Below are 72,089 nucleotides of genomic sequence, written 5' to 3' on the forward strand. Positions count from 1 at the left end.
TCTGTTTTGGAACCGAGAATCAATTGTACCAATCGAATCACCTTTCCTCTTGTAAACCGTCACCACCATGGACCATCGTGAATTTATTGTTGCTAACCGAGAACAACTATCTATACACCCTTCCATGACCACCAACCATCATCGTACCATCCTCAAAAACGTACACTAGCTTTGTTGCTACTATGAACTCGTGTTCGACTAAGAATCAAACCCGAAAAAAACCTGGTTGTTGTGCTGCTACGAAGACCACAACCACGATTAAACCATCACCTTCACGAGTTATATATATGTATATATAAACGCGTACTATTACGAACTAATCTAAATCAACAACAAAAATTATTTGTTATACTATCAATGTTGCTGTAACAAGTAAGAACCACCACCCTTGTAGTCACCTTTGAGCACCACTACAAACCCATATTGCTACCATCACTTGAACCCTTCTACCATGGTGAACCATCTTGTCTTTCTCCTTTATTTATCTGACTTGCATACAACAGCAATCATCACCATATAATCACCACCACAAACTACTCAACAACCCATCAACTTCACAATTACGTTGCTACTGTTAACGAGTTGTTTTGTCTTCAATTCTCAACTCAAATACCACCAGCTGCAGCTCGATTCCTTCTGTTTACAACCATCACATGAAACTACAGTTTCTTCTTTCTGTTCTGTTTACAGCTCGAACCAAACACCACTGCTTTCACGATCATAACCTGTTGCAGCTATTCGATTTATGTCTCTATTTTATTCCTGTTATACTAGGAATGATGATGATAAGGATTATGGAATTTAGGTTAAGAATATGATGATTAAAGATGATGTTAAAGAAGATGTAGAGGAAGGAAAGAAAAAGATAATGGCTATTGCATAATCTCTTTCTGTTTTAATTAAAACCACTACACCACCGACGTTCTTTTTTTCTTTTTCCTATTCGGTTCCTTTACAGCTCATGCAAAATAAACTAAAAACCCTACATATGCTGAATCGATTGTTTTGATAGAGGAGGAAAAAGACGTGTTGAATATTTATATGTATTGCTTTATCAATCCTTGAGAAATGTATACATGTGGAGATGTTGCATTTAGTGGCCGACCATCATGAGTAAAAGAAGATCGTGGCATATATATGTATTTTTTTATATGTTACTAATGAAGACAATTCAATTTTTTTTTTAATTCCTTTCATCTGATCCGATTCCAGCTTGGACTGTAAACTCTATTTTGTTTGTTGGGCCATTGTGATTCGTTTACAATTGGGCTGTGAACCTTCTTCAGTTGTTGGGCCGTGGATTGATTTCATTTATTGGGCCAAGGGCCCTTTTAGTTCTCCTGTTGGGCCTAGACTCCATCGATTGAGCTGTAAAGATTAAGGTGAACTTGTTATGGAAGAAGAAAAAGAAATCGACATGATGTATGGTATATACATATAGGATACGGATTGAAACAGATAAACAGAATTGGAGGAGTGGTTAAGGGGTTGTTGGGGTTTCGAGATGTCACGAGTTCGAGTCTCGTCTGGGACTTTTTTTTTTTAGAAAAAGCTTGGAGAGGGTATACACTTTTATTTTATTTTCTCATTTTTATTATTATTATTATTATTATCATAAGTATTAGTATTAGTAGTATTATTATCATTATAGTTATTAATGTAAATATTAGTATCATTATTATTATTAGTAAAATCACTATTTTTATAATTATTATTATTAGTATTCATTATTATTTAAAATTAACATTTTTATTGAAAAGTATCATTCTTATTAACGTTATCATTTTATCATTTATATTAAAAGTATTATTTTTAACCCTATTATCATTATTTTTTTTTTTTATCATTACTAATATTATTTTAGTATTATTATAATTTTAACAAACAAACGATATATATATATATATATATATATAATATATATATATATATATATATATATATATATATATATATATATACAGAAATATATTTAATACATATAACATAACAAAATTTATATTTTTATTTATTTTAAATATATAAAATGAATATATGAAACATATAGGTTATTAATGTAAAATGATATAACTAATAAATTTATATATATATATATATATATATATATATATATATATATATATATATATATATATATATATATATATATATATATATATATATATATATATATATAAATTTGTTCGATTACAATTATGTGTGCTAAAATATATATAGATGATATAGGTTCGTGAATCCAAGGCCAACCCTACACTTATTCAGTGCCGTCATATGTATTTTTACTACAAAATATAGTATGGTGAGTTTCATTGCTCCCTTTTTAAATGATTTTGCAATATATATATTTTTGGGACTGAGAATACATGCGCTTTTATAAATGTTTTACGAAATAGACACAAGTAAATAAAACTACATTATATGGATGAATGATCGTAGCCTAATATTCCCCTTTTTGCTTGGTAACCTAAGAATTAGTAAACCGATCTACTAATTGACGCGAATCCTAAAGATAGATCTATTGGGCCTAACAAACCCCATCCGTTGTAGCGGATGCTTTAGTACTACGATGTTGTTTTATCATGTCCGATGGATTTCCCAGAATGATAGGGGATATTCTTATATGTATCTTGTTAATGTCGGTTACCAGGTGTTCACCATATGAATGATATTTTTGTCTCTATGCATGGGACGTATATTTATGAGAAATGAATATGAAAATCTTGTGTTCTATTAAAATGATGAAAATGATCGATTATGATAAACTAATGAACTCACCAACCTTTTGGTTGCCACTTTAAAGCATGTTTATTCTCAGGTATGAAAGAAATCTTCCGCTGTGCATTTGCTCATTTTAGAGATGTTACTTGGTGTCATTCATGTCATATTTCAAAAGACGTTGCATTCGAATCATTGAGTTCATCAAGATTATTATTAAGTCAATCATAGTTGGATATATTATGAAATGGTATGCATGCCGTCAACTTTTGATGTAATGAAAGTTTGTCTTTAAAAAAAAAGAATGCAAAGTTTGTAAAATGTATCATATGGAGGTCAAGTACCTCACGATGTAACCAAATGTAATGTATTCGTCTGGATAGATTAGGATGTGTCCTTTCAAATACAGTGGAACATGACTGTATTGGTGAACTGCCAAGTGCACATTCTTCACTTTCGCTAGTAATTCTTCGCCGATCTCATTAAGATCAGTGCGCTCAAGCGAACTTTGTTTCAGCTCCGTTGCTCAGTAAAGTAAGCCTTGATATCCGCGCAGTGCTTCAGCTTTGATAATGAAGAAATATCTATGTCAGTTTCTAATGGAAGCCTTGGGGGTTGTGACAACACCGTAGCGCGATTTGAATGTGAACCATCCAATGTCAGACTGCGTAATAGAGTTAAAGCTGCGGAAAACATCAATAAGAGGTTGCTTGTTGATAGCCCTGTAATACATTTCAAATAAAACTATTTTAGAAACGGCGTATGGATGCAATTGGACGATGGCGATGTTGTACGAATTGCAGATGCCCAAAAAGAAATCGGTGAGCGAAAATCTTAGATTTCCATGATACATCGCGGTCTCATAGACCGAAATCATCCCTGTTGGAGGGTTGTGTGCCCTCTGATCCTCAGATGACCAATTGGGCAGAACTGATCCAGTAATGGATAGTTAACTATCAATTGCTCCACTTTCTCATCCATCATATAGGATGAGAACTTATCTAAAGTAATGGCGGTTGAGGACTGAGGTATAGAAGGAGAGGTCATGATTAATTCAGAATAGTTGAAGGTGAAGAAAATAATGGATTAAGTATGCGAATGATAAGCGCAGGGCAGAAAAAAGTGTTGATCAGCGTTAGAAATAAGCGATAATTTTTGTTAAAAAGAAGGATGAATGCTAAAGTGAAATTGAATGGAAACCGATCTTATTTATAGTGTTAAATTAAATGTTATAGGTTATTCATAATGATTACAATCAACGACTATAAGTCTCCAGAAATATATCTGATCAAACAAAAATCGTAATGGTGAAATAGATTTCAGATTTGAGTGCTTAATTTGTGGAAAATAGTGGATCGAATGTTTTAACTCCAATAATTGTGCAAACCCCGATTTGAAATTTGGATTTCAAGGGTGTAAAACAATCGATGGAATTAACCTTATTTGATTGGAATCGGATAAGTTAATACCTTAGAGTGGAGATTAACTCCGATAATGACCAGAATCCTTATCAGAATTATATTATCAGCTATAGAGATGTTACTGTAATTAATTTGGGCAAAGTAACATTAATGCACTTTGTGTATTTATAGGTGTTAAGAGAGAATGGTGACGTGGCACATGTCCCTTTCATGGTTGTAACAAACTTTGCTAATCCCAAGGATTGACATGGAACCTGTCCCTTTCATAGGAATAACGAGCAGATCCTAAAAAACTTTCCTAGATTCGCGGGCTGACGTGGCGTGCAACTTATTTGTATGTTTGTCCAGGGATCAAGTACTCGTTCTGGGACAGTGCACTTGTTCCGGGATAACGTGCTTGTTCCAGGACAACGTGCTTATTCCGGGATGGCGTGCCTGTTCTGAGATGGTATCCTTGTGTCGGGCCAGGATACTTATTCCGGGAAGACGTGGTAGTTCTGAGAGTGTGGTAGATCCGCCCAGGTCGTGACGGATGAATGCCTTGTTCAGTCAAGAAGTTTTTTCCTGATGTTTATTCCAAGTATTACTTCATGGTAATGTTATAGCCGGGCAAGGTTGTAGTCAGTTTATAGGTATCTTTGTAAAGGTTGTCGGGTGTCCAACGTTCACGATCTAGCGGGCCTTTTTATGTGATGATATGGTTTCGGCTTCTTAATGTGTTTTCATCCGACTAGGTGATGTCACTAACTTGCTCATTCATTCAGGCTGGAACTTCGTGTGACGTTCTGGCTAGCCTTTGTCCGGCATAAACCCTCTCGGGTGCATCCATAAGTAATCTTCTGATCAAGTTACTAAGGTGAGGACGGTAAGATGTTACTTGCCTGTGATGGCTCACGCCGGATATACTCTAGCTGGAATGTTGTTAATAGTGTGTCTTTCTGAGACAGATCATTATATGTATCATCAAGTCCCCCAGTTTGATGATGGTAGCCAGAACGGTTGCCTTTTTCAAACTTGAAAATGAGCCCACATTCCTGACTGGATGTGTATTAAATGTCTGATAGTTTGAAAAGACAGTTTCTGCAGACACGCCCCCATTTTGTGTTTTTTCCATTTTTCAACGTTTTGCAACGGCGTTCGAGGAACATCTTTTTGCAATTTTAATCATTACCCTTATGGATCCATCCTTTAATCTGAACCGTTGGATCAACTTCTTTGAAACCTATAAATAACCACCTTTTTCCAATCTTCTCACTTTTTACAACCTTCCTATCTTCAATCGTTTCTTTTTGAAAAAACCAACAGTTTTTTCACGAAAAAGCTACCGTTTTTCTTTTTTCTTCTTCTAACTTTAGCCTGTCAGTTTGTAGTTTTTATTTATATATATATATATATATATATATATATATATATATATATATATATATATATATATATATATATATATATATATATATATATATATATATATACATGGCGGATCAGTCTTCTACATCAACTAGCATATACGTCGCTGAATCTTCAGCTAGGGCTTCTGTGAATACTGATTATATAATGAGTCGAGTGTGTGATGAATACCTCGATGAATTAGTAAATAAGTACCCATTTTTGACCAATTACATCTTGAGGGTTCCTGATGCCACCCACCGAGCACATAAACCTCCAACCCACATGGTTAACATTTATGGTGCAACCATCACTATGGGTAACTTTCGGTTGCCCTACTCCGAATTTATGTATCAATTCTTTACGCACTATGGGATAGCGCCTGCCCAATTACACCATCATGCGTACCAAAAGTTGGTAATGTGGGAGATGTATTTGAACTACTACCATATTCTTCTGACTGTTCGCATGTTCCAGTATTGTTTTACCGTCTCGAGGTCCGAGGTTGGTTGGTTCTCCATCAAACGGAGATGATTTTTTTATTTTACCGGTGACATGGATTCCTCTCTAAAGGAATGCCGAGAATCATTCTTTTTTGTCGGTAGTAGAGAATTACTGCAACGATTTGTTGGTCTTTGTGAGTGGACGAACAAAGTGGAGAAGGGAGCCAATAAGGTTTCAAAATTGAATGATGTCGGGAAGGCATGTATATTCGCCATCCAGGAGTATAGGTTTCCCCAACGGCCATACCCGGAGGCCATGCTTGTGTTGGGAGGGGTTAGTCAGCAATGGATGGATCCAAACACCAAACCCGTCATACGTTATAATGTAGCATGTGGAGACTGATCCTAGCCAATTATTATGTCATTTAGTTAGATTTTTTCATACTAACGTTGTTTTTATTTTATGAAATAGTGATGGAGTTCAGCACTTCCATGGCATTTGGTGATCTCGAGGAGATCAACTTCGATAGTGTGCCAGTGAATTCAGCTGGTGAGCCGGGTATTGCTCCACAAAACTTGAAGCAGAACACCATGGATGGGGCTGAAGAATAGTCGATTGTGAAGAGGAAGATCAAGGAGCTTCCTCAACTTTGGATGAAGAAAGCCCGAGGTACTTTTTTTGTCTCAGTATGTTGATCTATTTTATGATGATAAACATGTTATACTTAAAAGAACTTTATGCTTGCATGTGCTGCTGAATCTTCTGCTGGTGGTGGGGCTACCGTGACGGAGCCCATAGTCTTGGAGGGTGATGAGGAGGGTCACGGAGAGGATGTTCAGTTTACGCTGGAGAGTTTTGATGATGTCCACTTCAAGGTACCTGTCGGAGAGGACATCGTTCGTGCTTTCTCTCAGCTGGATATTAATTATCCCAGTTTCAACCATAATATCCATCTAAACTTCAGTGTGGCGCCTAGCCACTTTTGTTTACTTTAACTGGCATCCTATCTCGGTTGGAGCTCTCACAACTTTTTGGTCTGGAATGTTTAAGTGCCGAATTGAAGAGTTTAGTTGTTTCATGCATATCGTCAAATTGTTCTTCCCATTCTGTCCGGCGATGCCAGTCGGCGCTCCCCTGCTCAATCTCGTAGGTATTTATCGGGCCTTTTCTAGTAGAGTGCGTCAGTGGAGAGAAGTAAGTTAGCCTTTTAAGAACGGACACACGTTTTCCTTCCAGGATATGCGGTGCCTTCTTTGTTTCGGCATTTCGCCGAACATGAGTGTTCTCTTCTCCCGGGAAGGGGTGTCGGGTGGATTCAACTGTTGCCACGCCTTTCTGAGTTGGAAATTTAAGCAAGCCGTGAGCGGTGGAGGCAATTGCACCAAACTTCCTGAAGAACTTTCTTCCCAATATCACATCTGTGGCAGTTACGGATTTAACGACATAAAAGTCAATGATCTCACTACGGAGGTAGGGTTGGATGGCTACCGTGACCGTTGCCTTGAGTTTGCCCATGGGTTCTTCAGTGGAGCCCGTGAACCTGGAGATGATAGCATTGGACTGCCTCATTTTTCTTCCAACACATTTTGGGAGTTGGGAAAGGCAATGGGCATACAAGACGTCAACCTCACTCCCCGTGTCAGTGTACATTTCGTTGACCCAAAAACCGTCTATCAAAACGTCAATCACTACCGGTTCCTCCCGAGAGTATCGTTCCAGTAATTTTGGGAACGTGATTGCGGCATCTTTCCCGGAGCTACGTGAAACGAGCTCATCCTTCTCAATGCTAATCATATGGATGACGACTTTGTCTTTTGTTTTCTCACGCTTCTTGCCGTCTTCCTTTTGCCAGCTGAATGTTTTGTTGGGATCAGCTTTTTTGAACTTCCGGCCCTGCAGCAAGTGATTAAGTTCACCGGCCTTGATTTTTGCTATGATCTCACGCATTAACGCTTTGCTTTCATTAGTGTCATGACCGTTATCTTAGCGGAATTCACAGTATTTGTCTTATTTTTGACCTTCCCGTTTTTCCAACGGTGCCAGAGGGGTGAATTTAGATTTCACCGGCTCTGTTAGCAGTATCTCTCTTGGAGTTTTGGTCAGCCTATCAATTAAAGATCCCTTATCATATGGTCTTCGATTGCCTTTATCATGCCTGTGACTGTCATGGCTTTTACTGGCTGTTACGGCTTCTGTTATGGTTGTCACTGCGGCTACCGTCATGACGATGCCTGCTATCGCTTCTTCTTTCATCGTCTCGCTTCTTCTCATCTCGGTGGTACCCAGCTTGCCTTTCGCGCCTGGAATGCTGGTATTGCCTTGCTACTGTCATAGCATCCGCGAATGTACTCGGGTTGTTCCATCGAAGTCCGACGACAAGTGACGAGTGAGCTTCTTGTCTAGGCATGTTATGAACCCGGAAATCTGCTGTATTTCTAGAAACCCTGGGATCTTTTTGGCACTCCATCATGTATCGTGTGATGAAGCTTTCAATTTTCTCCCCCCGATACATTGGTATTTCATGGGCATACAGGTGTGTTAACGTGTGCCGGCGAAGATTTTGATATTGCATGAGAAATTTCTCCCTTAGGTCTGCGAAGCATGTGATGCCATTTGGTGGCAGTTTAGCTAACCATTCTCTGGCAGCAGACTGCAGGATAGTTGGAAAGAGATGGCATGCTACCTCATCACTCCAATGTTGGGTTTTCATGGTGCCCTCAAAGATTTACAGGAAATCATCCGGTCAGTAGTGCCATTATATACCCCCAAAGTGACCTGTATGACAATGTTAGCGGGAAGAATGCAGCCGCCGATTCGTTCGCAAAGCTTTTGGATGGTAGCCGAAATTTCAACCGGCTATTACCAGTGATCAGAGCACACAAATTCTCAAACGCAGTGCCCTGGACGGCAGGTTATGACAGAGAATGCTTGTACGCCGGTGGTGCAGCCTGCACAAGGAGCTCAGTTAGCCATGCATTTGCGGCGGCTTTGGTAACGTCATCACTTCCTTTGCCGATGTAGGGGACTGGTCTTCAGGATATCAAGATTTTGCAACTGTTGCCTTCCTGCTAGATTGGTATCGTCGCTCAACATGGCCTTTAGTTTTTCGATTACTTATTTTTCGACGTCGAATGAGATCATCTTGGTGATCATTTCGGTGTCATCATGAGATGATCCGATTCTGCTCGAACCCCCGGTTTTGAGACCATAGATGCCAAGATTCAATCTTCTCCCGCCAGATGGTGATTTCTCCTGTGTGTCCTCGTCGCCGTTGGAAACATGCATCTCGTCATTTGACGTGTTGCCAGAGTGAATGTGAGCGATTGATTGCTTTTTGGGTTGAGGTGGTCCCACCGTTGGCGAACTTTCTTTGTTCAAAGTTGGTGGGACGTCATCAGGTGTTCCTTTCTTGCTTGCCGCTTCACTGCTTGGTTTTACTATGTTGTTCGTACCTTTAGGTGGCACCATTTGATCATACCAAAATCGTAATGGTGAAATAGATTTCGGATTTGAGTGCTTAATTTGTGGAAAAGAGTGGATCGAATGTTTTAACGACAATAATTTTGCAAACCTCGATTTGAAATTTGGATTTCAAGGACGTAAAACAATCGATGGGATTAACCTTATTTGATTGGAATAGGATAAGTTAATATCTTAGAGTGGAGATTAACTCCGATAACGACCGGAATCCTTATCGGAATTGTATTATCAGCTGGAGAGATGTTACTGTAATTAATTTGGGAAGAGTAACATTAATGCATCCAGTGTTGTTGAATGAATGATCTTGTTTGTGTATTTATAGGTGTTATGAGGGAATGGTGACGTGGCATATGTCCCTTTCATGGTTGTAACAAACTTTGCTAATCCCAAGGATTGACGTGGCACCTGTCCCTTTTATGGGAATAACGAGCAGATCCTAACTACCTTTCCTAGATTTGCGGGCTGACGTGGCGTGCAACTTGTTTGTATGTTTGTCCCTAGATCAAGTACTCGTTCTGAGACAGTGCACTTGTTCGAGGATAACGTGCTTGTTCCGGGACAGCGTGCTTGTTCCGGGACGGCGTGCCTGTCCTGGATGGTGTCCTTGTGCCGGGCCAGGATACTTAATCTGGGAAGACGTGGTAGTTCCGAGAGTGTGGTAGATCCACCCAGGTCGTGACGGATGAATGCCTTGTTCAGTCAAGAAGGTTTTGCCTGATGTTTATTCCAAGTATTTCTTCACGGTAGTGTTATAGCCGGGCAAGGTTGTAGTCGGTTTATAGGTATCTTTGTAAAGGTTGTCGGGTGCCCAACATTCACGATCTAGCAGGCCTTTTTATGTGATGATATGGTTCTCGGCTGGGTGCCCAACGTTCACGATCTAGCAGGCCTTTTTATGTGATGATATGGTTCTCGGCTTCTTAATGTCTTTGCATCCAATTAGCTGATGTCGGTAACATGCTCATTCGTTCAGGCTGGAACTTTGTGTGACATTCCGGCTAGCCTTTATCCGGTATAAACCCTCCCGGGTGCATGCATAAGTAATCTTCTGATCAAATTACTAAGGTGGGGACGAGAAGATGTTACTTGCCCGTGATGCCTCACGCCGGGTATACTCTAGCCGGAATGCTGTTAATAGTGTGGCTTTCTGAGACGGATCATTATAGGTATCATCAATATCAAAGGCTATAAAAGAGCCGTTAGAAAACGCTGATGGGACACACACAATTTGTCAGACGCATTATTTTATGCGCAACAGTTATAATTTTATGGACCGTTTGAGCAATACATTTATAACTACATTTTTTAGAATTTATTTATATTTTCTGCGTAAATATAACACAATAAACTGTGGGGACTTGATCATATATATAGGCATATATATGTATATTTTAAGTGCAAAAGGCAACTCAAATACATGTGCAAATAGAACCGCGAAAAAAAGAAAGCAACTGCGCATCACACCATGACATTGCGGTTCTGCGCATAAGTTGAGATTGCAAAGATGTCCCGCATAAATATTGCGGATCTGCTAGTTCTGCGCGAACATTGATTCCACAGATATCCCAAACCTATAAATAGGAAGCTTGGTATCTCATTTTTTTTTTTAGGTTGTTGATTCTGTGCAATTGCTCTAGTTTTTATGGTTCGCTTGTGAATACGCCCAAGTACCAATCATAATTAAGCCAAGGTAATGCGATCAAGACCGGGACATGGTGATTCACTTGAATCTAAGTGAAAGACGATCATAAAGTCCCAAAAATATTATCAACACTACCATTCATCTCTCATTGCACTCAATTCCTAAATTAGATCTAAAGAACTAATTTAGGATTGATCATCCACTGCCAAACTGGACTGAAATCAGAATCATTCTCACGACCGAAGCGATCCTTGATGTACACCTCTGAGTTCAACTCCAACCTGAACAAGCGCGGATAAAGATTGCACCATTTATCCTCACCGGTCTAGTGTTTGATCCAAAACAAAGTTGATCCGCCATCATCGATTGACTTGATAAAGGAATTCTTGAATGAGACTTGGCTATCTTCAATATCAGAACCTGCACGAATAATAATTTTTTTCATACACCCAATGTCAAAAGATGATAATGATCATCAGTCAACATTAGGCCACCGCAAGGCCATGTATATTTCGTATGACTTTTACCTAAAGTGATTTGGTTTCGATTTTAAACCTCCACCACCACTTTTCAAGGAGAGTAATACTTTTACTTTTTAAAGACCCAATACGCATAAAGTATATTACAATTTATTGCATGTTTGGTTATGTATAAGTAAAAGTTTGATTACGTACAAATCATTAATCAATTCCCTTTCATGATGATGATGATAATGTCCTAGGCAGCGATTGAAAGTATAAAATAATTAAAAGTCAAATAATTCAACAATTCAAATAATGTAATGCTCTGGATCTTATACTATTGCTAGAACGGCTGAAGTTTTGAATCACACCTATAGGAATTACACCCTCGGTTTAATTTAATAGTCAATAGTCAATGGATGACTTTTTTTTAATAACTTTGACTATAAATAATTTTTTATATTATATAATGTTAGATTAAAGTTATATCAAATGAAAAAACATATAAAACTTAATTTTTTCATATAAATTTCATCATGTATTATATTAAAAAAAATCAAAGTAAAAAAAAATCAAGACTATTAAATTAAGAACGATGGAATAGAACATTAAACATTTAACACTCTAATTGACAGGCTAATACATATTTCCTCTATCCCATATAAATAGTTCTTAAAAAAACAATTTAAGAAATCTCATTATTACAGTGTACTTTTTTCTTTGCTTCAATATTACCTCTTACTTTTTATCTACTCCTTTGTCTTATAACTTATAAGCAAAAGTTTTTTTTTTTTTTTTCAAAAGGCAAGTAATTTTATAAAATATATAAAACCTAACAAGAAGCTAGAAAATACAACGATTCAAGAAAAAACAACTAATAATACAAAACACCACATAACGCATACAACGACACCAAGAAATAAAACATCCAAATCTACCTAACCACACAACAAAATAGCACAAAACTCAAACAGTTTGAGAAGCACGAATAAGACTATATCCTAAAAATTTTTATCTATTTACCTTAATAAATTTTTTTTTATCTATTTAAGAAAGTAAATTATTGAATTGAGATAACTCAAAATAGTATAATGAACTATCAATATGAAACGGATGGTATATCAGAGAGTATGTAAAAGATTTTTAATTTTTGATATAGGAATAATGAACTATCAATATGAAACGAATGGTGTATCAGAGTATGTAAGAGATTTTTGATTTTTGATATAGGTATCAACTAATAGTTGTAAGTTAGTGATTTGTGAGTTAAATTAGGGCGTTTGTATATATATATATTGCAACTTTTCAAATCAAACTATGTTTAGTTAGATTAGAAATTCTATTTGAATACTTATTTCACTTATTCTTTAATTTTTTCACTCTACACTATTAAAATAATATAATCATTTCAAGTCGTTTCTCTAGTTCAAATTATCATTCGTCACACTTTGATCTTTCTTCTAAGTATTATATTCATTTTTTGGATCTAAAGCCACTTAAAAATATGTAATATGACAATATATTGTTTTGGCAAACACACATATACATAATACATAATACGGATATAATCAAGAGGGAAGTGATTTTTAGGGGGAAGGGGAAAGCTCATGATCCCACCCTTGATTTTTGATCCAACAGCCCCTAATATTCCACCTCCTCTTCTTGTTCCAGCTTCCTGGCTGCATCCTTTATTTGTATTGAAAGGCTAATTTCGTCATTTCGTAATTCTTTTTTTTTTCTTTTTTCCTTTTATTAACTGATATAATTGATTTTGTTTTTTCGTCGATCATCATTGAATTAGGGTTTCGTTCTCTCTTCGTCAATATTCAATTACGATTCTTCATACAATTTTTCAGTGATTTCGTCTTCATCATAATCTTTTGAGTTACGGTTTATATGTTCATCTGATTCGTTTTTTTCCCCTCAATTTAGTTCTATAGCGTTCGTATCTGATTCATTTTTACTTTTTTATGTGTAATCAAGGTTTGCGATGGCTTCCAGTTCTATTTGTGCTTCAGATTCTACCTCTCGTGTTGAAGGTTCTACTTCTGTCGCTGCTTCATCTGGTTTCGATTCTGCACAGTCTGATGCTGAATGTACGTGTTTTCTGATTTACATTCATTATTTTTTAATTTTATTTACTTATGATCAATATTACTATCTGTTATCTGTTTTCTGTTGTTTGCTTCTTTTTTAGGGTTTATGTTATGTTTCAGTGCATTAAGAATGAATATTTTTAATAACATTACATGCGTTGCATGTATTAATGTGACTTTGTTTTTCCTTCTTTTAATACTTTATTTTCTTATGAATATTACATATGATGAATATTATTATCTATTGTCTGTTGTTTCTTTTTATTTTATGGTTTATGTAATGTTTCTGTCCATCAATGATAAATATTTTTCTAAAAACATTACATGCCCTGCACGTTTTAATGTGAATTGTTTTTTTTCTGATTTCAATACATGAGTTTCTTATGAACATTACATATGTTTTTTATTATTATATATTTTCTTTTCTTTTTTATTGTTTTTTAGGGTTTATGATATGTTTCTATTCACCAATAATAAATATATTGCTAATAACATTGCATGATCAATATTTTGTATTTTTAGGTTCTGGAGCAATTGTTGAACAAGTTGATATATCTTCAATAATTAGAGAAAGTGTTGATGGTTCACAAGAATATTTACCTGTTGTTCCTGATCATTTGAAACCTGTTATTGGTACTTTATTTCAATCGTATGATGCATGTCAGTTGTTTTATGAGTCCTATGGCGAGGCTGGTGGATTTGATACTAAAAGATCTTCGTAAAATAGAAATGCAGCTGGGATTGTTATATACAAGGTTTTTTGTTGTAATAGATCCGGTACTTCTAGTCATCTCGCCTATGATTCTCTTATAGATTTTAATCTACCTATTGCTAAAGATTCAGTTGAAGGTGGTGTGGAAGGTGATATTGAAGGTGACTCAGAAGTTGATGTTGATGTTGATGGTAATGGTGAATCTAATGTTGAACTTTCTAAAGCTGATAAAAGGAAGAAAAGAAAGAAGGAAAAAAAAACCTCTTATTCGTAAAGTTTCCACAATCAAGACTGGTTGTTCTGCATCTCTTAGATGTAAGTTAGTTGGTGATAAGGTGATGATTTGGAAGTTCTATGAAGGTCACAATCATAAGTTAGTTTCTGTAGGTAATAGACAGCAAATGAAGATAAACATAAGGATTGGTTTAGACGACGCGCAAATGTTGTTTGATTTAAATACTAAATCTAATGTTGGTGCTACTACAGCTTATAACATTATCTCAGATCTTAATGGTGGTTTTAGTCTGGTTGGTCCTTCTTCTGTTGATTTTCAAAACTTAAGGCGTGACATAAATCTGTATGTAGGTGAAAGTGATGCACACATTTTTATAGAGAATCTTCTTCGGAAGCAAGAAGTTTTACCAAACTTCACTTGCGAGTATAAATGTGGTAATGATGGTACTTTACTTGGACTATTCTGGTCTGATTATGTCTCTAAAGTTAATTATCTAGAGTTTGGTGATATCGTGTCTTTTGATGCAACTTACAAGACAAACAAGTAAGTCTTTACTTTTATTTTTATTAATTTATTCTGTTAACATTCAATGTGTGTAATATTATTATTAATTATGTTAAATTGTATTTCAGGTACAAGATGGTGTTTGTTCCTCTTACTGAAATTGATAATCATAAGAAACTTGTGTGTTTTGGTGCTGCTCTACTTACTGGTGAAAGTATTGAATCGTTTAACTGGTTTCTAGACTGTTTCTTGAAAACTATTGGGAATGAACCTTTATTAGTTGTCACCGATCATGATCCTGCAATGAAAGAGGCTATTGATTTGAAATTTAAACATGCAAAACACCGATTGTGCATGTGGAACATAAGTTCCAAGCTGCGTGATAAGGTTTTATGTTTTTAACTTTTTGTTTTCTTACTTTTTATTACTTGCCTTTTTTCAACTTTTTTATGTTAGTTTTATATTTTTTAAGTTGGCCACGAATTGTATGATACTCCTAATTTTCGGGATCGTATGAATTTAATTTTCTGGAATCAGCAACAAACACCTGAAAAGTTTGAGACTCGTTGGAAATCATTGATTGATGACTATAAATTGCATGAAGTTAGATGGTTCAATGACATGTACAAAATTAAAGAAATGTGGGTACCATGCTTCTTCATGGATACCCCTATGAATGCTTTGATGAGAACTTCTTCACTTTCAGAGAGTGAGAATGCATTTTTCAGTAAATGCAAGAACAGATGTTATACTTTAGTTGATTTTTATTCAAGGTTTGAGGCGGCAATGGAAAGGTAGAGACATACTAATCGTCTTCTTGAATATGAAATGGAGAACAAATTGGTTAAACTTGTAACAACTCGGCGCATTGAGAAACATGCTAGGGATATATATACCCCTAGTATTTTTTTACTTGTTCAAGATGAAATCTGCAGATCTTCCTCTTCATGCTATCAAACAAATTTTAGAGTTGAAGGAGATAAGCTAATTTGTGTAATTCAAGAAAAGTTTCCTGAACCACGTCCTAAGTGGGATTACCATGTAAGTATACAATATTTTCAACTTTTTATGTTTGTTTTAATATAATTATCTATGATGCATGTTTTGCTGTTTAAATTATTTTTAAATGTTTGCATTCCAATTTTTGTTTTTCAGGTTGAATTTAATGAGAAGACATTTGAATATGATTGCTCGTGTTTGTTGTTTGTACGTGAAGGACGTTTGTATCGTCATGTTTTCGTTGTTTATTATATAAATGAAGTTCATGCTATTCCTGATCGATATATTCTGAAGAGATGGTCAAAGGGAGCGTCTGAAGTATTCAATTCCATAGCTTCTGAGTTAAATCCGTTTGTTGCATCTTATAGGGTTAAGAAAGAGCTGCTCAATAAATTTAGAAAAGCACTCTTTTTCTTGAAGGATGATACTGAAAAACTTGAGCTGTTAAGAGACAAGTTTAATGTGTTTATTAGTGAATTTTTTAATCCGGATGATGATACAGCGCCTTCTAGATTTGCTGCAATTGAGCAGTTGTATGGTTTCCCTAGGCCTGCTCTTGCTAATGTTCATGGTCCAAAGGGAGTGCGTAACAAAGGTGAGAGAAGTAACAAAGGTGAGAGTAGTAACAAGAGATACTTACCTGCTGTTGAGAGAAATGGTAAGAAGCAGAGGGCTTGCAAAAAATGTGGTATTCTTGGTCATAATAGGAGAAGTTGTGACAAAAGAAATGCTGGTAAACAAAAGATGAAACTTGTTGATGAAGATGATGAAGATGATGAAGACTATGACTCGATGGATGAACAACTTGAAGAAGTTGGTGAATCTCAAGATTGATTGTTTATTGTTTTTTTATCCTTAATTTTTACATGTTTTAGACTGCGTGTTATTACAGATCATACCATTACTTACATTGAATGTTTTAAGTTTTTCAGACTCAAATGTGTGTATGTTTTAGATCGAGTATTATTGCATCTCATATGTTTACTTATACCAACAGTTATTATGTCATCATACTTAATACTTGATGTTCAATTCTTGCTTAAAACATAATATGCAATGCATGTAATGTTATTATGTCATCATGCTTAATACTTGATATTCAATTCATGCTTAAAACATAATACGCAATGCATGTAATGTTAGTATGTATTAAGTACTTAATACACAATATTCAATGTATGTAATGTTAGTATGTATTAAGTTTAGTTAATACATAATATTCAATGTATGTAATGTTATTATGTATTAAGTTTACTTAGTACATAATATTCAATGCATGTAGTGTTACTTAGCCTTGGACTTTTTAATCAATATGGTAGTTAGCTTCATCTTATTTAACATCAAATGTGTATACTGTATGCATTAATCAGTGTAATTCAGTCAACGATTACAAAATCGCTAAGTAGAAAACGATTAATGTATATAATAACCAACTGGTGTAATTTACTTTACATATAACAAAGCGTGTACCTAGTAAAATATTAATGTGAACCATATTAACTAAGTAACATCAACATAATATCTTATAATACGCAGGTTAAACGATTTACAAAATACCGTTAATATATCATGCTAAATGATTCACACAATACGGTTAATACAGAATTCAAAATATAAATTGTTTTACATACTAATGATGAAATAGAATACATTCTATTTTCTCTTATGCCATTTATCAATCTTGTTCAGTGCTTGTGCCTTCGCCTTGTCCACAGTCTGCTTCTTGATTTTATCACTTGTTGTTTTTTCATAACTCTTCAATTTCTGAAAAAACTCTGATTTTAGTTCATTCAAATCGTGTGTCAAAATCTTAAGTGCATAATGCAATCTCAGGCTCATAAGCTGATTTTTCTGAAAATTTGATTCATCCACTAATCCAAAATACCACTTCTCTTCTCCTCTGTAGCATTCCATGTGTCTCATAGCAAAAATACCACAGTCAATTTGATTGTCTTCAGTCATCCATTTCGTTTCCTTTAACACAACCTCTTTACCGAAAAATCTTTTGTAGTACATACTTCCAACCTTTTTTAAATAATTCGTGAAGTAAAGCACCTATAAGTTGTACAAATCAATATATTAAATTGTTTTAATAATAAAAATTGATTAAAATTTTTGTTATAATAATAAAGTTTATTTACTTTTAATATCATTCAGCATATGTAATATTATTTAAAAATTCTACATACCACATTTTCTGGAACGTTTCCATACTGGTCCTTGAATTGAAGGTCGGCTTTTACATTATCGATAAGTTCAATCTTTCCGTTCTTCATGTTGAATACTATAATATAGTAATGATCTTCAACACATATCGGAAAGAAGACCTGCAATATCATACATGATTTTATAAAATATTACTGTATATTTAATTTAGCTAGTTAGCAAATTATTTGTTATTTCATACCAGATCATAATTTTCAAATTTCGTTGCCTTGGGCCAATATTTCAGAATATCATCAACTCTTGAATTGAATTTATTTTGGTTTTCCTCTGATTGATTCTCAAGCATTCCCTCTGCCTATACGTTAACATAAAATTTAATCACAATTTTTACTCAATGCTTTTTTTTTCTTGTTATAAATTATATAAATGAATATTATTTTTATAAACTTACAAATATTGAAGTTATCAAATAAAATCTTTGTGGCTTGGTCAGATCAGCTGTCTTTTTTTCCTCATTCAATATTGATGACCAAACATCGACAATGGAGGCAAACAATTTAGCTCGATATATCAAACTAGCCATACACATACTGAAGCAATGTCCGTTCACCTTCTCACTTCCAAATACTTGTTCCCTGAAACAACATCAGTATAATTAAATATTTATATATATTTAAGGTATTTAAAATATAAATTATTAAAATTTCCCAAGTATTTTTACCATGCACTTAGCTTGAAAGATTTGATGTATCTTAGAATTTTATACTCTGCCTTAGTAAAACCTGCCCCAACGTCTACTTGTCTTTTTATGTATGGTGATCAGTATACAGCAGCCAAATTTATTTCTCTCTGTCTCTTTGTTAATTTTTCTTCAGTTTTTTCCTGCTCTCGTGTATCCTCCTCACCTGATTCTTCATTATTGCCCATTTCTTCCGTTTCATTCACTACGTTCATTATTACTTCTTCAATTGTTCGTTCACCTTCATCATTTTCTTCCCTCCCCTTTTCATTGACATCCACAACTTGTTTTTCGTTTCCAACTACAATTTGTTTACCTCCTGGTAATTCTACATTTTCTTCCACATCTTCTTCATTCGCTTCAACGCCTTCAATCCCTTCAACTTCCTTTTCAGCTTTCTTTCCACTTTTATTACTTTCTTTCCTCTGCTTATCAGTTTCACTCACATCTTAATCCTCATTTTCATTTGCAGCTTTTTTTCCTCCTCTTGATTTCACAATTTTTTCCACACTTTCTCCATTCACTTTATTCACATGTTCATTCTCTAAATCCATCTCTTCATTCGTTTGAGAAACTTCATCATGTAAATGAAATGGAATAGGTTGTGTTGAATTAAATTCTTTTCCATCATTATTATGAGAAACACTAGGTGAAAAATCATCATCTGAGATGTCTATTCCTTTAAAATAATCTTTAAGAACTTTTGAAATTTCTTCAATGGTCTTGTTTTCTGGATAAAGTCCCAAACCTTCACTTAGGATTTGACCATAATCCTTCACATCATTTAGATTTGTTACAAGGTAGTTCACATATTCCTGCCATATATAAGATATTTAATTGTTAATATCATCATCACCCCATGTGTTATTGTTGTTTAAATCCACCATTTTGGCAATAATAATAAATATTCAACACATGTAATAATAATAAATTGAAAATTTCAACACATGTAATAATAATAAATTGCAAATTTCATACGATTTAAAACATCCATCATCCATCATCCATCATAAGTATTATAATAAACATTTTTCTTACCTTCTCAGATCCAAACTCGAGGTTCTTTGTTTTCTTCGCCTCCTTTTCTCTTTGAACTACAATAACATCACCAAACACACCTTTCCTAACTTCTGCAGTTTCTCTATCCTTCAACTTTATTGATGACCATTCATAAATTGTTGATCTTTCAGGTGGTACATATGTTCCATCAAGAATTGTTGATTGGACATAATGAAGCTGCATTTTTTTTATTAATTTCATGTTAATAATTAAGATATAAATTTTTACACATGCATTATGTATAACACATATTACATGTAATAGATAATATATATATATATATATATATATATATATATATATATATATATATATATATATATATATATATATATATATATATATATATATATATATATAATAGTTATTAGACTTACAACAATTGTGGAGATTGATCCATTAAACGCTCCATCGGGATTGTTTATTTCTTTCCATTCTCGAACAGTTTCATTCAAACATGTAAGCAGGTAATCACACCAATCAAGTTTTGGTATGTCACTTTCATCGTTTAAAACGCCGAGGAACTTTGTGTTTACTGTACCACATTTTGTTTGCTCGATCATCGACGATGCAAACAGTACCATGAAATCCAAAACAAACATTAGATCACTATCAGAGCTGCTCTTTAACTTTTCTAGTATCTGTTTTTGATTTACATTCCCTTTTTGTATCCGCTTCTCCACTTTACATTCATTTCTCCCCCTATTTGTGCCCTTACACGAGCTTCAACTTTATCTCCACCTATTGGAATACCATACAATTCGTGTATACTTTTTCTTGTTATTTGTATGTTTCCAGCTGGTAGTTCTATGCAGCTTGTATCAGGGTTGTACATCGAAAGACAGAAAAATGAAAGCTTCCTCGGCATTTCATCAAACTGCATCTCTAACAATTTACCAAAGCCAATTTTTGTTATAGCATTGATTCGTTCTCTTGACAGCAACCTTGTTGCTTGGTATAAGTTTTTTGGCGTGTTTCTGTGATACAATTTGGTGAACCCATCTGCAACATCTGTTTTATTCCGTTGCTTTTGAACCTTTTTGCCTTTTTTTAATTTTCTTTTCTTTGTAACAGGTTCTTCTTCATTGTTTCTTTTCCTTTTCTTACTAGTTTTTTCAACTTCTTCAGGGGATTCATTTAATTCCACAGGTTGTTCTTTCTTGTTACTCTTCAGATTCTTTATTGCTTTTTTGCTTTGTTCACATTTTACGTTTGACCCCTGCTTTGTTTTGACTGTTTTCCTTCTAGGAATTGATTTCTTTCATTTACCCAGTATTTTCTCTTCATATAATCTTCTGCTAAACCTTGTTTTTGTCTTTGCATCAGTTTGAATATTTTCCCCAATGATGATCACATCTATAATATAAATATTATAACATTGTTAGAAATCAATTATCATTATAATCAACATAAAGTTTTCATTATTTTTGTATCATATATGTAATGCGAAATGTTTATATACATTTATAAGTACTACCTTCATTTGATTCCTGTTCATTATTTTCATATATTGTTACTGTTCTATCACTGTTTGTTGCCTCTTCAGTATGAGCATTTGTGTTTTCTGCAACTTTATAATATTTAACAAACTTAATGACATTCAACATATATATTTGTGTCGACACATAACAATAAAATTTATATATATAAATGAATCATGATATTTTTATTAATTATAAACAATAGAAAAATGTACCTGGTTCTTCTTCTTGATTCTCTTGTTGTTTAACTTGTAGAGGTTCTATATTCATATCTTCTGCATGCAACAAGTTATAAACTAGAAATGCTTAATATACATGTTATTTTCTACTTTTAACAAACTATAAGTTCATAATAATACTTAATCTAATTAGTTTGAGACATCTATAACGTAAACATTCATGGTTGTTTATCATATCATTCACTATTTTTTGCTTTCACACTATTTTGATTCATCTAATAAAAGTAGATTTAGACATGTTCCTCTTTTTTTTTTGTAAAAAATTACATATAATGAATGTTTTTGCATAAATTTTGTTTGCACCAAACTTTCTTTTGAATCTTTTTTTATTTTCATCATTTCATTATGGTATTTGACATTTAAAATAAATTATCTTACAAAATAATATAATATTACTTTCAGTGAATGATATAATAACATAGAATATAAACTTTACCTCTGTTTAAATGAATTTTTTCCTTTATTTCCTGAAGAATTTTTCTCGTATATTTAACACGAGATGATGAATCTCCAGTTTAGTTTTTAAGTGCTTTTTGAGAAAGATCGTCTGTACCTATATTACTCGACATACATGCGATTCATAGTATTTTTAAACTATATCGAGTATAATTCATAAGATATATTCAATTTATAATATTCAACATATGTAATTGTTTTATACCTGTATGTTGATCCATTGGATTTGTATCTTCAACCATTTCAATAGTGTCTGCATGCAACAAATATTAAATTACTTTCATTAAAACTCTAATTTAACATTTTTTTAAAAAACTTTACATGTACAACATATATTTAAAAAAATAAAATAAAATAAAAAATAAATAACTGAAACAAGTTGTTTCGTTACTATTAATCTCAGGACCAGATAAAACATTACATTTACTGAATGTTATGCAACAACAATAACAAAAACTAAAATGATTCATGATATTTTTAAATATTTTCAAGTATAATGCATTAAATAAACTGTATATATAAACTTACTTTTTCTCATGTTTAATTTGAGCTTTAAGTTTGCCTTCTTTCTTGATGCTAGATAATAAGAAATCGTTATATATTAGGGTTTTATACTTCGATCAAAAATAATGTAAAATACATGATTCAGTGATAGATTACTTACTGTATACTTTGAAATCGATGGTTCTATTATCTTCGGCCATTGTACTTTCTTCGATTTTGGGTTTAGCGTGGAAGCTAGGGTTTCGTTTTTCTAATCGCTAAAAGGAAAATTTTGGAGTGTCAGATGAAATAATGAAAATGAGAAATGTGTTAATGTGATAAATTGGAGGGGATTAATATTCAAAATTTTACCTTTTAGTTTTATTTTGTTACACTTTTTACCCTTTTACAATCATTTTTACTTAAATATTCGATTTTACCTTTTTAGTTTTATTCGTTTTACTTGAATATTCAAAAATTTAATTTAATTTTTTAGATTTTTATTTAGCTTATTACAAAATGATCAATTATTATACAAATTGATTACATTCTCCTTATGTAATGATATTATATATTTAATTTACTTCATTATTTAAACAGTTATTTCCATAAAATTACATAAAAAATATAATAATAAAAAATGAATTATCATTTCAAACAAAAAATATTATAGCAAAATGACTTTTTTGCAATAAGACTATCCAAACATAGGTTACAATAATACTGAAATATCTTCACATGATATATAATGGATTTAATATGATAAGATTTAGTCACAACTTTTAATATCATAAACTTTAATAACATCCATTATTATTCATTATATCATAGCTAGATGCTGTTCATAACAATCTAACACATAGTTTTAACATATATCAAATATTGTTTTAATTTGTAAAAATGAAAATAAGAAACTACAACGTTTTAAAGATTATTCTTTTGCATCGAATTTTGTTTGAAGTAAACTTTCTTCTTTTATCAATCTTGCAATGAAGCTTCTCTGCTTATTTCAATCTCACCAGTTTCCTATTTCCATCAAAATAAATCATGTTATTAGACAAATAGTATAAAACATTCACTGTATGTAATAATATTAAAAGTTGTTCATAACATACATGTTCCTCTGTTGTTTCTGAAATATTCAAGGCATCTCTTCCTTGCTTCTTCTTTGAGGATCCTTCTGTGGCTTTCATTGTAGTTTCCATTGAAATATTTCATATCATCAATCACATCATCTCTTGTTTTATTAAGATCACTCAAAATAATTTTATTTGCATATTTCTTTCTCAACAACTCAATTTGACTGCGTTGATGGTTTCCTTCAACATCTAGTCCACAATCCCACTGAATTTCACTCCTGTACACCTCCATGTGTCTCATCATCATCACCCCAAAATCTATGTTATTCTCACTTATGCCCCAAGGTACAATCTTCATTTTTGGTATACAATTTCTAATCAAATTGCAGTTTAGATGAGAAACATCTTCCAAGTATTTTGAAAACAAGTGTGTCTGCAATTCAAACAAATAAACTTAGCAATACAAATTTAATATACATATTTGTTTTTCAATTTAACAAAATGATGATTTACTTACAATGCTAGTTGGTAAACTGCCATAGTTCAAACGAGTATGAATATAAGCTTTTCTGTGATCAATTATTTCAACCTCTGAAGTTTTAAGATTGAAAACTATCAGGTAATTCAGCTCTTTTGACATTACAAGAAAGAACACCTACATTTTCAAATAAAACTAATAGTTAAATTTAAACTATTTCTTATACCTATACATATATGCATTTTATTTATGATATAATGTGTCATACCAGATCTTTCTTTGCGAATCTGAAATCTATGTTTTCTGATGTTGCTTGTACTATCAAGTTCGTTCTGAATCTTATATAAACTTCTTCTTTGTAAGCACCTTCGTTCAGCATTTCTTCAGACTGCATTTATCACAAAAATATATTTATTTTTATTAGAAATTAATGATGCATTACAACTTATTTTTATTGTGTTCTATCATTAGAATTATAAAAACTATATGTTAAACAATTACATTTTTTCATCAATAATTGTACAAGACTTACTATGATTGTGGTTCCAAAAAAGTATCTTGAACAGTCATTACTCCCAAGTAATTTTTCTTCATGATTCAAGATGTTTGACCAGCAATCTATAACAGAGGTTGATATTTTTGTATGATGAAGTAAACTTCCAACTTGTATTCTATTTAGTGTATTTCCAACTATACTCCTGAATACAATCTTCCTGAAATTGTGAAAATCAACATATTATGTATTTAAATTATTGTTCTTATAAACATGATATAGTAAATTAACTTTCTTACAATAGATTAGATACTTACAGAGGATCATCAATAAAACAATGCAAGATGCTTGAAACGTCATTTTCGAACTCATTAACATTACTAATCTTGTACTTTCCTTCAACCTTTGAACTTGCACTTGGAACATCTTTTATACCATGTTCATTTAGAAGATCAAATTTTGGAACAGAAGCATAATCCATTATTGTTGGTCTCAACTTTGAAAGTGTCACTTTCTTTGTGTTTTCATCAATTATATTAAGGAACTCATTCATTGGAAGGCCTGTAACTTCATCTAGTATAATTTCTGATTTCAATGCTGATTCTTCTTCTTCTTTGTTTTCATATTCTTGAAAAATCAATAAGATTTTTTCTCTGCAGCTTCTTATATCCCCACTGTTTGGATACTTCTTTAATGCTTCCTTCAACAATACCATGAGTTGTTCGGTTTCTTCAACAATGTGCTCGTATCTCAGCTCCAAGCAATCAATGTATTGCTTCATATTTATTTGTTATAGAATAATATTCAATGCATGTAAAATATAAAACATCATAATATTTAATAACATTCATTGTCATAGAATAACATTCAATGCATGTAACATTATAAAAATAAATCATATTAATTCATAGTTTTATTTCAGTTTACCTTTTCTTCAATTGGATTTGGAATGTAAGTATATCTTGGTTGGCTAAGTACTTGATTCTGATCTTCATTTGATTTTGTTTCTTCATTATATCCATCTTCTTGAATTTCACCTTCACCAAATTCTCCTTTAGCTGTCTCCAATTCAATCCTTCTTTTAATGTCATCTGCTGTCCATTTCTCAATAACAGCCTTTTTACTTTTATGATCATATCCCTCACATTTTACCTTTTCCAGGTACAACAGCTGCATACATATAATAAAACATTACATGTGTTTAACTATTAATTTCCTACTTGAAATTCATTTTAAAAGAGTCTAATAACAATAATAATAGAAGTATTTGACTCACAATTAGCAAAGTTACTGGTCCACTGTAGAATTGCCCACCTTCTCCCCTGTTCCAACCTTTTTTACTTTGCAAAAGACATTCATAAACGTACCCACACCAATCTAGTTTGGATATATCAACATCATCTGTTATACTTGGAAGGAACTTTGTGTTGCAATTTCCAAATTTTGTTGATTGGCCAAAGCATGTTGCAAATAATATCAGAAAATTCAATATGAAGGTTCTGTCAGCTTCTTTTGTTGTTTTCATATGATCAACTATATCCCCACACCTTACTGTTTGCTTCTCGAAATTCGCTTTCCACATTTTTGTTATTGGTTCCTCTGAATCAACTCTTTCAACTAGCTTTATATTCATTCCACCGATTGGTACTCCAAGTAGTTAATGAACTGTTTTTTTGGTTATTGGAATTGATCCTTTTTTGAGGTTTAAAGTTGATGTAGTTTCATCAAACTTATCAGCTAAATAATATGCAAGCTTCATATTATTTTCAGAGAATTTGATTTCTAAGATTGATCCAAAACCTATCTCTTTGATTTTATTTCTTTGCTGAATTGACATGCATTCAATGGCGTTGTACAAACATCTTGGAGATGATCTTGATTTCATTATTTCTTCAACTTGTCGTATAGCTGCGTATATTACATATGTAATCAGTATATACAACATTCAATACATGTAACATTTTATAAAAACTATAATGAATAAAAAAATTGAATAGCATATAATTAGTTGATTTGTCAATTAACATTACTAACATGCATCATATATAATATTTTCACTTTTTATAGTTAAATATTAGCTTAAATTGACAACAAATAGAGTTACCAATTTCTTTTGTGCTTTTCATCTTGCAGACTTCTTTATGTTGAACAAAATCATCATCAGATTGCACTTGTTCACTACTTCCTTCACCCAATTTTTTTTCTTTACCTTTTGGAATGACATTATACTTCTTTAACAATTGAACAAAAACATTCTCCAAATACTTTGGATCTATAATTTCCAAATCAACTAGTTTTTGTTTCTTTTTTGGGTTTTTGTATTTGCACTTCTTTCCGTTTCCCTTGTTCTTTTTTTTCACATATAACAATTTCAATAATATTCATTATAAAAATATGATACACTTTTAATTATGTACACACGGGGCACATTCATTACATTTATTACTCTTTCATATACTAGACGAAAACCATACTATCAGAATCTATTTTATTATGAAACATTCAACACAAGTAATGTTTTTAAAATTTCACTGAACACACATGATCTGACTCTTAATCTTCATTAACAATAATATGTTTATCTCTTGAATATTCATTACAATGAATCTGTATGATAATTCATTCAGATTCACACAAATACAATGCACAATTTAATATTCTATCATATACTCAGGACATGTAATATAAACATGATGCAATATAAAACTGTGATACACTTTTAATTATGTACATACAGGGCACATTCATTACATTTATTACTCTTTCATATACTAGACGTAAACCATACTATCAAAATTTATTTTATTATGAAACATTCAACACTAGTAATGTTTTTAAAATTTCACTGAACACAAATGATCTGACTCCTAAGTTTCATTAACATAAATATGTTTATCTCTTGAATATTCATTACAACGAATCTGTATTATAATTCATTCAGATTCATACAAATACAATGCACAATTTAATATTATATCATATACTCTTTTTTAATCATGATTAATCATAATATCATAATACTCAGGACATGTAATATAAACATGATGCAATATAAAACTGTGATACACTATTAATTATGTACATACAGAGTATATTCATTACATTTATTACTCGTTCATATACTAGAGGTAAACCATACTATCAAAATCTATTTTATTATGAAACATTCAACACAAGTAATGTTTTTAAAATTTCACTGAACACACATGATCTGATTCCTAAGCTTCATTAACACAAATATTTTTATATCCTGAATATTCATTACAACGAATTTGTATGTTAATTAATTCAGATTTATACAGATTCACAAAAAATTGTAGAATGCAACATACAATTCTTTATAATTCATAAATCGTAATATGTTTATTACCTGAACCTTCAATTTCTTTCGATTTTCCTTTATCGCATAATTTTCCCCCCTTTTTGATGAATCTCCCGTCATTTAATTTTGATCTTTCTTCAGTTTCACTTTCTTCAACTATTTAATGAAAGAATTTAATCGATTGAATGAAAGAATTTGATCGATTACTGTGTGAAAGCGAGCGATTGAATGAAAGAATTTGATCGATTGAACCCTAGAAAATGGAACGATGAAGTAAACCCTAGAATTACGAACGAAAATAATCAATATTGTTTTTATTTTTATTTTTATTCATTTTATTTTATTTTCGTTATTATTTTTATTCAGCGCCTTTTTTATCTGATTTGCAAATTGACCAAATTGCCCCTCCGTGTTTTTCAGGTTTTTACCAGCAGATCCACTAAATTGCTAAATTTCCCCCTTCTCCCCTAAAAATCACTTCCCTCTTGATGATGACCCATACATAATATATGTAATATTAAAATATACCAGATGAGCTATTGGAATTACAAGTGGTTACATATCCTCTAATTGAATAGACTCCAAGATCTACTTATAGGACTTATTTTGACTACCCTATTATACCCATATGCACATGATTGACGTATATGATCAACATCAAACAAAGCAATACAACATCAGAAACAAACACTTGTGCACCGATAACACAATTGGTACATCTAACCCCCTGAAACTTGATGTAGTTCGGAGAGAGGTTAGAAGAAACGCCGCGTAAGTATTAAAGAATGATTAACTGGATTTCCAAGGATTCGGGTCCTAAACAAAAGCCACAAGAGTGGCTACAACTATATAACATACCGGTCTAGATTTTTATAAGTATTTGTATTAATTTATTGATATAATTTAAATTATGATATATTTAGATTAAAAGTTATTGCTGAAAAATGTGTTTTAATGAATTATATTATAATAATTTATTGTGTTATCAAATGTATTTGTGTTGTGACAATGGTCGCAAAACATATATGTTTGCCTGAAGTGGGCTCCGTTGGGGCTACCTAATATGAAAATTACATTTCAGATCACGAGTATAATACATATGTGTTTGTGTGTGCGTGCCTTAGGCGGTTGCCGCATGTTACCTTCTTACATTTCTATTTCCGGAAGTTAGGAAACCTAACACACCGTGTACTCTCAAAATATAATTTCAAGATCTTTGAAACTCTAATTTCACAATCTGTGATTTGATCTTGTTTTTCATGAACTGAGACGAGGTATTCTTATACGCAATTCTTGCTTGAATTGGTTAAACTTTTATGGGTTTTAATAAAACAATGCTTGATTCCTTCTTGTTGATGTTTGTAATTTGAAATTGATGTTTGATATAGCTTACATATGGTTAGTATGAGGTCTCTGATGTGATTTTACGGTCAAAACATGTCAAAATGAAGATTTGGGTGTTTGGGACTCGTAACAACTGTTGTTCTTTAGCTCAAAAGCGTGAGAGTCTTCTCGCGCCCGTGAGTTTATTGATCTGCGCATGAGAGTCATTCATCCGCGCGAGAGTAACCTGATCCGGGCGTGAGAGTCATTCATATGCGCGTGAGTGGCTCGATCCACGCGTGAGATTCCAGCACACGTGAGAGTCCTTCATCCGCGCGTGAAAGACAAGTCTCAGACACGTGAGAGTCTTCTCGTGCACGTGAGTACCCTGTCAGAAAAGTGAGTACCTGCTAGATAAAGTGAGAGTACTGACAGCACATGTGATTCATCTTTCGAAGCGTGTCTAGTCTCACGCGCGCACCTGTTCTCTCACGCACGTATGAAAACTTTAATACGTGATTTAGACTGATTGGATCTCACATATGTGCGTCCAGTCTGACTCATGCGCGAAAATGTGGGAATCACACGCGTATGTGTTGTGACAGTGAGTGAGCCAAGTGCACTCTTGACTCATATGCCATTTGATGGTATATGACAGCTTGATTGTTTAATTAATGTTGTTATTGATTGAAATAATGATAGACTTAGAATGTGATGTTTACACGTGATAAAGGAAAGAAAAAGACTCGGCAATATAAGACCATCGAGCTTTGTTGGTATACTAGTGAGTGGGAATACCTATACGGGTTTTTTCGTATAGTAACAAGTGTAGTTACTATCTATTGGTATGCTTTATATATATATATATATATATATATATATATATATATATATATATATATATATATATATATATATATATATATATATATATATATATGTATTCACGACATTATTGATTTAAAGAAATGTATATATGTGCACTTTTTGTTCTTTCGTCTTTGCTGGGTTAAGACGGAAGAGGTTAACCTTTATGTGAAGGATTGGTCCAACTGCTATTGCGATAGATAATATAGTGCAATCGACACATGTGTTGCGTCTGGAGGATTATACTGTGTGTCAATAGATAGGTGCATTTTTAGTATGTGATCATAGATTGAAGAATATGTGCATATGCTAGGTGCATTTGCATTCAATATGTGAGTTTTGTCGGTTCTTTTCTATCAAAATTTCTCAATAGATTCATTCACTATATATTATATACATTATAGTAGTCTACTAAGTTACTATAGTGTTTATTTAAGACAATCAGTATTAATTACTTCGAATTTCAATTCAGTTTCAAAGGAAAAATGAATCGAATCTTAATACATTTTTCGATTTGAATATCGTTCGATTCCATACCTAAAATCTAAACTCTGTTCTGATTCGGTTACGGTTTCAGTTTTTCTCCTAAAAATTTTAAAACCGAATAAACCTACAAACGGTGCCCTAGTTCAAATCTTAGTATTAGACAAAACTATAGAATACTTAATACTCGTATTTATAGCTGAGAAAATAAGTCATTCGATGCAAAAATATAGAAGACGACACAATTAATAAACCTAGAATTCCTAGTCATAAATGATACGGAGTAAATCACTATCAAGATATTACTAACCAACGGAAAATAAAAAAACATTTCAAATCAAATATTCACATTTCACATAATTTGATTATGTCCTTTATTTACATTCCCATATCTAAAAACCTAACCATTACCCAAATTAACATTGGTGATCATCATCACGCGGCCACCTTCTTTTTGACATAAAGATCAACAATCCTCTCCACCACCTCCACCTCATCTCGACTCTCATCAATCAACTTATCCACTTCCATCTTCGGCAACCGCACCTTAACCCGAACCGAACCACACCCATCTAACCCCTCACCAATTTTCTCCATATCTTCGGACACGGACCTCCTAGCCATCATTAAAAGCTCCAATCTTTCTTTATTCGTTATGTTCACACCCGACTTCACCCTTCTAGTATTCACCACTTTCTTATCCGTTGTATCAGGCAACTTTGGTAACTCAACAAGAAAATAAACTTTCCCACCTTCCAAATAATCTTGTGAATGTAACGGTTCGGCTCTAATACCATATTGTTTAACCGACTTTGAGTCTAACAAAACATGACTTGGGTAATCTTTGATGACTTCAAACACTTTTATGGGTGTGTTTAGTTTGAAGATTTCACCATCAATTTTCATGATTTTGGCTTTCTTGCTTCTTGTTTTACCTGCTAAACTGTTTCCCATATGAATATTATTGCATAAAGATCTAGGGGATTTGTTGGTGGGTTTTTTATGGCTACTAATGTGGGAGATTTGGAGTGGATACTCAATTGATGAATATATTATTATTATTACTTGAAGTGGAATTTGTTTGGATGAGATCAAGTTGGGAAGAGAGTGGGGTAGGCCAAATGTTTTCTACTCCTTTTCTTTGTTTGATTCATGCCGCAAGTGGAACCGGTTTGGTTTCATTGTATATGTAACTTGTTTTGATAGTTCTTATTATTTAATATTAATAAAAACACTGCCGTTCTAACAAAAATAAAAATAAAAAAATACTAATAAAACACTAGAATTGTTTTGATAGTTCTTGTTTAATATTTCTATTTATTGTTGACGGCGTTTTTCACGAAAACGTTTTGGTTATCGACTTTTCGTATTCTCGTAAAAAAAAAAAAAAACACACACACACACTGGGAATGTGATTATGTAACTTGTTTTAATAGATCTTATTTAATACTCCCTCTGTCCTATCTTATGTGTCCACTATTGACTTTTCAAAGTCTTTCTTTGTCAACTTTAACCGTAAATATTTTTATATGTGTTATATAATATTTGATGAAAATTATATGAATGAAAACACATTTGATACTCAATTCATTCATATAATTTTTATCAAACATTATATAGCACAAATAAGGTTATGTACACTCTACAGTCATATGATAAAAACTTACTATACTACATAAAAGATTTCTTAACAATAATCGCACATAACATGAATTTTGTCTTTGTGCTCTTCCATAGATAAAGGATAAAAATATTATATAAGAGAATAAAGACAAAGACCATTTCATGTGTAATTGTTGTTGAAATTTTTTTTTTTTTTATGTAATTAATTCTTACTCCATCCCTCCCATTACAAATTACAAGTTTCACTTACCTTTTTTCATACAGTTTTAAGAAATTTCACTAACTCAATTCTTCATCAATCAAAAATTTCCTCTCTCCAAAACTACATTTTTCATTGGTTGAAATGCAAAGTATACACTTGAAATGAGACATCTTAAAATAGATATGTGGACACTCGTGGTGGGACGGAAGTAGTATTATATACCCTAACAGCAATTATATGAATTCTTTAATATGATATCATAAGTTATATTCAATTAAATACTTACGTTAAATTTTAATATTAATATTAATATTATAATTATATTGCAAAATAAATTGGCGTTTGGAAGCAATACAAAAAAAAAAGAAAAAGAAAAAAAAAAAAAAAAAACACAGATGTGTGGGAAAAATTAAACGGATGGCATAATGTCAAATAGTCGGCCACCAATCTCATCCCAAGCTATTCAAAGTTTCAAACAATGGAGTCGTGTTTGAGAATGATTCTCTACAAAGTAGCTGCAAAATACTAAGTTACATTGTTGATAATTGACCCAGTATACATTAAACGATTTTTCTTTAATAAAAACTATAAGTTAACACTTCCATTTTTAAATTCACTAGAAGAAAACTCGCTACAAGAAACATGAGGAAGCAAGACAGACAAAAATTAAAAGCTCCAGTAGAAGTTATGCGTTACGCTAATTGCACGGATATGCTTCTCTTTGATTGAGACTCTATCTAACAGAAGCCCGATTTGAAATGGTTAATCTCTCAAGAAAATAAAATAAGAGACTTTTTTAGAACTAACAAAACTTTTTTCATTCATAATATTTCAAGGAAACAGAGTACATATTTATACTAGGAAAATACTCGGTAACTTTTTTTGAAAGGCAATAAGGGTATTATTATTATTATTACCCACGAAACAAAAGTTGAGCTATACAAGCAATGCTGCCATGTATGCTACACTATGAGACAACACGAAAAAATTACAACAGAAGTATGAATCACTTTATGGTTTGCAAAATAGCATAGATAGAACCAGAAAGATGCAGAGGGTGCATCTTTGTACGCATCCAAATTCCAAACTAATCCAGAAAAATATGAGATTTCGCAAGCCAATCATGCCACTTGATTTTTCTTCCCTTCATCTTTTTGAGATCCAATCAAAACTCGTAACTTAAATTTCAATGTGCGCCATATAAGCATTCCAACACTTATTTTTTTAACACTTTGTTATTCCGATTCGTCCATATAAGGTAGCCGCTCGACCACTCAACCGTTGCCAAACCTTTAAAACCCGATTCCAAAGTTCTACGATTAAGATTACCCATGAAAGCTTCACTTGTGCTAAGATTTGTAAAGTTTCCGAGACCCCACCACTTGTAAACACGAACGCAAATATCCATTGCCACTTTACAAATAATCAAGGAGTACAACAACAACAACAACAACAAAAACAAAACCCAACACCACATAAGTGGTGTATGGGGGAGGTGAGATGTTGACAATTATTTCTTCACCCAGAGTAAAAACACTCTCAGAAGTAGAGAAAGTCATCCCTCTCTATTCGACGGATAGAGAAATTGCTTTCGAGTGGACCTCCGCCCAATAAGTAGGAAAAACAATTTAAAAAAATAAGATAAAACTAAATATAAAATTCAGACTCCATGAAAATAGTAAAATCAAATTTTCATGGGTTTTAAATCCTGCCTGAAATTTAATTTAGGCTCTAAGAGTCAGTCAAGTCGCCAATAAATCGACGCTTGCTGTCGACTCAATAACTAGAGCCATTAAATAATCAAGGAGTGATTAATGAATTTTACATCTTCATCACATATGGGGCACCGAATCAAATGAAGGTCAATTCCACGTTTGTCCAATTTGACTAAATCCGGCAACCTCTTTTTCATTGCTCTCCAAATAAAACTCCCACTTTCTTCGGAACGAGATTGTTTCTTAGCGTTTCCCGTTGATCTCTACCATCTATAAGCATCATTTCTTCAATAAGAGTAGTTAGCGTCTTTGTCGTGAATTGTCCATTTGATGAAAGTGCCCATCGCCACGAATCCGCACCCCTCGAATGAAACACATATCCATTTAACATCTTAGGAAGCAGACAGGAACAGTTTTATTCTCTAAACAAGCAGGTTTGGGGTTCACAAAGGACAACGAACCAGATGCTGGTACAGGAGCTGAAGTCGATTCGCCAACAGAGAAGGGGGGTCGGACATGAATACGATTTGCTAGGAAGTAATTCTAATTCGCCCCTTGTTCGCACCAGTCAGGCCTCCGGACCATTGCCATGATGTTACGCACACACCACCGCTCCAACTTACTCGATCCATAACACTAGCCTCCTTATTTGATTCCAAGCAAACAAATCCTCGAAACTTGCATATCTCCAAGCTTTCGTCACACATCCATGGATCTTTCCAGAATAGCATGTTAGCGTCGTCTCCAATTATTTTGCAGAATGAAGAGTTGAAAGAAACGCCAAAGTTTGAAAAACTGTAACCTGCACGTAAGATTTTTGGCCAACGGCCTGCTGATGTAGATAACGAAGCAGGAGCGATGTAAACCACCATATGCCCGTAAATGCTCCTATAGTATTTGCCAAGATTTTTACACTCTAGAGAGCTGATGTTAAGCCCCCTATCCGAGTAAGGAAGAAGAATTCTCTCCCACTTTATCCATGATATTTTATTACTCGACCCGGATCTCCCCTAAAAAAAAAATGCTTCCCACTCTCTCAAGGGGGCACGGAATATCAAGAAGTAATATAACGGAAGACTAAAAAGGAATGACGCCGAACATGCTTTCTAATCCTAAAGTACACTATTGAACTTATCTAAAACTGAGCTCCAATCTCCCAATCTTCCCATCTTATTGCCGATAGAGAGATCAAGGTAAGTAAATGGAAAGGTACCCAAGTGGCAAGCAAACGATTCGATTTCTTCCTTTGCTACCGAAGAATATCGTGTGATCCACATATTGTGGATGCGAGATAACAACTTTATCCATACCTACTTCAACTTTATCGAAGGCCTTCTCGACTCCACCTTAAATATTAGCCATTTTTTACGCTTTTGTATAAGGAAGTCAATGGTCTCGTTTGCAATGAGTACACTATTTAGGATATAGCTTCCTTTTAAGAATGCACTTTGTTCCGAACCAATTATACCTAGGATGACTTTTCTTAAACGATTGGAAATGGTTTTAGAAAGAATATTGTAATAACTTCCGATTAAGCTACTGGACCGGAATTCATTTCAACCAATTGTATATTTCACTTTCGGAACTAAAGTAACAAAAGATGAATTACAACCTTTAGATATTTCGCCAATAGCCCAGAACCAATGTAAAGCTTCCATACGATCCCCTTTTATCAACTCCCAAAATTTCTTAGAAAACAGTAGGTTGAAACCATTTGGACCCGACGCTTTATTGCTACCGCAATCTTTTGTCGCACCTCACACTTCATCTTCACCGAATACGATGCACACACACTAAAGAACATGGGATCATGGTCACGTGAACATGGGGAAAAACATGCGTGTTTGCTAGATATGTAGGCTATTGGGAGCCAACAAAAACCACACGTCCAAACCACTCTTATTTGTTCCAACTGCCACTTCCAACTAAACGTATCAATACACACTCGTGGAAAATCAACCTTGTCCTCAAAGTTGGAAAAATCTTTCCATGGTGGTTCATGTCCATTTAGAAGAACCACAAACTTTAGTGGTTTATGTTTGAGATTAGGATCAAATATTTTAGGGCCATGACCACAAAGTAGGATGATGAGCGAGGGCGAGAGTGGAACTCCAGGTGAAGGGGTTGTTGAAGCCGCAATGGGGCTCGGGAAAAGTGGAAAAATGGCGGTTTTAGGTGTGATGGTGGAAGGAACAATGGTGGTTTTGGGTGGTGGAGTAGCAAAAGTGGACTTAGGCTCGGATGGTTTGGTAACATCGCTTTTGGAGAGGTTTGTGATGATGATTGGAGTGGTGGGTCTTTGGGTTCCTAGCGGTTAAGCGACGAATTCAAGGTGGATATTGGAATTTTATGCATGAAGGCTAGTACCATTGATACGGTCTATTCGAGTCAACCGTTAACCAATCGATACCTCGGTAGCATTGACGACTTAATAACTCTTTTTCATAATGGCCCAGATCAGCACATAGCATGCCCCATGGACTAAACTCACCAACCATAACCAATTGTCACCTCAAACTAAAGCAGGCCATGAACAATATCCAAAAACTAGTTAGATTGGAGAGATCCAAAGAACACCACACAGAGACTGTTCAGAACTTTTCTCCGTATATGAATCACAATGGGTCTTCTAAGAAAATGAGATGACCTGATTAATCAATGCTCACATCCTAAGATTCTCGAATTGGTAACTTGGCATTTGTTAACTGATATCTATTGACAATTAACCCTTTGGCATTTGTTGGTAACTTGGTATAGACCAAAGACAGGTAAAATGAGTGTATTACCATTTAATAAATAGATATGAGACCAAAAACAAATCTATACTACTAATATTGCTCAGGCATACTTTTGACTTTTGAGAGAAACATCGACTTTATAAACAATAAGGACTAAAAGATATGAAAACTCATTATTTCTATGCTGCCCCGCTTCAGATTCAAAGTGTGTGGTAACTGGTAACCAACCTCAAAAGCTGCATCTAGATTTTGCATAAACTAGTAGTACCGTAATTGTAATTGATTGAATTTCACTTGATGTTCATAATAACAACCTTACTCAATCATAAGTCATAACAACAACATTACTCAATCTTACTCGGGCGGAGTATGAGGAGAGTTTTATTTAACTTGATCCACTTGATCATATGCGTGGTTAAGCATCATATGAATTACGCTAACAACAAAGATTGCGCAAAAATCAAATGATAGCGTATAATATTCCGCCATAAATATTATCGCGCATAATCCGTAGAAAGCCGAAAGTTCTTGTGCACAGTCCGCTATGCTTAGGAAAAACTATAAATAGAGGACTTGTGCTCACATTTGAAGGTTGTTGAAAAAGGAGCTTCTCTCCATCAGATCATCTTTATTCATGGTATCAAAATCAAACTAATAAGAACTTCAAAGATCGAGGCCGGAACGTGGTGATTGATGATTCTAAACTGAGTTTTATAATCAAAGACGATCATAAGGTCCCTTAAACATCAAGATAAACTTCAATCCAACTTCATTCTTATTGCACTCAGACTGAATTCGATTGGCATCATCAAATTCAGGCTTGATCACCACTAAAATTCTACTTTTTTTGTTAGCTAGTTCTGTTTTCTTGAGGTTAGAACTTTTGACCCCAAATGACAATGTAATTTCCCTGTTCAAAGTTTACTTTCACCTAAGTTTTAGTCTGCATCAGTTATGATTAACATCTAATATACATTAAACATCTTTCGCACTATATCCAACAGTAACTCATCTATAAGATGCTACCACAATTCACTATTAGTCAGCCACATACACAATTGGTATACATTATTTATCATCTAATTTTAACACAAATTCTTAATTCTTATTTTGTTTATACACAATATTTCAATCAAACACATAGTTCACAAACAATCACACAACATTAAATTTCAACAAGAAAAAAAAAATTGATTCACTAATAAACATTAAAACTTTATAATCAAAATCGATTTAAAAAATTACTTTTGATCGGAGTGCATTACTAAATTCATATCAGCTTCCAAATTCTTGCGAGCTTTATCTAGCTTCTCAGAAATTTCATCATCTGAGTAACCTTGATCAACAAGTTTATCTTCAAGTACAACAAGCTTAAGCTGAATCTGACGCTTACGTTCATGTTCGACTATATCTCTGTTAGGGTTTCTAGTGACGTCATTGTTTCCGGTTAACACATGATTTTCACGTGGCTTCACGAAGAATTTGTTGCTCTGTGTGTAACCGTTGGTGCCGGAACCACGAGCGGTCTGCAATCCGATTCCGTTGTACATGATCGATCAATTGATTGATTTATTGATTGAGTTTGTGTAGAGAATTTGAAACCCTAGCATGGAACAAAATAGGCGAATACAACCGCATTGTTGGTAATTTGGATTATTATTGGAAAATGGATTCATACATCGTGGGCCTGTGGCCGAATAGCATGATCAAAATATTTATCTTAGCCCAATCATTCAAAAGAAGGTTATCTCCGTAATTAATTTTTATCATTTATTATTAGAAATTTAGAATTAGACTAGTGAAATTAGCCGTAAAAACACGGGTTAGTTTAAACGAAATATTTTAATGATATGTTTTAGGTATTAAGTGAATGTAAATATTAAAGTCATTTAGTTTAATTTACCATGAACCATATTTATTCTCCCACCACTCTTTTTCAATTTTCATCACAATTACTATTTTCTTGTTATAAAAGCCTATATTACAACCTTTCATTGAGACATGTATTTCGAATACATATCTATTATAATTAATCGTGTAGAAAGAACCCATATTTGAATAATAATAGTATAATAATTATAATAATAAAATTTACTTTAAAAATGAATTTTTATATTTTTAATAATAATTATTAGTAATAACAAATGCCTCTTGAAATTTTTTCAAAAATTAAAATACAATTATTATATGAAGGTTGTACAATATGCTTTAAAGTTTGTACATATGTTCATGAAGTGTTTTGTAAAAAATTGTACAATTTATTATAAAGTTTGTACATATGGTCATTAATGGTGTATCCTAGGGAATACACGCATGAAAACATCATTCGTTACAGAAAAATCGATCAAAGAGCATAAAAAGTGGTAATGATTAGTAATTACCGTCCAGCACTTAGCAGGCCACCCAGCGTCAAGTGTAAGCCCTGCAGGTAGCTTCAATGCATAAGCCCTTTAATTCAGCGCGTGGACGGCACGCAGCCACGTCAGCACACGCCACCGACATTCCGGATACTTCACGTAACAGAGCCACACAGTGATTGACACGTGTATCCCATGAATTTCGGACATTCTACGCCTCTATAAATAGACCCCCTGGGTCACCACATATGATCACTTGGACTTTGAACTTCAGTCAGAGAGAAGTACACTTTCTCTCTCACACAGTTCTTTCTCACTCTAAACATATACTAGCCGCTTAGCAGTAATGCGCTACACGGATCAATTTCAGATTGATCCACAGATTGATTGATGCCACCCTATGGATTAGTAATCCGTGTTCCGGGTCCGCAGAGATAATTTCTCGAGAGCAAACAACAATCAACATTATACTCCATACGCTAGGTAGCTACTCTCTGTACTAGTACCTTACAGCCGCTATACAAAAAATCGTACTAACAGATGGCGCCACCCGTTCTAAAGAATCACTCAACTCTCAAGAGCAATCGACGTAATACCAGAAAGACGGTTCCCATTGAAGCAAACATGATACATTCATGGCAAGCTGGTCAACGAAGAAAAGCAGAAACATTAGAAGATTGGAAGCAATAAATGATTACTTTTCCTTCTATGTTTAATACTAATCCATCAGATGCTCCTGTAGTGATTGAAGCTCGAATAGAAAATTGTGTTGTTGGAGGGATATATACTGATACCGGAGCAGGAGCGGATATAATGTATGAACATTGTTTTATACAATTACCAGACAGAGTCAAGGAAAAGCTGAAGGACACATTTGTCCCCTTAGCAAGTTTTATGAATGATCCATCATGGTCGGAAGGAAGCATCGTTTTAGAAGTAGTATTGGGCAAAACACCATTTAAGAGAACTGCTCAAATTGAGTTTTTGGTTGTCAAAGCAAACTCGCAGTATAATGCCATTTTAGGACGATCAGCCATGATGACATTTAGAGCTGTAGCGTCAACGGTACATGGAATGATGAAATTCCCCACACCAGCTGGCATCGCCACGCTGTACACTGAACGGAGGAGACCAATAGAATGTGTACAAATAAACAGAACAGCTGTTAACTCAATCATCCATGAAGATGGGTCAATTTCACCGAATCCAGAGTTTTCAGATCAGAAAATCATAATTGGAAACACAATCACAAAAGCAACAAGAGAAAAGCTTTATAAAATTTTAGCAACTAATCTGGACGTTTTTGCATGGCAAGATTCTGATATGACTGGCGTACCACGACATATAGCTGAACATAAGCTTAATGTAAATCAAAATATTCCACCAGTATGTCAAAAGAAAAGAGGAATGGCTCCTGATCGAACAAATTTTCTCAGAGATGAAGTTAAAAAACTTGTGGAAGCTGGAATATTACGAGAGGTAAAATATCAAACATGGGTAGCGAATCCGGTGATGGTTAGAAAACCAGATAATTCATGGAGGATGTGTGTGGATTTTACAGACATCAATAAGGCATGTCCGAAAGATAACTACCCTTTACCAGAAATTGATTGGAAAGTCGAGTCTATCAATGGGTATCAGTTCAAATCATTTTTGGATGCATCTAAGGGGTATCATCAAATCCCAATGGCAATACGTGATCAAGATAAAACAGCATTCCACACGCCAGATGGAATTTTTTGCTACATCATGATGCCTTTTGGATTAAAAAATGCAGGGGCAACTTACCAACGCTTAATTGACAAAACATTTAAAAATCAAATAGGAAGGAATGTAGAAGTCTATGTTGATGACATTGTTATTAAAAGCCACACAGAAGACAGTATGCTCAGAGATACTCTTGAAACGTTTGAATCATTACGAAAAGTCAATATGAAATTGAATCCTAAAAAATGCACTTTTGGTGTGGAAGAAGGCAAGTTCTTAGGTTATGTTGTTAAGGAGAGGGGAATCAAGGCTAATCCAAAAAAGATTCAGGCAATTGAAGATATGGTATCTCCCAAAACAAAGAAAGAAGTTCAAAGCTTGAATGGGAGATTGGCAGCTCTAACAAGGTTTTTATCAAGGGCAGCAGATCGATCGCTCCCATTTATGAAGGTTTTAAAGAGTTGTTTGAACAAAAGAGACTTTAAATGGACAGAAGAAGCAGAAAACGCTTTTCAGAATATTAAACAACTCTTAAAAGAATTACCTACTTTAACAGCACCAATAGCGGGAGAAATGTTAATTTTGTATTTGGCTACTTTCACAGAGGCTATCAGTTCCGTTCTAATTGCAGAGCGGAAAGGAATACAAATTCCTATATACTTTGTCAGCAAAATATTACAGCAAAGTGAGGTCAACTATCCACCAATTGAAAAATTGGTGTATGCTTTAACGCACACAGCTAGACGGCTAAGACGTTATTTTCAAGCACATTCAATTCTGGTAATGACAGACCAGCCGATCAAACATATTTTGAGAAATCCAGAATCATCAGGACGACTAGAAAAATGGGCAATTGAATTAGGAGAATATGAAATAAATTTTTCACCAAGACATGCAATTAAAGGTCAAATCTTGGCGGATTTTTTAATAGAAACAACAGAAAAAATCGATCATCCACAAAATGTTAAAGTCAGTAATCATGTTTGGGAGTTGCACACTGATGGTGCATCAAGTGAGGAAGGTGTTGGTGCAGGATTAGTACTTACCAGTCCAGAAGGATAAGAGCATACGTATGCATTGAGGTTTTGTTTCTATACGTCTAACAATGAGGCATAATATGAAGCATTGCTCTCCGGCCTCCGCATAGCGTCCGAAATGGGAATAAAACATTTACGTGTGTATGTTGATTCTCAAATTATAGCACAACAGGTTAATGGAGCATTTGAAGCTAAAGATGTCTCTATGAAACAGTATTTGCAGTTGGTTGAGAAAATTTCCAAAAATTTTGAAACCTTGGAAGTAGTACAAATACCAAGAAATAAAAACAAGAAGGCAGATGTTTTGAGCAAGTTGGCAACATTAACATTTGATCATTTGCATAAGAAGGTATTGGTGGAAGTTCTAAATGAAAAGTCGGTTAATGAAAAAATTGTGGTGGCAGCAGTTGAGCAGGGGGAATCATGTTGGATAACCCCCTATGTGAAATATTTGTAGGACGGAACATTGCCAACAGATGCCATGGAGGCAAGACGGATAAGAGTCAGTGCGCCACTTTATGTTTTAAAGAATGGAGTGCTTTATAGAAAATCCTTCAGTGGACTAAATTTAAGATGCTTAACACCACAACAAGCAGTTGATGTGGTCAGAGAAATGCATGAGGGATTATGTGCACAACATTCCGGTTATCGAACTGTAGTTGGACGGATTATGCGACAAGGGTACTATTGGTAATCAATTTACAAAGATACAGCAGAAGTAATTAGGACATGCGATGCTTGCCAGCGGCACGGAACCGTACAGCGCCTACCCAAGTATGACTTAATTTCAGTATCATCGGCATGGCCGTTTTGTAAATGGGCTATCGACATAGTAGGCCCATTCCCAAGAAGTTTGGGAAATGCAAAATTTTTGGTTGTTGCAATTGATTTCTTCAGCAAATGGGTTGAAGCAAAGGTATTGGCAAAAATAACTGGAGAAAACATAAAGAAATTTGTCTGGAATGACATTGTGTGCAGATATGGATTGCCAAATGAAATTGTCAGTGATAACGGTAAGCAGTTTACAGATAACCCCTTCAGAAGCTGGTGTGAAGAGCTAAACATTAAGCAAACGTTTACCTCAGTGGCTCACCAACAAGCCAATGGGCAGGTCGAAGTAACAAACAAAGAAATCGTGGTTGGCATAAAGGCTAGGTTGGGGTTGAGTCAGACTAAGTGGGTGGATGAAGTGCCATATGTATTGTGGGCTCACCGCACAACGCCAAAACGGAGCACGGGTGAAACACCATTTAGTTTGGTGTATGGTACTGAGGCAATGATACCAGCTGAAATCCGTGTTCCAACAGAAAGGATTTTGGCATTTGATATCGAAAACAATTCATCCATCTTATGTGAAAATTTGGGTTTATTGGAAGAAAGGCGAATCATGGCCGCCATCCGTCAAGCGGATGCAAAGCAGAAAATGGCAAAATATTATAACAAGCGAGTCAGATATGTGCAATTCAAGGAGGGGGATCTTGTGTTAAGAGATAATGAAACAAGTCGACAAGAGAAGCAAGAGAAGTTAGGGCCACGATGGGAGGGCCCATATAAAATTACAAAGGTACATCCTAATGGGTCATATACCCTCTCAGCGCCCTCCGGAGAAGAAATTCCACGAACATGGAATGCAATGAATTTAAAGAAATTTTATGCGTAGTATTGCATGTTCGAATAGCTTGATCAACTATTTAGAGCATGGGATGCAATCATAAATGTAAAAATTTCTTTAAAGAAATAAGAATTCAGAAATATTTCTTATGACATATTATTCATAATTTTTATCCGGCCAAGGATTTTATATCAGATGTCACAATACAGTGTGTCATCCCTGCCCACAAAAGAGAAGTTTTTTCCTCGATGGCAGAAGTTCAATCATAAGCAAAAGATTGAAATGGCAGTGGATAAACGTAGAAATCCACTGGACATCCAGACAATAGAATGTATCTACGACCGTCATGACGTAAAAATTATACAAATAGTATATGACTAGTCATAATTTTGATTGTTCAAATCAAACATCTAAAGCTTTGACAAAATCATCAGCAAAGTAAAAAACATTTATATATAATTAACAAAAAACACAAAGTAATACAGATCATAATTTCAAATTTAGAACATCGTCTACTGATGTAGCAGCATTACTACACAAATTCTCTAACTCAGGAAAGGACAAATGTTCTATTTCATCACTCAGCACCTTCAGTCTATCTTCTGCATCTGGCTTCAATTGAGATGTAAGAGATTCAGGCAAAGATTTTGGAAAATCAGGGATATCATTTTTTAATCTCTCAAGAAACTGTATCCGGTCAGCGTCCAATGCAACAGTTATGAATTTGTTAAACAGTTTAGTTAAACTTTCAGAGGAGAAAGCACTTTTCACGATTTTTGGAATACCCTCAATCAAACGTTTCGTCTCACTCTTACTTGACTCCAATTGTTCCTTTAAGGATGATTCAGATAGAATTATCGTATCAATTTTATGAAGATACCATTTCTCCTTTGTTGACATCTGAACATAACGTGCCTCTGCAGCATTTTTTGCAGCAATAGCAGCTTTTAACTCAAGTTGGGCAATTTTCAGTGCCTCTGCATCTTTTTCAATTCTTTCAGATTTGTCGCGATGCACTTGATCAGAGCGTTCCAAACGTTTCAGATTGTTGAATTCAGAAGCAATATTAAAAATAATGCCTTGTGCTTGACATTTTCGGGCATCACCATCTGATAAACTCTCAAAGAACTTAACAAGTGAGGGAGACAACATTGCTTCAAGGTACTTCATAAAATCCTCATAATTACCAGGAGGACCAGCTAAGAGAGTTGTTAAACCAGCAGTATCTAAATTAGGAATACTAATTTGTGAACTACTTTCCCCTATTCGGAGAGCGGACTGCGGAAGAGCAAGTTTCCTCTGTGCTTCTTCTTCCGATGCTATTTCTGAATTAAAATAACAGTTGTTATTCACGAAGTTTTTCCAGTCCAGAAAAGAAGACTCACAATTCAATATCGGATATTTATTAGGATCAACATTATAATAACCACCATTGCTGGGTAAATGGAAAAAGCAATAAAGATTTTCTTCTGCAATCGATTCAAAAGAAAGTTTACCAGCAGCACGATGTTTCCTCGAATTTGCCCATCTTAAAGGAGCATCGTCGTCCTCTTCAAGCTCATTTTCGCACAAACTATTCTCCAGTGTTTCATCAACCAATTTTTCAGACAAAAATTGCAGATTATTAAATCTGGTATGACGCAAAGCGGCGAGCGAAGTAATCACTGCAATCACAAGCATACAATAATTATTATACAGATAATAACAATTACATAATAAATCTTTAAATTAGAATATACCTTTGTTTTTCAACATGACAATGGCACAACCACGAGTATCTGCATCCCATTCAGCATTAAGGGAGCATAGAGAAAGCATATGGTTCTGGATAATGACAGTTTGAAATCTTTTCTTTTTTAATCGCATTCAATAATTTTCGTTCCTCAGAAGATAACCTTCGATGGGTAACTTTGGGGGGATCAGGAGATGTACGCCAATAGCTGGATTGTAAGCAATCTTTAGGGATAACTTCACTGTTGATATAGAAAAAAGTACACTGCCAATCTTCATTTGTGTCACCAGAATTAAGCAAAAATCCATCCAATGTAAGACAAAACCACCCCTTATCATAACATTTTATTGTTGCAAGATTAGAAAAAATACGAACAGAAGGGGTAATATCTCGAGCCATATAGTACATCTCGAACAGTAAAATTTTGCGAATGGACATCGGATCAAATTGTCCAACGCTAACACCATAAAAGCAGCAAACATCTAAGTAAAATTTTGTAAAAGGAATACGAAGGTGAGAAAAATATAGGGCTTCCTGGAGGAGGATGACAGGCGCGTTCATGTGAGCCTGGAACAATAGCATCGGCACCAAAAAATTTGGGGAAAGCAACTCTGACACGATCAAGATAAAGTGCGGAAATTCTACTGGGTATATCTTCGACATTAAAAATAGCCATTGAATGAGAAGTTCAGAAGGAAATATTGTGACAGAGGTTTAAGGTAGATGAAGGAAATAAATTCAGATTAAAGTAAAAATGGTACAGTAAAAATGGGATATTAAATAGCAAGCAGAAGATGAACAGCTGTTGATTAAATCGCATGGTTGATATGCTACCACGTGTCGAGTGTACAAAAAAGCGGGAGAAGTAAATTTAATCAAAAATGAAATCCAAAATTTTAAAAGGGTACTTTTTGCAGGTCATGATCAAAAACTAACTGACATGGCAGGAAAAATCCGTCTGCAGCAGGTTTTTGTTCCCGAGGAAAAAGGCGTTACTTATTTATTAGTTTAATGACTTTATTTTTTACAAAAATAAAGACATTAAACTGGGGGGACTTAATGGTGTATCCTAGGGAATACACGCATGAAAACATCATTCGTTACAGAAAAATCGATCAAAGAGCATAAAAAGTGGTAATGATTAGTAATTGCCGTCTAGCGCTTAGCAGGACGCCCAGCGTCAAGCGTAAGCCCTGCAGGTAGCTTCAATGCATAAGCCCTTTAATTCAGCGCGTGGACGGCACGCAGCCACGTCAGTACACGCCACCGACATTCCGGATACTTCACGTAACAGAGCCACACAGTGATTGACACGTGTATCCCATGAATTTCGGACATTCTACGCCTATAAATAGACCCCCTGGGTCACCACATATGATCACTTGGACTTTGAACTTCAGTCAGAGAGAAGTACACTTTCTCTCTCACACAGTTCTTTCTCACTCTAAACATATACTAGCCGCTTAGCAGTAATGCGCTACACGGATCAATTTCAGATTGATCCACAGATTGATTGATGCCACCCCATGGATTAGTAATCCGTGTTCCGGGTCCACATAGATAATTTCTCGAGAGCAAACAACAATCAACATTATACGCCATACGCTAGGCAGCTACTCTCTGTACTAGTACCTTACAGCCGCTATACGGAAAATCGTACTAACAGTCATGAGGGTGTTTTATTATAAGGTTGTACATAATGTTTCAATTATTGTACATATCGTTATGGATGTGTTTTACCATAAAATTATTTATAATGCTTCAAATATTGTACATATGGTCATGTGTGTTTTATTATATGATTGTACATAATGCTTCATATATTATATAATTAACAAGTTAATATATTTATTAAATACAATTAATTATTTTAATGACATAATCATGAGGATTTAGATTTTTTATTTAATTTTTTACAAGCTTGAATAATCCTTATTTATGAAATAATCATTTTAGAAATTTATCTGATAATATAGATACATTAGATATCCTACTAGATTAGATATACTCCCTCTTAGATGATTCATTAGATCCAAGATGTTTGAAAAGTAAGCTTAAATAATGTATATGTAATAATTTCCCTTATATACAGTTGGGTACCCGGATATTTACCATTTTTAGTTTTAAGGAATGTCGTCCGATATCGCTTAAATAACATGTGTTCCACTATCCTTAGCTAGTACGATTTGGCTTAGTTGTTTTATACCCGTGTTATATTGCTGAGTTTCTAAGGTTCGAGTCTCGCACACGGATAGGTCAAATATAAATATTTACAACAATTAATCTGATAGATAACACTTATTATAATAGATCAAAAATAGAATACATAGAGGATTCATAGAGAACCAAGGTAGTAGAGAACCAAGAGAACTAGCGGACTCACCTTCAGACTAACCTTCAATCTTCGTGCAGATTGAGTCAATCTATGTGCAAATTGAGTCAATCTATGTGCAAATTGATTGAACAAATAAAATAAATATTGATTGAACAAATGGAATCAACATATGACATTCAATCTGTTGCAGGTTGATCTTCAATCTGTATGTAGGTTGAACTCAATCTTCGTACAGATTGAACCCAATCTGTAGGTTGAACTCAATCTTCGTACAGATTGAACCCAATCTGCACACAGATTGAGTTCAATCTCCACAAAGATTGAGTTCATCTATCATATTCACATACCATATTCATCTTGCTCATCTTGCATATGCCTCAATGAACAACTTTTGTGATGATGTTAACTCCGAAACATCATTAAATTCGCAGAGAATCATGATGAACATGAGGTTCGTTTGAATATGAACATGAAAAATTGAGAAATCGATTCAATCACTTTCAGGCCTCGGTTCCTTTATGAAACTTGTTGCAATTGAACTCATTAACACTCGTCAAACTCCTCTTCAGTTTGAAGATCGCTAAATCATTCCAATTTGAATTCTTACTTTTCAATCAAAAACCTTAGATCCGAAAATCCATCATTTAAATGATATGTTTAATCAAAAAGGAGTGCTCACGAAGCTCAAATGATCATAAAGAAACTCGAATCTATGAATAATTTGATCCAAGAGTTGCTGTAATGATCCTGAGAACTCGCTCTGTTGACTTTTTGTTTGACCGATGATGAACAAAATTTGCAAATCGTTGAATCTGATAGAAATCTTTGGAACTGCTGAGCATCATGGCATAGAATGAGGTTTAGGAATGACAAATTGAACAGAATCTGTTGTAATGATCATGGATTTTGTTTTTTTGAAGATGTAGATTGAAATACGATGGGGATGTAAGTGAAATAACATGGTGCCATGGGTTCTCTCCCTAGTCAAGTTCTCTCACGATCCTTTCACTATATATATATATATATATATATATATATATATATATATATATATATATATATATATATATATATGACTAGTTCTCTCACGATCCTTTCACTATATATATATATATATATATATATATATATATATATATATATATATATATATATATATATATATATATATAATCGAATATTATTTTGTTAGCTTCACTACGGTCAAACAATCGATATGTATATTACAATTTTAAAAACAAAATCGTACCCATTTTGTGTTTTCTAAATAGTAATTGCCCCATCATACTTAGTGACAAAAATGAGGATTATGGGCCAAAACCTTTTAAAGTTTTCGATATGTGGTTTGAGTCGAATGACATCGAGAGCATCATAGTTGCTGCCTGGAATAAATAGGTACATAGCAGGAAGTCTGATTTTGTTTTTCAGGATAAACTGAAAAACGTTAAGGAAGCTTTACGAAACTGGAGCAAAAACAAATACAGTGTAATTGATGAAGAGCTTGAGGCGGCTAGAAAAAAAGCTCTTGATTGGGAACAAAAAGCAGATTCGGGACCAACGAATGAGAATGACCGAAAGGCATGGATAGAGGCCAGAAACGAGTACAGAAAGATCGAGACAAATCCCAAATGCTCAAACAAAAAGCAAAAATAAAATGGGTCGCGGAGGGTGATGATAATACCAAGCTTTTTCACTCTTGCATTCGAAGACGTACGAATAGAACAAATATATGTGGTCTCCATATAGAAGGGATATGGTAGGAGAGTCCTTAGAAGGTAAAAAATGAAATTTTCACTTTCTTCCAGAAGCTGTTCGATCGAGATAGTTCCTAGTCTCCGGAACCTCAATTTTAATATTATTGATGCTACTGACTCTGCCAATTTGGAAGAGACTTTTTCCAAAGCTGAAATCTGGGCTGCCCTAAAAGATTACGGAGAAAGTAAGGTACCCGGACTGGATGCTTTTAATATGCTTTTCTTTAAGAAGTTTTGGTGGCTGGTTAAAGACGAACTTAAATGAGAAGTTGATTGGTTTTGGGAAACTAATACTATTTCACACGGTTGCAACGCTTCGTTCATCACCTTAATCCCGAAAACGAAATGCCTTATGGGTCTTAATGATTACCGACCGATAAGTTTGATTGGAAGTCTATACAATATTTTCTATAAACTCCTGGTGAACTGACTTAAAGAAAGTTATCATGAAACCGTAGGAAGTGAGCAAATATATCAAAGGGCGATACATACTTGATAGCATTCTAGTTGCAAATGAGGTGATAAAAGATCTGAAGGTTCGAAAATGCGGTAGTCTAATTTTCAAGGAGGATTTCATGAAAGCTTTTGATAGTTTAGATTGGGTTTACCTTCTTACGGTATTGTAATTAATGGGTTTCAGAGTTAATTGGAGAGCATGGATTGAATCGTGTCTCAAATCAGCTTCAATCTCCATACTTGTTAATGGATCCCCTGAAATGTCCCGTTCTTATTGATTAAAAACGTTCCATATTAATTGATTTCGTTGCGAGGTTTTGACCTCTATATGAGACGTTTTTCAAAGACTGCATTCATTTTTAAACAAACCATAACCTTTATTTCATCAATAAAGGTTTAAAAAGCTTTACGTAGATTATCAAATAATGATAATCTAAAATATCCTGTTTACACACGACCATTACATAATGGTTTACAATACAAATATGTTACAACAAAATAAGTTTCTTGAATGCAGTTTTTACACAATATCATACAAGCATGGACTCCAAATCTTGTCCTTATTTAAGTATGCGACGGCAGAAGCTCTTAATAATCACCTGAGAATAAACATGCTTAAAACGTCAACAAAAATGTTGGTGAGTTATAGGTTTAACCTATATATATCAAATCGTAACAATAGACCACAAGATTTCATATTTCAATACACATCCCATACATAGAGATAAAAATCATTCATATGGTGAACACCTGGTAACCGACAATAACAAGATGCATATATAAGAATATCCCCATCATTCCGGGACACCCTTCGGATATGATATAAATTTCGAAGTACTAAAGCATCCGGTACTTTGGATGGGGTTTGTTAGGCCCAATAGATCTATCTTTAGGATTCGCGTCAATTAGGGTGTCTGTTCCCTAATTCTTAGATTACCAGACTTAATAAAAAGGGGCATATTCGATTTCGATAATTCAACCATAGAATGTAGTTTCACGTACTTGTGTCTATTTTGTAAATCATTTATAAAACCTGCATGTATTCTCATCCCAAAATATTAGATTTTAAAAGTGGGACTATAACTCACTTTCACAGATTTTTACTTCGTCGGGAAGTAAGACTTGGCCACTGGTTGATTCACGAACCTATAACAATATATACATATATATCAAAGTATGTTCAAAATATATTTACAACACTTTTAATATATTTTGATGTTTTAAGTTTATTAAGTCAGCTGTCCTCGTTAGTAACCTACAACTAGTTGTCCACAGTTAGATGTACAGAAATAAATCGATAAATATTATCTTGAATCAATCCACGACCCAGTGTATACGTATCTCAGTATTGATCACAACTCAAACTATATATATTTTGGAATCAACCTCAACCCTGTATAGCTAACTCCAACATTCACATATAGAGTGTCTATGGTTGTTCCGAAATATATATAGATGTGTCGACATGATAGGTCGAAACATTGTATACGTGTCTATGGTATCTCAAGATTACATAATATATAATACAAGTTGATTAAGTTATGGTTGGAATAGATTTGTTACCAATTTTCACGTAGCTAAAATGAGAAAAATTATCCAATCTTGTTTTACCCATAACTTCTTCATTTTAAATCCGTTTTGAGTGAATCAAATTGCTATGGTTTCATATTGAACTCTATTTTATGAATCTAAACAAAAAAAGTATAGGTTTCTAGTCGGAAAAATAAGTTACAAGTCGTTTTTGTAAAGGTAGTCATTTCAGTCGAAAGAACGACGTCTAGATGACCATTTTAGAAAACATACTTCCACTTTGAGTTTAACCATAATTTTTGGATATAGTTTCATGTTCATAATAAAAATCATTTTCTCAGAATAACAACTTTTAAATCAAAGTTTATCATAGTTTTTAATTAACTAACCCAAAACAGCCCGCGGTGTTACTACGACGGCGTAAATCCGGTTTTATGGTGTTTTTCGTGTTTCCAGGTTTTAAATCATTAAGTTAGCATATCATATAGATATAGAACATGTGTTTAGTTGATTTTAAAAGTCAAGTTAGAAGGATTAACTTTTGTTTGCGAACAAGTTTAGAATTAACTAAACTATGTTCTAGTGATTACAAGTTTAAACCTTCGAATAAGATAGCTTTATATGTATGAATCGAATGATGTTATGAACATCATTACTACCTTAAGTTCCTTGGATGAACCTACTGGAAAAGAGAAAAATGGATCTAGCTTCAATGGATCCTTGGATGGCTCAAAGTTCTTGAAGCAAAATCATGACACGAAAACAAGTTCAAGTAAGATCATCACTTGAAATAAGATTGTTATAGTTATAGAAATTGAACCAAAGTTTGAATATGATTATTACCTTGTATTAGAATGATAACCTACTGTAAGAAACAAAGATTTCTTGAGGTTGGATGATCACCTTACAAGATTGGAAGTGAGCTAGCAAACTTGAAAGTATTCTTGATTTTATGAAACTAGAACTTTTGGAATTTATGAAGAACACTTAGAACTTGAAGATAGAACTTGAGAGAGTTCAATTAGATGAAGAAAATTGAAGAATGAAAGTATTTGTAGGTGTTTTTGGTCGTTGGTGTATGGATTAGATATAAAGGATATGTAATTTTGTTTTCATGTAAATAAGTCATGAATGATTACTCATATTTTTGTAATCTTATGAGATATTTCATGCTAGTTGCCAAATGATGGTTCCCACATGTGTTAGGTGACTCACATGGGCTGCTAAGAGCTGATCATTGGAGTGTATATACCAATAGTACATACATCTAAAAGCTGTGTATTGTACGAGTACGAATACGGGTGCATACGAGTAGAATTGTTGATGAAACTGAACGAGAATGTAATTGTAAGCATTTTTGTTAAGTAGAAGTATTTTGATAAGTGTATTGAAGTCTTTCAAAAGTGTATAAATACATATTAAAACACTACATGTATATACATTTTAACTGAGTCGTTAAGTCATCGTTAGTCGTTACATGTAAGTGTTGTTTTGAAACCTTTAGGTTAACGATCTTGTTAAATGTTGTTAACCCAATGTTTATAATAACAAAAGAGATTTTAAATTATTATATTATCATGATATTATGATGTACGAATATCTCTTAATATGATATATATACATTAAATGTCGTTACAACGATAAACGTTACATATATGTCTCGTTTCAAAATCATTAAGTTAGTAGTCTTGTTTTTACATATGTAGTTCATTGTTAATATAATTAATGATATGTTTACTTATCATAATATCATGTTAACTATATATATAACCATATATATGTCATCATATAGTTTTTTACAAGTTTTAACGTTCGTGAATCACCGGTCAACTTGGGTGGTCAATTGTCTATATGAAACCTATTTCAATTAATCAAGTCTTAACAAGTTTGATTGCTTAACATGTTGGAAACATTTAATCATGTAAACATCAATCTCAATTAATATATATAAACATGGAAAAGTTCGGGTCACTACAGTACCTACCCGTTAAATAAATTTCGTCCCGAAATTTTAAGCTGTTGAAGGTGTTGACGAATCTTCTGGAAATAGATGCGGGTATTTCTTCTTCATCTGATCTTCACGCTCCCAGGTGAACTCGGGTCCTCTACGAGCATTCCATCGAACCTTAACAATTGGTATCTTGTTTTGCTTAAGTCTTTTAACCTCACGATCCATTATTTCGACGGGTTCTTCGATGAATTGGAGTTTTTCGTTGATTTGGATTTCATCTAACGGAATAGTGAGATCTTCTTTAGCAAAACATTTCTTCAAATTCGAGACGTGGAAAGTGTTATGTACAGCCGCGAGTTGTTGAGGTAACTCAAGTCGGTAAGCTACTGGTCCGACACGATCAATAATCTTGAATGGTCCAATATACCTTGGATTTAATTTCCCTCGTTTACCAAATCGAACAACGCCTTTCCAAGGTGAAACTTTAAGCATGACCATCTCTCCAATTTCAAATTCTATATCTTTTCTTTTAATGTCAGCGTAGCTCTTTTGTCGACTTTGGGCGGTTTTCAACCGTTGTTGAATTTGGATGATCTTCTCGGTAGTTTCTTGTATAATCTCCGGACCCGTAATCTGTCTATCCCCCACCTCACTCCAACAAATCGGAGACCTGCACTTTCTACCATAAAGTGCTTCAAACGGCGCCATCTCAATGCTTGAATGGTAGCTGTTGTTGTAGGAAAATTCTGCTAACGGTAGATGTCGATCCCAACTGTTTCCGAAATCAATAACACATGCTCGTAGCATGTCTTCAAGCGTTTGTATCGTCCTTTCGCTCTGCCCATCAGTTTGTGGATGATAGGCAGTACTCATGTCTAGACGAGTTCCTAATGCTTGCTGTAATGTCTGCCAGAATCTTGAAATAAATCTGCCATCCCTATCAGAGATAATAGAGATTGGTATTCCATGTCTGGAGACGACTTCCTTCAAATACAGTCGTGCTAACTTCTCCATCTTGTCATCTTCTCTTATTGGTAGGAAGTGTGCTGATTTGGTGAGACGATCAACTATTACCCAAATAGTATCAAAACCACTTGCAGTCCTTGGCAATTTAGTGATGAAATCCATGGTAATGTTTTCCCATTTCCATTCCGGGATTTCGGGTTGTTGAAGTAGACCTGATGGTTTCTGATGCTCAGCTTTGACCTTAGAACACGTCAAACATTCTCCTACGTATTTAGCAACATCGGCTTTCATACCCGGCCACCAAAAATGTTTCTTGAGATCCTTGTACATCTTCCCCGTTCCAGGATGTATTGAGTATCTGGTTTTATGAGCTTCTCTAAGTACCATTTCTCTCATATCTCCAAATTTTGGTACCCAAATCCTTTCAGCCCTATACCGAGTTCCGTCTTCCCGAATATTAAGATGCTTCTCTGATCCTTTGGGTATTTCATCCTTTAAATTTCCCTCTTTTAAAACTCCTTGTTGCGCCTCCTTTATTTGAGTAGTAATGTTATTATGAATCATTATATTCATAGATTTTACTCGAATGGGTTCTCTGTCCTTCCTGCTCAAGGCATCGGCTACCACATTTGCCTTCCCCGGGTGGTAACGAATCTCAAAGTCGTAATCATTCAATAATTCAATCCACCTACGCTGCCTCATATTCAGTTGTTTCTGATTAAATATGTGTTGAAGACTTTTGTGGTCGGTATATATAATACTTTTGACCCCATATAAGTAGTGCCTCCAAGTCTTTAATGCAAAAACAACCGCGCCTAATTCCAAATCATGCGTCGTATAATTTTGTTCGTGAATCTTCAATTGTCTAGACGCATAAGCAATCACCTTCGTTCGTTGCATTAATACACAACCGAGACCTTGCTTTGATGCATCACAATAAATCACAAAATCATCATTCCCTTCAGGCAATGACAATATAGGTGCCGTAGTTAGCTTTTTCTTCAATAACTGAAACGCTTTCTCTTGTTCATCATTCCATTCAAATTTCTTCCCTTTATGCGTTAATGCAGTCAAGGGTTTTGCTATTCTGGAAAAGTCGTGGATGAACCTTCTGTAGTAACCAGCTAGTCCTAAAAACTGGCGTATGTGTTTCGGAGTTTTCGGAGTTTCCCACTTTTCAACAGTTTCTATCTTTGCCGGATCCACCTTAATACCTTCTTTGTTCACTATGTGACCGAGGAATTGAACTTCTTCCAACCAAAATGCACACTTTGAAAACTTAGCGTACAATTCTTCCTTCCTCAATACTTCTAACACCTTTCTCAAATGTTCACCGTGTTCTTGGTCATTCTTTGAGTAAATAAGTATGTCATCAATGAAAACAATGACAAACTTGTCAAGGTATGGTCCACACACTCGGTTCATAAGGTCCATGAACACAGCTGGTGCATTAGTTAAACCAAACGGCATGACCATAAACTCGTAATGACCGTAACGTGTTCTGAAAGCAGTCTTTGGAATATCATCTTCTTTCACCCGCATTTGATGATACCCGGAACGTAAGTCAATCTTTGAATAAACAGACGAGCCTTGTAGTTGATCAAATAAGTCGTCGATTCTCGGTAGTGGGTAGCGGTTCTTGATGGTAAGTTTGTTCAACTCTCGGTAGTCGATACACAACCTGAATGTACCATCTTTCTTCTTGACAAACAAAACAGGAGCTCCCCACGGTGATGTGCTTGGTCGAATGAAACCACGCTCTAAAAGTTCTTGTAATTGGCTTTGCAGTTCTTTCATCTCGCTGGGTGCGAGTCTGTAAGGAGCACGAGCTATTGGTGCAGCTCCTGGTACAAGATCTATTTGAAATTCAACGGATCGATGTGGGGGTAATCCCGGTAATTCTTTCGGAAATACATCGGGAAATTCTTTTGCAATGGGAACATCATTGATGCTCTTTTCTTCAGTTTGTACTTTCTCGACGTGTGCTAGAACAGCATAGCAACCTTTTCTTATTAGTTTTTGTGCCTTCAAATTACTAATAAGATGTAGCTTCGTGTTGCCCTTTTCTCCGTACACCATTAAGGGTTTTCCTTTTTCTCGTATAATGCGAATTGCATTTTTGTAACAAACGATCTCCGCTTTCACTTCTTTCAACCAGTCCATACCGATTATCACATCAAAACTCCCTAACTCTACTGGTATCAAATCAATCTTAAATGTTTCACTAACCAGTTTAATTTCTCGATTCCGACATATATTATCTGCTGAAATTAATTTACCATTTGCTAATTCGAGTAAAAATTTACTATCCAAAGGCGTCAATGGACAACTTAATTTAGCACAAAAATCTCTACTCATATAGCTTCTATCCGCACCCGAATCAAATAAAACGTAAGCAGATTTATTGTCAATAAGAAACGTACCCGTAACAAGCTCCGGGTCTTCCTGTGCCTCTACCGCATTAATATTGAAAACTCTTCCACGGCCTTGTCCATTCGTGTTCTCCTGGTTCGGGCAATTTCTAATAATGTGGCCTGGTTTTCCACATTTATAACAAACTACATTGGCATAACTTGCTCCGACACTACTTGCTCCGCCATTACTCGTTCCGACACCATTTGTTCCTTTCGTTCTATTAACCCCTGGTCCGTAGACCTCACACTTCGCCGCGCTATGACCATTTCTTTTACACTTGTTGCAAAATTTGGTGCAGAACCCCGAGTGATTCTTTTCACACCTTTGGCATAGTTGCTTCTGATTGTTGTTGTTGTTGCGGTTATTATTGTTGTTGGGATGATTGTTGTAGTTGTTGTTGTTGTTGTTGTTGGGCCGTTTGTTGTAGTTGCGATTGATGTTGCGATTGTTGGGATAATTGTTGCGATTATTGTTGTAATTGCTGTTGTTGTTGTATTGGTGATTCTTATCACCGTTTTCCTCCCACTTTCTTTTGACTTGCTTCACATTGGCCTCTTCAGCAGTCTGTTCTTTAATTCTTTCTTCAATCTGGTTCACTAGTTTGTGAGCCATTCTACATGCCTGTTGTATGGAGGCGGGCTCGTGTGAACTTATATCTTCTTGGATTCTTTCCGGTAATCCTTTCACAAACGCGTCGATCTTCTCTTCCTCATCTTCGAATGCTCCCGGACACAATAGGCACAATTCTGTGAATCGTCTTTCGTACGTGGTAATATCAAATCCTTGGGTTCGTAACCCTCTAAGTTCTGTCTTGAGCTTATTGACCTCGGTTCTGGGACGGTACTTCTCGTTCATCAAGTGCTTGAATGCTGACCACGGTAGTGCGTACGCATCATCTTGTCCCACTTGCTCTAGATAGGTATTCCACCATGTTAACGCAGAACCTGTGAAGGTATGCGTAGCGTACTTCACTTTGTCCTCTTCAGTACACTTACTTATGGCAAACACCGATTCAACCTTCTCGGTCCACCGTTTCAATCCGATCGGTCCTTCGGTTCCATCAAATTCCAAAGGTTTGCAGGCAGTGAATTCTTTGTAGGTGCATCCTACACGATTTCTTGTACTGCTAGATCCAAGGTTATTGTTGGTATGTAGCGCAGCCTGTACTGCGGCTATGTTTGAAGCTAGAAAAGTACGGAATTCCTCTTCATTCATATTCACAGTGTGTCGAGTAGTCGGTGCCATTTCCTTCAAAATAGTTAAATGGAACAAGTTAATCATACAGAATATTAAGAGTAGTTAATAGTATTTCGTAGCATAATATGAACTCATTTATAAAAGCTTTTTCTTCATATTAGCGTTTTATAAGTTTAAATTCGGGTAGTACCTACCCGTTAAGTTCATACTTAGTAGCTAATATACAATTCAACTACTACAATTCTATATGAAAAACTGATTATAATAATATTTCGCGTTCAAACTTTTATACAATATTTTACAAACTTACAATACCGCTTATTTTACATAAAGCATGAAATATAGCACACAATAACTTTGATACAAGATAGTTGTGAAGACAATTCTAGCTAGTACACAAGTCGTTCAGCAAAGGCAATAAAGACACGTAATTCATACGTCCAGAAACAAGTCATGCATTCTGGTTTTACTAGGACTACTTCCCATCCTTGGTCTTGTGCAACATAACCGTTATGGCCGTTGATAAGACAGCGTGTTGTAACGTCATCAAAGGGACGAGGGTTACGTAATGTCCAACAGTCCCGTAATAATCTAAAAACCTCATTTCTTACCCCAATTACCGACTCCGTCACTTGTGGAAACGTTTTGTTTAATAGTTGTAGCCCGATGTTCTTGTTCTCACTTTGGTGAGAAGCGAACATTACTAATCCGTAAGCATAACATGCTTCTTTATGTTGCATGTTAGCCGCTTTTTCTAAATCACGAAGTCCAATATTCGGATATATTGAGTCAAAATAATTTCTTAACCCGTTGCGTAAAATAGCATTTGGGTTCCCCGCAATATATGCGTCAAAGTAAACACATCGTAACTTATGGGTTTCCCAATGTGATATCCCCCATCTTTCAAACGAAAGTCTCTTATAAACCAAGACATTCTTGGAACGTTCTTCGAATGTCTTACAAACTGATCTCGCCTTAAATAGTTGTGCCGAAGAATTCTGGCCGACTCTAGACAAGATTTCATCAATCATGTCTCCGGGTAGGTCTCTTAAAATATTGGGTTGTCTATCCATTTTGTGTTTTTAAACTGTAAAATAGACAAGAGTTAGATTCATAAAAAAAAAATACTTATTAATACAAGCAATTTTTACATATATCATAAAGCATAGGAACACTATATTCCATATATTACACCACACGAATACAACTATCTTATTCCGACTCGCTCGTTTCTTCTTCTTCGGTTTTGGTTCGTTTTTCCAAGTTTCTAGGGATATATGATGTTCCCCTAATACGAGCCGTCGTTGTCCACATTGGTTTAGAAAAACCTGGTGGTTTAGAGGTTCCCGGGTCATTGTTACAACTTAAGGACTTCGGGGGTTGACGATACATATAAAGTTCATCGGGGTTGGAATTAGATTTCTCTATTTTTATGCCCTTTCCCTTATTATTTTCTTTTGCCTTTTTAAATTCAGTTGGGGTAATTTCTATAACATCATCGGAATTCTCGTCGGAATCCGATTCATCGGAGAATTGGTAATCCTCCCAATATTTTGCTTCCTTGGCGGAAACACCATTGACCATAATTAACTTTGGTCGGTTGGTTGAGGATTTTCTTTTACTTAACCGTTTTATTATTTCCCCCACCGGTTCTATTTCTTCATCCGGTTCCGATTCTTCTTCCGGTTCCGATTCTTCTTCCGGTTCCGACTCTTCTTCCGGTTCCTCTTCGGGAACTTGTGAATCAGTCCACAAATCATTCCAATTTACATTTGACTCTTCATTATTATTAGGTGAGTCAATGGGACTTGTTCTAGAGGTAGACATCTATCACATAATATCAAACACGTTAAGAGATTAATATATCACATAATATTCATATGTTAAAAATATATAGTTTCCAACAAAAATGTTAAGCAATCATTTTTAAAGAAAACACGGTCGAAGTCCAGACTCACTAATGCATCCTAACAAACTCGATAAGACACACTAATGCAAATTTTCTGGTTCTCTAAGACCAACGCTCTGATACCAACTGAAATGTCCCGTTCTTATTGATTAAAAACGTTCCATATTAATTGATTTCGTTGCGAGGTTTTGACCTCTATATGAGACGTTTTTCAAAGACTGCATTCATTTTTAAACAAACCATAACCTTTATTTCATCAATAAAGGTTTAAAAAGCTTTACGTAGATTATCAAATAATGATAATCTAAAATATCCTGTTTACACACGACCATTACATAATGGTTTACAATACAAATATGTTACAACAAAATAAGTTTCTTGAATGCAGTTTTTACACAATATCATACAAGCATGGACTCCAAATCTTGTCCTTATTTAAGTATGCGACGGCAGAAGCTCTTAATAATCACCTGAGAATAAACATGCTTAAAACGTCAACAAAAATGTTGGTGAGTTATAGGTTTAACCTATATATATCAAATCGTAACAATAGACCACAAGATTTCATATTTCAATACACATCCCATACATAGAGATAAAAATCATTCATATGGTGAACACCTGGTAACCGACAATAACAAGATGCATATATAAGAATATCCCCATCATTCCGGGACACCCTTCGGATATGATATAAATTTCGAAGTACTAAAGCATCCGGTACTTTGGATGGGGTTTGTTAGGCCCAATAGATCTATCTTTAGGATTCGCGTCAATTAGGGTGTCTGTTCCCTAATTCTTAGATTACCAGACTTAATAAAAAGGGGCATATTCGATTTCGATAATTCAACCATAGAATGTAGTTTCACGTACTTGTGTCTATTTTGTAAATCATTTATAAAACCTGCATGTATTCTCATCCCAAAATATTAGATTTTAAAAGTGGGACTATAACTCACTTTCACAGATTTTTACTTCGTCGGGAAGTAAGACTTGGCCACTGGTTGATTCACGAACCTATAACAATATATACATATATATCAAAGTATGTTCAAAATATATTTACAACACTTTTAATATATTTTGATGTTTTAAGTTTATTAAGTCAGCTGTCCTCGTTAGTAACCTACAACTAGTTGTCCACAGTTAGATGTACAGAAATAAATCGATAAATATTATCTTGAATCAATCCACGACCCAGTGTATACGTATCTCAGTATTGATCACAACTCAAACTATATATATTTTGGAATCAACCTCAACCCTGTATAGCTAACTCCAACATTCACATATAGAGTGTCTATGGTTGTTCCGAAATATATATAGATGTGTCGACATGATAGGTCGAAACATTGTATACGTGTCTATGGTATCTCAAGATTACATAATATATAATACAAGTTGATTAAGTTATGGTTGGAATAGATTTGTTACCAATTTTCACGTAGCTAAAATGAGAAAAATTATCCAATCTTGTTTTACCCATAACTTCTTCATTTTAAATCCGTTTTGAGTGAATCAAATTGCTATGGTTTCATATTGAACTCTATTTTATGAATCTAAACAAAAAAAGTATAGGTTTCTAGTCGGAAAAATAAGTTACAAGTCGTTTTTGTAAAGGTAGTCATTTCAGTCGAAAGAACGACGTCTAGATGACCATTTTAGAAAACATACTTCCACTTTGAGTTTAACCATAATTTTTGGATATAGTTTCATGTTCATAATAAAAATCATTTTCTCAGAATAACAACTTTTAAATCAAAGTTTATCATAGTTTTTAATTAACTAACCCAAAACAGCCCGCGGTGTTACTACGACGGCGTAAATCCGGTTTTATGGTGTTTTTCGTGTTTCCAGGTTTTAAATCATTAAGTTAGCATATCATATAGATATAGAACATGTGTTTAGTTGATTTTAAAAGTCAAGTTAGAAGGATTAACTTTTGTTTGCGAACAAGTTTAGAATTAACTAAACTATGTTCTAGTGATTACAAGTTTAAACCTTCGAATAAGATAGCTTTATATGTATGAATCGAATGATGTTATGAACATCATTACTACCTTAAGTTCCTTGGATGAACCTACTGGAAAAGAGAAAAATGGATCTAGCTTCAATGGATCCTTGGATGGCTCAAAGTTCTTGAAGCAAAATCATGACACGAAAACAAGTTCAAGTAAGATCATCACTTGAAATAAGATTGTTATAGTTATAGAAATTGAACCAAAGTTTGAATATGATTATTACCTTGTATTAGAATGATAACCTACTGTAAGAAACAAAGATTTCTTGAGGTTGGATGATCACCTTACAAGATTGGAAGTGAGCTAGCAAACTTGAAAGTATTCTTGATTTTATGAAACTAGAACTTTTGGAATTTATGAAGAACACTTAGAACTTGAAGATAGAACTTGAGAGAGTTCAATTAGATGAAGAAAATTGAAGAATGAAAGTATTTGTAGGTGTTTTTGGTCGTTGGTGTATGGATTAGATATAAAGGATATGTAATTTTGTTTTCATGTAAATAAGTCATGAATGATTACTCATATTTTTGTAATCTTATGAGATATTTCATGCTAGTTGCCAAATGATGGTTCCCACATGTGTTAGGTGACTCACATGGGCTGCTAAGAGCTGATCATTGGAGTGTATATACCAATAGTACATACATCTAAAAGCTGTGTATTGTACGAGTACGAATACGGGTGCATACGAGTAGAATTGTTGATGAAACTGAACGAGAATGTAATTGTAAGCATTTTTGTTAAGTAGAAGTATTTTGATAAGTGTATTGAAGTCTTTCAAAAGTGTATAAATACATATTAAAACACTACATGTATATACATTTTAACTGAGTCGTTAAGTCATCGTTAGTCGTTACATGTAAGTGTTGTTTTGAAACCTTTAGGTTAACGATCTTGTTAAATGTTGTTAACCCAATGTTTATAATAACAAAAGAGATTTTAAATTATTATATTATCATGATATTATGATGTACGAATATCTCTTAATATGATATATATACATTAAATGTCGTTACAACGATAAACGTTACATATATGTCTCGTTTCAAAATCATTAAGTTAGTAGTCTTGTTTTTACATATGTAGTTCATTGTTAATATAATTAATGATATGTTTACTTATCATAATATCATGTTAACTATATATATAACCATATATATGTCATCATATAGTTTTTTACAAGTTTTAACGTTCGTGAATCACCGGTCAACTTGGGTGGTCAATTGTCTATATGAAACCTATTTCAATTAATCAAGTCTTAACAAGTTTGATTGCTTAACATGTTGGAAACATTTAATCATGTAAACATCAATCTCAATTAATATATATAAACATGGAAAAGTTCGGGTCACTACATCCCCGACGAAAGAATTTGGGCTAAAAATAGGGGTACGTCAAGGCGATCCTCTTTCACCGTACCTATCATTTTAGCTACAGAAGGCCTAAGTCAACTCGTTAATAAGGCTATCGAAACTGGCTTGTTAAAAGGTGTTGAAATTGGATTGAATAAAGTGGTGGTATCTCATCTTCAATATGCAGATGACACCATCCTCTTTGGTGAATAGAATAGAACGAACGTACTTAATCTCATGAAAATCTTAAAGTGTTTCGAGAAGATGTCGGGACTAAAAGTAAACTTCGCCAAGAGCTGTTTGTTCGGTTTAGGTGTGACCACAGAAACAGTGGAAACTATGGCTACCAACATAGGTTGTAAAATGGGGCAACTACCCATGATGTATCTAGGGTTGCCAATTGGGAAGAAAATGATTAAAATAAAAGATTGAGACCCTTACATCGAAAATGTTCAAAATAGATTATCGGATTGGAAATCTAAAGTGATGTCATTTGGTGGTCGATTAATTCTTATAAAGTCGGTACTCGGTAGCATCCCGTTGTATGCCTTCTCCCTATTTTGTGCTCCATCGGGCGTCATCAAACTACTTGAATATATTAGACATAACTTTTTCTGGGGTGGGTCGGGAAATGTTAATAAGTTGACATGGGTCAGTTGGGATACCATCCTTTCGCCTTACGCAAGGGTGGTCTTAACATTGGTTCACTCGAAGCAAAAACCCTCGCTTTATTAAGTAAGTGGTGATGGTGTTTTCGAAAAGAAAGTTACTCACTTTGGGAAAAAATAGTCACTAGCATTTATGGGCGGGATTGGGGGGTTGGATTCAGCTTATCAAATGGCATAGTTAGTAAAGGGTCAGTTTGGAACTCTTTCAAAAATATCTAGTCAACCCTTCAGAAATTAGACATAAATCTCCCCGATTCTTTTGGAAAAATTGGTGGGAACGGGAGGGAAACATTATTTTGGAAGGATTTATGGCTTGATAACAGGTAATTATATGAGAAATGTGAAAGACTTTACAGGTTAGACACGAACAAAGATGCATTAATTTCGGATCAAGTGATTAAAAATGGTGACTTGACAATTCTGAACTGGAACTGGTTGCGAAATCTAACCGGCATGACTGCTGGCGAACTGCCGTTACTTGAAAACAGACTCAATACTTTTAGTTATGATGACAAACCTGCAGATGGCTGGACTTAGAAGCTGCATAGCAGCGGGCTGTTCCGTACTTACTCTCTTGTTGCTTTGCTGAATGAAAAACTACTCCAACATGCTTTCTCACATTCGGCTACTGTGACGACCCGAAAATTTTCGACCAAATTTAAATTTAAAATTTATATGATTTTGACCGGCGATTCACGAACAAATATTTGTAACTAGACATGAATATATATATATATATATATATATATATATATATATATATATATATATATATATATATATATATATATATATATATTATAATGTGATAACAATATAATAATAACTTAGTCATAAAACGTTTGGATTTAAAATAATATTATTATATATATATATATATATTAGGACGATGATTTTAGAAAGCAAATGACCATAACACTCAAAAGTATAAGTTACATTTTAATTAGTATACCCATTGGTGAAATGAGTCTAATTATTGATAAAGGTACACGTCGCGAAACTTAAAGTACAAGTTTTCTAAGCGTACGAAAGGACGTTCGAAAAACCAAAACCGGTACGTAAGTCGAGCGTCAACGTACAATTCATCGGTGCTAAAATTACAAATCAACTATGCACGAGAATATAATATAATATTTAATTAATTCTAAAGATTAAATATATTATATATTAAATAAATATATATTTATGCATAATGTAAGTGTCGACAGGAAGTTTTACACATTTGTGAGCTGTCATAAGAGACCATGTGATCGCATGGCCAAACAGCCAAAATCCCATGCGATCGCATGGGTATGTTTGGTGACAAAACTCTATAAAGCTCGCTCGTTTTCCGATTCATTTTCATTCATTCAATCTCTCTCGCATCTCTCTATATACTTATAAATAATAATAATAATAATAATAATAATAATAATAATTATTATTATTATTATTATTATTATTATTATTATTATTATTATTATTATTATTATTATTAATTATTAATTCTAATATTATTAGTAATATTAGTGGTGTTATTATTAGTATTATATATACATAAAATACTACGACGGGGGTATGAGCGAGTTATTTCAAACGGGTTATTAGAGCGGGATAGAAGTAAGAAAATTATGGGTTATAGCTATGGAGGTTATGGGTAATGTTCGGGGGTATTCTCGTGAGGTCAATCTAGTGTTTATCATCTCCGTTGGTTCTACGTACTTTCCTACAATATTGAATCACAATATTGATACGTGAGCATTCATATCTTATCTTTTATATATTGATAGTGTATCCATGTCTAGTGCTCGAGTATATATGTTTATACATGCTTGTATGCTAAATTTCGTTGTTAGATAGTTTATAATGAATCACGAATTTGATACATATGCTACTGATATAAAGTATATGATATGCATGTTTTTGGAAAGCTGACGAAAAATTATTAACTTTTCACTTAGAAATCGCGTGATTTCGATGAACGGATTAAAAGATATGGTCAACTGAATTATGTTTGACATTAATTGAAATTGTATTTGAAATTGTAAATTAATATTTAAACAACTTGTCTATGAGATTGATAAATTGGATTTTTAAATATTACTAATCGAGTTAATGAAATCCTATGTAAGGCACGTCTCGTTTTGTTGAATAATTATCAAAGTTGACCGTCTTATCATGTTTTAAAGCTTTATAAACACTATAATCTGATTTTACAAGTATTGGAAAACTATGTGAAATGTTAGAATATATTCAATTGCCATGATCATTCAAATATAATATAACTCCTGGAATAAATAATGTTTTGAGTTTGATAAACTATAAATTCGTTCAACTATCAAGACTTATACTATGTTAATATATTAAACATGTATAGATTTAAAGATCATATTGGGTCAGGTTGACTTTTTGAGATGACTTTTGTTAACTTTTGTATGACTGTCTCGAGCATTAGGATTGTGATACACTATGACCTGACCTAGCTTGTTAGACATGTATTGACCAACATATGTTCTCTAGGTTGAGATCTACGGTTATTTTACATTCCGAGTTTCGGTCACATTTCGATGAATGACCTTATGTGCTGCTGAGGTGAGTTTATAGATCCCTTTTTAAATGCTTTAAATATTTTGGGCTGAGAATACATGCAATTTATTTTAAACGCAATGGATACAAGTACATACTTAATTCTACACTGAGTTAAACTGAAAATCCCTTAACTTTGGTAACTAGTAGCTACCAGTACATAGGATGTGGACTGGTGGGCGTGAATAATAGTATATGGATCCATAGGGCTTGACATCCCCGTCCGAGCTAGAGCGCTAGCCTTTTAACGGACGTATGTTATTTGAGTTTATGACACGTTGGTTTACGTGTATTAAAACGAATAGGGTAATTATCATTATAACGTTAAGTTTAGTTACCAGGGTGCTCTGTTACGTAGAATCTTTTGATAAACGTTTCGGATGAAACAACTGAAATCTTGTGATCTACCTTTATATACAGATTATGCGAAATACTAAAACTATGAACTCACCAACCTTTGTGTTGACACTTTTAAGTATGTTTATTCTCAGGTTCATAGAAGTCTTCCGCTGTTTGCTTATACGTTATACAAGCTATGTGCATGGAGTCATACATGCTTTATTCAAGAAAACTTTGCATTCACAAAATCATCACCATGTATCTTATTTTGACTGCATTGTCAACGGATGTAGTATTGTAAACTATTATATACGGTGATTGTCTATACGTAGAAAACATCAGACGTCGAAAACCTTGAATTTATATATTCATTTATGGTGTGCCTTTTCAAAAGAATGCAATGTTTACAAAACGTATCATATAGAGGTCAAAACCTCACTATGAAATCAATGAATGATGTATTCGTCCAAGTGGATTTTGACGGGTCTTCACAGCTACTCTGCTCAATAATTACCTACCTCAAAAGGTGGGTATTTTTTTGTAGCCCATTAGATTGAGAAGAGTGCCAGTCCGCTCAGAATTAGATAAACGAGGCATAGACCTCAACTCGGTAAGATGCCCTATTTGCAACAGTGATATAGAGACAGTCGAACATATGATACTCCGCTGCCATATTGCAAATGATCTCTGGTTGCATATCTTTAATTGGTGGAATCGAATCAATAATATATATCCTGATTTAGAAGGAATGTTTCAAGGCAAACAACCGCACACAAACTCATGATCCCACTCGAAACTTTGACAAGCAATAGAGTGGATTCGTGGCTACGTGATTTGGAAAAATAGAAAATTAAAAGTATTCGAGAATAAAGAATGGAACGTCCCCATGGCGGTTAATGAAATCCAAGTAAATGTTAACCATACGTGACTTAGTCCTCCACATATCATGGCTATATCACAACAAACTGTGCACAGTGACTAGCTCTTATTAGTTAGTTATATTGTTGTTGTATTTCTCCTATTTTATCTCATGGTTACTTTTATATAAACGCCAACATGTTAATGGAATATACAATGTTCTCTGCTCACAATTTCTCCATTCCTTTAATTGTTTTATGGTATCACAGCCTTACATAGCTTAAACGCTCTCTCGATCCATGGCATCTTCAGAAAATCAAATTTTGTTCTTTAATGCTCCAACACATCTTCCCACCAAACTTACAAAACACAATTTCTCTGTTTGGCGATCTCAACTTCACTCCGCTTTGATCGGATACAACCTTATTAGCCACATTGATGGCTCTTCCAAAATCTCAAAATCAATTCCTGATCCAAACGACAATACAAAAACTATTGAAAACTCGGAATACGTCATTTAGTATAGGCAAGATCAATTAATCTTAAATGCAATTTTAGGAAGCTGTGAAGCAGACATTCAAACTCACATCTCTATTGCCTCTTCATCTCATGAAGCATGGAACTGTCTCTCGGTTCTCTTCGCAAACAAATCTCGCTCTTGTATCATGTCGTTGAAAGAGAAAATCCACGATAATATCCGTGGGACTCGTTTTGTTGCTGACTATTTAAAAGATGTCAGAGCCACTTCCGATTCACTAGCCATGGCTGGATCTCGTGTCGAGGAAGAAGACTTGATCATGCACGCGCTCAAAGGTGTCGGTGATGAGTTTCAACCTGTTGCTGCTGCTGTTCGCATTCGTGATACAAAGATCACGTTTGATGAACTATTTGATAAACTAGAAGACTTTGAATGTCAACTAAAGAGATCGGAGACCATTAACTCATCCATATCTCTTCCAACAGCTAATCTCAATTCAATCAAAATCGACCACACACCAAGCACAACAATAACGCCACTCGGTCAAATTGGCATAACCAAGGTTCTCGTAACTATCGACACGACCCCACTTCATCTAACCAAAGTCGCACATCAAATGGGCTTTACTGTAATTATTGTGACATTCCCGGGCATCAAACAAATGAATGTCGTAAGCTCGCACGATTCCTCAAAGACAATAATGTGCAACTTGCCAATGCTCAACCTGTTGCTAACATGGCATACTATCAAAAACCATTCGATCAACACTGGATGGTTGATTCAGGAGCTTCACACCACGTGACAGGTGATGTGAACAATCTATAACAATTTTCAAGCTATGGTGGTCAAGATGAGATTAATATCAGTGATGGTACAGGTTTGAAAATATCTCACATTGGTAACACTAAGCTTGTTCATAATAATCATTCATTTGCTTTGGATGGTGTTCTATGTTCTTCTTCCATCAAAAATAATTTACTATGTGTTTCTAAATTTTCTAAATCCAACAACGTCTCACTTGAGTTTTTTCCTATGTATTTTCTTGTGAAGGATCTACGCACGGGGGAGCCAACGCTACGAGAACATAAATGATGTCTATTATTTGCCTCACTCAATAAATCCTCGAGTCAAACACATCACGGTGACCAAACTTGATGAATGGCACCAACGTTTGGGTCATCCAACAGGTTCTATTATTCGTTCTATTTTTATGTCTAATAATTTAAATGTTTCTTTAGATTCTGCTTCAAATTTTTTTTTTGTATATCATGCAATTCTAATAAAAGTCACAAACTCCCCTTTGCTACTAACTCTCTTCACAGTTCACAACCATTAGAACTAATTTATTCAGATGTTTGGGGCCCTACTGATTTATCCATTGATAGTTTTCGATATTATTTAATATTTGTTGATCACTTCAGTAAATATGTATGGCTCTATCCAATGAAAAACAAATCTGAAGTTGCAATTTTATTCCCTAAGTTTAAACCGCTAGTTGAAAAGTTTTTTAAATACCCTATAATATCTATATATAAAATATATACTGATAATGGAGGAGAGTATATCTCCTCAGCACCAATTCTTAACTCTCATGGCATATCTCATTTTAAAACACCTCCTTATACACCTGAGCATAACGGTACATCCGAACGTAGACACCGTCATGTTGTCGAAACGGGGTTATCTCTTCTACAAACAGCCTCTCTTCCTAAGTCCTTTTGGTCATATGCATTTCAAACAGCAATTTACTTGATAAATCGCCTTCCCACTCCAGTTTTTCTACATAAATCACCCTTTGAAAAATTATTTGGTCGAGTTCCAAACTACTCACGTCTAAAAATCTTTGGGTGTTTATGTTACCCGTGGTTACACCCATACTCCACATCTAAACTCGAACCTCGATCAAAGCCGTGTATCTTTATCGGGTATTCGACTAATCAATCCACCTATAAGTGTTTTGATTTCACCTCACAAAAACTTTTTATCTCTCGCCATGTTAAATTTGTTGAGCACGTGTTTCCGATGCAAGGAAGTAATAGACATCTACTGTCAACATTGGAATTGCCTCTCGTGGATCCAAATACAAGTGTTTCTAGTAACTCTTCCACTAATAATCCTTCTCTTTTATCAACATCAACCATCCGCCCAGCGTTTACTAAAACACATTTAAATAACCCTTCTCCTGAACTAGTACCTACACATACAACACCACTGTCTCCACAACAACCTATCAACAGTACACCTTTGCAACCATCATCTTCACCTCAAAATGAATCACATGAACCTTCACCCAACCAAGACACACCTCAGAATGAAACACGTGAACATTATTCATCATCCTAGACGCCTTCACCCCGATACAACCTTCGCCCTACCAAGAAACCGAACACAAAATACTACAATTCCAAATTTATCAATCATGTTACAGCTCATCCAATGCAACCATCCTTGGAACCTAGAACATATTCCAAAGTAATGAAAGATGAAAAATGGCGGGCTGCAATGTCAGAAGAATTTGATGCACTTATGCGTAATGGAACTTGGGATCTCGTCCCACGTGGCAATCAAAACTTGGTGGGATGTCGATGGGTTTATCGTGTAAAAAGAAATCCATATGGTACGGTTGCAAAATTCAAAGCTCGCCTTGTCGCTAAGGGCTATCACCAACGTTCTGGTTTGGACTATTCAGAAACTTTCAGCCCTGTTTGTAAGCCAACTACTATTCGACTCATACTCAGTCTCGAACTCTCTTATGGATGGGGGTTACGACAGTTAGACATCAACAATCTTTTCTACAAGGTACACTTTCTGATGAGGTTTACATGATTCAACTTCTGGGATTCTCTCACCCTTCCATGCCTAATCATATCTGCAAGTTGAAGAAAGCACTTTACGGCTTGAAACAAGCTCCACGTGCTTGGTATAAGGAACTAAAGGGATATCTATGTCAGTTTGGATTTACAAACTCCATGGCAGACTCTTCACTCTTTATTTACAACAAGAACAATGTGTGTCTCTACTTTTTAGTCTATGTAGATGACATAATTATTACCGGTAACGATAACAAGTTTCTTGACTCATTCATTCGTCAACTTAGACAACGTTTTCATTAAAAGATCTTGGAGTTTTAAATCACTTTTTGGGCATTGAAGTTATTAACACCGGTTCTGGTTTCTTCCTGTCACAACATAGACATATTGCTGATCTTTTAGAGACTTTTGATATGGCTGGCGCAAAAGAAGTCAATACTCCTATGAGTTGTAAGATCCCTTTACTCCTCAAAGACGTTTATGCCCGAATTGACCCAACACCCTACATAAAGCTCATTGGTGCTCTTCAATATTTGTTTTTGACACGACCCGATGTTTCATTTACCGTTAACCGTCTATCTCAATATATGCATTCTCCAACTAAATTGCATTGGACAACACTAAAACGTGTTCTCCGGTACTTAAAGAGCACAATTTACCATGGTCTCTTCCTACATAAGAACAACGCACTCCAGCTAAGGGATTTTAGCGACTCGGATTGGGGTGGAAATCGTGATGATGGTCGCTCGACCACCGCGTATATCATCTATTTGGGCTCTAATCCCATTTCTTGGAAGTCTTCTCGCCAAAAATCAGTATCTCGATCTTCTTCAGAAGCCGAATACAAAGCAGTAGCAAACACGACAGCTGAACTTATGTGGATTCAGAACATACTCCGTGAATTGGGTGTCAAACTCTCTAATCCGCCAACATTATTTTGTGACAACACGGGTGCTACGTATCTATGCGCAAATCCGGTTTTTCATTCACGCATGAAAC

At 34.4% G+C, this 72,089-nt stretch overlaps 3 protein-coding genes across 3 annotated transcripts; 1 reads left to right on the plus strand and 2 right to left on the minus strand.

Moving 5' to 3' along the window:
• The first annotated feature begins 14,758 nt into the window (after positions 1-14,758).
• On the plus strand, positions 14,759-16,929 carry LOC139849100 (protein FAR1-RELATED SEQUENCE 5-like). Its single transcript, XM_071838773.1, has 5 exons — positions 14,759-15,135; positions 15,225-15,483; positions 15,634-15,890; positions 16,032-16,137; positions 16,252-16,929. Exons 1-5 carry the CDS (start codon positions 14,759-14,761, stop codon positions 16,927-16,929), a joined length of 1,677 nt encoding a protein of 558 aa, XP_071694874.1.
• Positions 16,930-30,992: 14,063 nt separating this feature from the next.
• Positions 30,993-31,936, minus strand: LOC139847991 (uncharacterized protein At1g66480-like). The gene has a single exon (XM_071837730.1). It carries the CDS (start codon positions 31,715-31,717, stop codon positions 31,199-31,201), a length of 519 nt encoding a protein of 172 aa, XP_071693831.1. The 5' UTR covers positions 31,718-31,936; the 3' UTR covers positions 30,993-31,198.
• Positions 31,937-37,758: 5,822 nt separating this feature from the next.
• On the minus strand, positions 37,759-38,591 carry LOC139849101 (uncharacterized). Its single transcript, XM_071838774.1, has 2 exons — positions 38,287-38,591; positions 37,759-37,951 (listed from the first exon to the last, which is right to left on the minus strand). Exons 1-2 carry the CDS (start codon positions 38,589-38,591, stop codon positions 37,759-37,761), a joined length of 498 nt encoding a protein of 165 aa, XP_071694875.1.
• Between the last annotated feature and the right edge of the window lie 33,498 nt (positions 38,592-72,089).

The sequence above is a fragment of the Rutidosis leptorrhynchoides genome, chromosome 5 (assembly GCF_046630445.1).
Source record: "Rutidosis leptorrhynchoides isolate AG116_Rl617_1_P2 chromosome 5, CSIRO_AGI_Rlap_v1, whole genome shotgun sequence".
Taxonomy (NCBI): domain Eukaryota; kingdom Viridiplantae; phylum Streptophyta; class Magnoliopsida; order Asterales; family Asteraceae; genus Rutidosis; species Rutidosis leptorrhynchoides.

Bases quoted from the DNA above. Each gene is read 5' to 3' on its own strand.
- LOC139849101 (XM_071838774.1), bottom strand. From the start codon at position 38,591: ATGTACAACGGAATCGGATTGCAGACCGCTCGTGGTTCCGGCACCAAC. The intron at 37,952-38,286 runs GTAATTTTTTAA...AACTTTGAACAG, and splicing joins GTAATGCACTCCGATCAAAA to GGAAATTACATTGTCATTTG.
- LOC139847991 (XM_071837730.1), bottom strand. From the start codon at position 31,717: ATGGGAAACAGTTTAGCAGGTAAAACAAGAAGCAAGAAAGCCAAAATC.
- LOC139849100 (XM_071838773.1), top strand. From the start codon at position 14,759: ATGAAGATAAACATAAGGATTGGTTTAGACGACGCGCAAATGTTGTTT. The intron at 15,891-16,031 runs GTAGAGACATAC...TGAAATCTGCAG, and splicing joins TTTGAGGCGGCAATGGAAAG to ATCTTCCTCTTCATGCTATC. The intron at 16,138-16,251 runs GTAAGTATACAA...TTTGTTTTTCAG, and splicing joins GTCCTAAGTGGGATTACCAT to GTTGAATTTAATGAGAAGAC.